At 34.3% G+C, this 72,089-nt stretch overlaps 1 long non-coding RNA gene and 1 pseudogene across 1 annotated transcript; both read left to right on the top strand.

Annotated features, from left to right (window-relative positions):
* Positions 1–10,572: 10,572 nt before the first annotated feature.
* LOC107501000 lies at positions 10,573–11,431 on the top strand (annotated as a pseudogene).
* Positions 11,432–18,955: 7,524 nt separating this feature from the next.
* Positions 18,956–51,496, top strand: LOC107500999. The gene is made up of 4 exons (XR_001594651.2): positions 18,956–19,033; positions 36,828–36,952; positions 49,814–49,938; positions 51,046–51,496. It is a non-coding gene; the product is annotated as an uncharacterized LOC107500999 (long non-coding RNA).
* Positions 51,497–72,089: the final 20,593 nt, after the last annotated feature.

Below are 72,089 nucleotides of genomic sequence, written 5' to 3' on the forward strand. Positions count from 1 at the left end.
AGTGACTTTCAATCAAATAAAATCCGAATTTGTTGGCCCAGGCTACTTTGCCATCCTCATTCCCCTAATTCTCCTTCCCCCCAGCTAGGCCATTTATCCACAGTTACATAGTTCTGTTTCCTGTTCCTTGATGTAACAAGTGCTTTTCTGCCACTGTTCCTCTGTCATAGCTGTTTCATGGGCCAAGAACACTTCTGTCCTAGATCTGCACATGACTGGCTTGTCTCACCGTTCAAGCTTCAGCCTCTGTGTCTCCTCCCAAAGAAGAGATCCCTGGCGCTGCATACCACACTTTCCATCAGAGCACTTTTAACTATTGTATACTTATTTGTCTGTTCATATTTTTATTTTCTGTTTCTCTCCACAAGAATGTAGGTTCTGTTGGAATGAGTTCTGAGTTTATTCTTTATTCATTTCTTGTAGCCCCTGATCCTAGAGTCTGGGACAGAGGAGGTGTTTGTGAATATTGCCTAAATGAATGAAAGCAAAGAAAAAATAATAAAGTACTAAGCATATCAGAAAATTACATATTTTTTCTCAATACTGCTTTGGGGCTTGTCCTCTAATGGGCTTATACTGTGACTGCACTAACTTAGTGCTTTCATGCAGTACACAAACTCTGGAGCCACAGTGAATTACATTCAGCTCTGCCCTTTACTTGATGTGTGTTCTTAGATAAAGTACTTAACCTCTCTATTTCAGTCTTTCCATTTGGAAAATGTAGATAATATAGCAGCTGTACTAAAGCATTGTGAGAATTAAAGAAATTTATGCATTTTAGGGGTTTCAAAAAGTGTGCGGTTTGTGGTAAGCACTAAACAAGTGATGGCTATTTTTGTCATCATCGTGAGCATCATTATCATTGTCAGTACCCCTACACCAACTGATTACTGCCAGGAAAACATCATCACATAAGAACATGGAAGATTCTGCCATGCCAAACTTCAGATCATAAAGTTGGCATGGCATTTGCTCAAAGAAGTCATGACAGTGCATGATTATGATTTTAAATCTTATTTCAATGCTAAAGAGGATAAATTCAGAAAGACAAAAAACTTTTATAGAGTAAATTTTAATTATCCATATGAATTCAAGCATGACATTTTATTTATTTTGATTTTAATTTCCTCATTTGTAAAGTAGATTATTTCTAAGGCATTTCCAGCCATAAAAGTTTATGATTCTTTTGTAATCACAAATTCCCATGTAACACAAACAAAAGGGAGGAAGCTAAAAAATTAATTTTCTCCTTAGTTTTCAACAAAGTCTAACATTTTAAGGTGTAAGTTTCTATTTTCATCCCAATTTATATTATTAGTAATTTTAGGTCTCACAAAATTCTTGTGCTGCATAGAAATGTCTAACCACTGTGCTGTACACCTGAAACTATTATAAAGTAATATTGAATGTCAACTCTAATTGAAAAATAAAAATTACAAAAAACAAAACAATTCTTGTGCTGTAAGTTAAGTACAGTCTTACTCTATTTCATAAATGGGGAAGGATGTTAAATGATTTTTCCAAGGTTGTTCTAAAAATTATTTAAGAAGACCTGAGATAAAAATAATGTCACTTATTCCAAGTTTCTTCTCACTTCACTGAGTTAGCTTTCAGTCTCTCTCTCTGGCACTTGTAGAACAGTTAACTTGGTAATAATTTCCCTTTAAAAAGTGTAGTCCTGGATGAAATAACCACACATCACTCCAAAGAGGTTTCAAAGCACCAAGAATATTTTCTGGATTTATAAACTCCTGAGAGAATTTACTTCATATAGACCACAAGATATTCGAGTTAGCTAATAAAGGGGCAAAAGTTACTTCACACTAGGAATTAGGTGTCAAAGGGGAATTATAAAATAGAACTATTGCAGAAACCTGTTAATTTACATTCAGTGGCTGCTGCTCCCTTCTGTGCAATTCATCATGTAGATAATGATTTAAAGGGCTGTAAATACTTGTCTTAAGATAACTATTCTCAATTTTTTCATTTATTTTCTCATTTAAATTTTAATTAGCATCAAGAGAAAGACATTTTAAAACAGCTAGCAAAAGATGATTTTCATATACTATAAACCACATATATAAAAGTAATATTAAAAAGTTGTATTAAAAAACTATATTTAAAAACAAAAGGTGACTATTGTGGTTTCTTTTAGACTATTAAAAAATAAGGAAAAATAACAAATATAGACATAGAGAGATATAGAGATGATAGATAATTAGATAGTTGATAGATAGATGATAGATGTTAGAAAGACAAATCCATTTGCTTTAAAAAATGGCTATGTGATAATTATGATGAGATGAAAAAGTGCCTAGTGTCAACATGTGAATTATTTTCATGAGCTTTATTTTCATCTAAGAAAAATGAGAATAGTTATCTTAAAAATGTAATGTTTTTTATTGCAAATCCTGTCACTTGGTAATTTTTGTCCCTCTGAAACTTCAAGGTAAGAAAAGAGAAAATCTTCCTTGGAATGTTTATATCACTCACGTCAGAGATGTCAATAGTCTTAAGGCCCAGATAACTTGTAGAAATGTCACAACTGGCGTGATAACTATCCATCCCCAGTGGAATCCATGAATTATTTCTCCGTTGGGAAAATCAAATCAATTCAGAACAAAACAAAACAAGCTGCATTTTCCAATTTTGCTGCCATAATGTATCAAAGGGACATCTTCTTAGGAAAAAAAAAAGAAAGAAAGAAAAATCAATAGGCATACATTCTGCTTTACATAAATCACAAAACCTTGTATTTCTACATATTTCCATGATCTCTCAAAGTCTTGCAAGGGATATTTGTCATTGTCATAGTTACGAGGCCCTTCAAATAGAGACATGTTCCAGAATCCTCCAGGAGATAGATATCAATAGCACTTTAGGCAGTGCTATTGGATGCAACCAATGTCCCCACTCAGCTGGGAACAGGCCACCAGCTCATTGAGGGTTGTTGTGAAAGGGAAGGGGGCTTCCCGGGTCTTTGGTAGTCTAACTGGCTTCCACTTTGCCCTGCTCAAGAGTCCTCACTCCTCACAATGTCCTCGTCTGTTCTTATTTCTCTCTCTTTCTCTGTTCTTTTCCTCTTATTTTTGTAGTTTCCTTTCTTCCTGTATTTATCTCTCCTCTTTTATCCTGGCAGTAGAAGATAAAAGAAGATGATTTAGAAGTAGTAAATTGGCAAACGAATGCCATTCAAATGCTTCCCCTTCACCACCCCCCCCCCCCGGCCCCACAACTTCTGACTAGATCAACTTTGAAGAAGGAACAATACACATTCAACGGAAGTTGTATGAATGTTGAATAGTATTAATAAGAACATTTTTGCTCCAACCAAGTTTATATTACAAGTTGGGGAATTTGTAAAACAAGAGACTTATATTTGCTTGTTACCTTCTCAGAGAAAACCCACAATTTACCTAACATGGTAAGATTGGGACTAAAAATAGCAAGTTATAGCTTTTACGTTTAAGCTGTATAAACGAATTTGTTAGATTAAACAATGGTTTCCATATTGGAATTGAAAAATTCAAGGGGAGAGAGGTCTTAAAACAATCTATTAGGAGTGCAGGAAGATTATATTTTACTTCATAATTTTGACTTCCTATTTTTGTTTATGTTTAATAATGTAATATACAGGGATGATAAAACATATAAATATATGTATATATTAGCTTTGGGCAATTGGAGTATTAGAGTACCACCAGATAAGAGTATCTTTTGTACCTAAAATAGTATTTATAGCCATATTAAATAAGTCCTCTGGTGATTTTTTTTCAAGATTTTTGAATGCTAATTGGCAATTTGGGGCAAACTTAAGTTATTTACAGACTTACCGTCATTAATACTTGGGCTTAATCAGAGTCTTCCTCTGAAAGCTATAGATAGATCTTCATATATGACTGTTGATAATAGCGAAATTAATAGTATAAACACAAAGTAGATTGCATTTTCATTGGTTTTATGCTAAGTTCATGTTATTCTCCTCATTACTGGTTATCCACATGAGTGTCACCACCATACATTTTAGTCTGTGGGATTTGTGGAGGACATAACAGTACTCAGAAAAGCATTTTTTGAACAATACTTGTCTGAGAATCCAGAAATAACTCTTTCAAGGTTTATAGTGGAAACCACATGGGAAAAATACATTATAAAACATTAGGGTCTGTTTTCCCATTGTGTGAATAGCAAGACTGAGAATTGTTGCTAATTTAAAAATCATTTTAGCAGTCACCATTATAATGCTTGGTAAACAATCTTAACAATAAATACAATACTATTTATAAAATACTAATACCAAGAAAATAGAAAATGTTAACCAATGATAAGCAAGTATAAAAATATTAGTTTAACACTGCTACCTGCTAGTTGTAGGGGGTGAATTTCTTAACCATGCTATACCACATTTTTCTTATTTGAAAAACTTAGATAATCATAACCTACCCAGAAATGCTCCTGTGTGAATGAAATCCCAGAATATACTTCACAATCAACAAAATATAGTTTTCATTATTACCGTCAGCATTGTTATTATGTTGGCAATGTAGATTTTGACTAAAATGACAAGTCTTTACCTAGCTTGTTAGAATCATTTGTATTGCAAATACACACTGTATGAACAGTTTTAACTCAAACTTCAGATATTCAATTTAGGCTGAAATATGCTCATTGATATGAACATAGGAAGAATTTTGATTACTACAGAACTAGTTTTCATAGACTCCAGGGGAGATAGAAGCATATGAGCTTGAATATCCTTGCTCTTCCATGACAAGGTAAAGGGAATAAAACTATTAAGCATCACATTCCAAGTGGTAGCTGAGAGGAAATGCTGATGGGATGGCCAAATCTAAGCCAAGTCAAGATAAATAAAAGAATGTTCTACTTTATCACAATGACTGCGGACTCTAGAACTAGACCCAAGTTTGAATCTCAGTTTGCCCACCTAGATATGAGATGCTGAGGAAGTAGCATTAACAAGCCTGTTTTCTCTTAACAAAACACATTCCCTCATATTCCGTTTTGAAGGGCTATTGGGAGGATCAAATGAGACAGCATCATTCAAGATGCCCAGTGAAATGCTTAATAACCTCAGCTGCTATTTAATATGGATTAGTTTTTCCTTTCTTCCATAGAAATGCTTGTGAACTGCTGTGCAAGTTTATAAATAACACATTTCAAAAAAAAAAAAAAAAAAAACCTGAGGTGGAAATAAATAGAGAGAAAATAAGCAATTGTGCCTGGGAGATATGCCCATTTAGCAAAGACTCCTAGATAATTAGGGAGGAAATAAAATTCCATATTTAGCTAACAGATATTAAAGAAAGATGAAAGTAGTACTGAGCAGCCCTCAAAGTGTATCGTCTTTTCCTCATTTCCTACTCAAATTAATTACTAAGGACAACAGAACCATTTTGTTAATTCATACTAATGATGAGCAGCCCCACTGTAAATTACTGAACATCCCGGATTAGTCACTAAATAAATAAGTCCCATAAAAAAAAAGAAACATAACAGTTTGAGATATAGGAGGCAATATGTTCGTTCTGTAATTGCAGCTGAATTTTAATTATTTTGGATAATCCTTTATTACACATATGTGAATGTTCTTCAACACATTTTAAGTAGTATCAGATGGCCTCACCATTTCCATATCTGACTGGAATCATTACCTAAATATTGAACAAGTCAACTAAGGAATTTGGATGACTGGTTTATATTAACATATGCCACATTCATATTTTAAAATAGTTTTCATTATCTTTTCTTTTTGTTTTTCAGTTTTGATTATTCCTTGAACATCGGAGTGCCACAGTTACCACTGGATAAATCCACGTGTGTTCAGTAAGTCACAGGGCACCAAAGTATTACTAATTGGTTCTCATAGACTATATTTTCAATCAATAATGATCACAATAGCTGAGGCAATCAAGTGATAATCCACCATGCCTGTTAAAATGGCTGCAATAATAGTTCCGTTATCTTCAGACTATTCCGTTTTATATAAAAAATCATTTACTATCCAGTAGACCAAAGATGTTCAAATGAGTTAGTCAGAAATGAAAGCCAAGTTTGTACAAGAAAGCAAACCATTATTCTAGAACTTAGAGCACTCTAACATACCTAACAAGATTGTAATTGGAACACCTTATCCATGTCTGATTCGCTAACTTGAACTTATTTGATAACAAACAACTTCTTCTTGAAGAGAAGGCCCTAAATTCAATTTATATCTCACAGTCCTAGTAAATAAGAAAAGACTGACAAGTCTCCTTTCATAAATCCCCACGATTTCATGTTCCGTTTGGTCATATTAGGGGAAGGCAAAGCAGAAAATGAGGTTTTGCTCTGCTAATAGGCTACATAAACGGAAAGTTTGCTTTTGAAGTATTCCAGATTACATATATCAAGGAGATATGTATGACAGAAAAAAAATAATATTTGCAGAAAATTAAAGGGGATTAAAAGGAAAAGAGAGTTGACTTACTATAACTTTTTAATTGAAAAATATCGCCTTGTAATTAATAGCACATGAACTAAGTGTTCCTGCTTTAAGGTTATTTCGATTTAAAGAAAGCAGAAATTATCCTTCTGAGGATCCATATGTGCGCTACTAGTGGGTAGAGGTAAACAGATGCTATTTATTTTTTAACGCATTGCATAGATATCTTTTAGTTCAAGGCGAAATGAGCAGCTGCAACAGAAACCATGCAAGGGTCAGTTGTAGTCACTGACAAGATGGTACGTCATAACTAGCTGTTACCATTGGCTGGAACAACAGCTGCAAGACGAAACAACCCACCTTTTCCCCACTTTCAAAAATTACTTTTTAATATGGTTGATGCTCTATGTTGGTACTACTAAAGCATCAAATATTTTAGTAAAAGGACATCGATTCTATCCTCTGCTCTATTGATTTTTTTTTTTTTAACTTTATGGACCTCTTTTTACATTGTAACACAAAATATCTTAACTTTTTGGTTCTTGCCATTGATTGTGAACTTGAAGTTTATACTCTTTCCATTCTTATTAAAGATGGAGCTAGAATTCATCCATATATCTGCATATTATAAATTTCATCCTAAGGTCAAAACTGACAATCAGAATAATGTGTTTACACTGTTTTCATAGCCTTTTGTAAAAACACGAATAAAGCATTGGCACTCTGCCATTGATGTACACTGAGAGATGTTGTAAATTGAGAGTGAGCCCATGGATCACACTATTTATTCATTGAGATAGGGATATTAAAGACATCACTTGGTCCACTTTAAGAGAAATAATGGGAAACACCTCTTGTCTGGACATTATGTTTCTTGTAAATGAAGGGATCTCTCTTTGCTTTGGCCCTCCATTAACTTAGAGACAAGATCTTGGCTTCCTTTTAGATTTTGCATATTTACTTTATTCCTGAATGTTTTAGTTTTCTATTGTTGAATAACAAATTACCCAAACATTGAGGCTAAAAGCAACAAACACTCATGATCTCAGTCTCTGAGAGTGCACTTTAGCTGGGTGCCTCTCCCCCAAGATCTCTCATAAGTTTGTGATCAAATTTTGGTGAGGTCTGTATTCTCAAGAAAAGGCTTGACAAAAGGGGGATCTGTTTCCAACCTTAGTCATAGCTGCTGACAGGATCTGGTACTTCACGTCACTGGACTGAAGTCCTCAGCTTTGAGTTGTTGGTTAGAGGCCTCCCTCAGTTCCTTGCCCAGGAGGTCTTTCTATAGGGCAGCTCACAGCACAGTAGATTGAATAAGCAAGTTAGAAAGCGGAAGAGAGGGAACAAGATGTGAGTCTCTGTCATTTTGTAACTTAACTTTAGAATCTACGTCCCATCACTATGGTATATTCTGTTCAGTAGAAGGAGATCGCTAGGTCCAGCTTACCAAGAGGTGAGGGCATTGGGGCCATTTTAAAGACTATAAGTTTTTAAATTTTCATATACATACTTCCCTTTTTCCCATCTCCTCAATTGTTTTCATCCCTGGTATTATATACATTCACATGTTTTACTTAAAATGCATACCTATGTCATATAATAACACTTTGTGTGTGTTTAATAAATGCTTGTTATGTTAGATTGGTCATGCACTTTCACAACTGCAATAATTACTTTATTAATCCGTCCACTAGGGCATAGATCTGTTTTTAAACACTAGAGACACCACAATTTTTTTTTTTTAAAAGAAAAAATGTCCTGGTTCAAGAGTGGGTGGGGGTAGTTAGTACTGAATGTAAGATTCTAATCATCACCCATTCAATCTTTTAAAAGTCACCAATTCAGTGTCCACTATTTGTCAGGTATTCTTCTGGCCATAAGGTATTTTGATTTTATAGAATAGAGTGTCTCTCAGGGAGGGGTTGTAGCTGTGGTTCCCGAGAGTCAGAAATTGGTGATATCTTTTAATGAAAAGTTTAAAGATGTGTTATTTTTGACTGTGAAATCAGTGTGAATATCAAATTATGTACTCTATCAGAAAATGCACTGTCCAAACAACCCTCGGGTGAGCATAGCCATGTCAGCGTAGGCATGACAGAATGACCACACCAAAGTGCCACATGCTCAGAATGGAGTGCCTCAAGCTTCCTTTTGGGCTCTGGATCATGGTTGTTAGAAGCTTAAATTGTTAGAAATGTTTTTTGTTAAAGAATTGACATCACACAATTTACTAAAATGGTAGAAAACTTTTTGTTTTGCATATTTTGTTAAAGTACAACAAATACACAAGTGCATATTTTTTTAATTATAAAAAATATATATATTTTTCTAATCCAAAAAACTTAAAACTCTAAGGAGGTGAAATTAATTATAAAGATTATATAATCCAACCTCTCCTTTTTATATTTGAGAAAGGTACGATGCAAATAAGTCTAAAGGTAACTTAGCTCATTAGCAGCAATGTAAGGTTTATAATTCCCATCTTATGGGCTCTTGTCTAGGGCCACTTCCAATATATCATAACGCATTTTTCCAAAAGGTAAATTATATTTGTAGAATCTATCTTAAGAGACCCTTAAACATTTTGTTTGTGCTGTTTATTTTTTAAATGTTTGATATCAAATATTTAAGATTTTGCTCATGATAACTTTAACAATAATTCAATGTTCAAGTAAATTTTGGAAAAATCCAAGTTGAACAGGTCTAAATAGATATTTCTATAGGAAGAGTTCTCTACGCTTCTAATATGTTAATGTTCAATGTTAATTGTACTCACCATCTAAATGTTTATTAATGTGAATTACATTTTTTAAATATAAATCCTCTTTGCATACTTAGGACAAACCCAATCTTGTTTTGGTATAATCACTTTTTTAATACATTTGGGTCTGATTTTCAGTATATATCTTTTTTTAAGGATTTTTGAATTAATGTTAATGTCTAAAACTAATAATTTTTTCTTTTACATGTCTTTTCTGCTTTTGATATAAGGGTTATACTTCTGTAGAATGAGTTGGATATTTTCTCTTTTCTAACTATTAGGAAGAGTGTTAAATTAAAAAGAAAAATGATACTCTACATTTGAACATTTGGTAGAATTCATCTCTAAAATCGACTGGTTATACTGTTTTATTTGAAGATTTATTTCACTTTTTATTTTTATTTATCTGTTCTATTTAAAGATTTGAAGACTAATTTAATTTCTTGAATGCTCACAGGATGATTTGAGCTTTTAACCCTCTTTATATCATTTCACCAGTTTATATTTTTTCAGGAATTTGTCCATTTCATTTCAGATTTCAGAATTGTAAGAATATAGTTTTTCATAATATTCTTATTATCTTTTAAATTTCTCTTTGTAGTATAAGCTCCTTTTCATTTATAATATTATGTGTTTGTATCCTCCTCGTGATGAAAATTACCAGAGATTCATCTATTTTGTGGGATTTTTATTTTCTCGTATTCCAGTTCCAGACTCTTGGATCCCTCATCTAACTTTCGTGTCTCTGCAATGTATTCTATAGGTCTAGTCTCTCCTCCGGATTGTGAAATCCAGCATCCTGACCTTCAGTCTCATCTCCTCCCTGGGTTTTAATATCCTCAACTAGGTTTGGATGAGATACTTCCCACTATTGTAGTACTGTGCTTTACAAATAATCCTAATTTGCCTTACACTGAAGAGTAGATTTGGATATTATATGATTAATTATAGACAATCTTTAGTCTACTTTACTTCTGACTCTTATGCCAATCTTGTCTCAATCAGAAAACATACACTCAAGGTGGAACAAAGCAAGTCTCTGAGTCCCAAAAGCTACTTCCCATATCATCCTGACTCCTCTGCATCTTGGACCCTATCCCTGCCTCTGGAGCTTTGGGCTCTGTGTGATGTTGCCTCTTGCACCTGGCCAGTGTTCAGACCTTTTTCCGCTTCCCTATGATCTTTATACACTTAGCCAGGATCCAGGCCTGGCCATCCATGACACTATCTATCTTGAAAATGACCCACTGCATGTGTTTCTTCTGTTTTGGGTGTCTGAGCCACCGAGAGAGAGAGGACAGTTCAAGAAATAAGCTGAGGTAGAGGTAGGGGTGGGGGGACGGGCAGAGTCTCTTTCCCATCTTGTAAGATGGTGGGTAAAAAAGCTGAGAAGTCAGATACTTAGGAGAAGAAACCTGAAGCCAAGAAGGCTGATGCTGGTGGCAAGGTTAAGAAGAGTAACCTCAAGGCCAAAACCCCTAAGAAGGAGAAGCCCCACAACCCAAATCCTTCCCTGCTCAGAGGAATTGTTAGATATTCCCTATCAGTTATGTATTCTCCCAAAGGCCATGTACAAGAAGTATTCAACAGCTAAATCCAGGATTGAAAAGAAAAAAAGAGAAGCTTCCTGCTACTGTCACAAAACTAGTTGGTAGTGACAAGAAGAGTGGCGGCTGAGTTGAACTTCACAAAATGCCTAGATACTATCTCTCTGAAGATGTGCGTAGGAAGTTGTTGAGCCACTCAAGAAACCCTTCAGTCATCATGCAAGAAACCTTCAGGCTAGCATCACTCTCAAGACCATCCATCCTGATCATCCTCACTAAGTGCCACAGAGGGAAGAGGGTGGTTTTCCTGAAGTAGCTGATTAGTGGTTTGCTACCTGTAACTGGACCTCTGTCTCTCAATAAAGTTCCTCTGTGTAGAACACACCAGAAATTTATCCTTGCTCCTCCAACAGAATTGACATCAGTGGTGTTAAAAACCCCAAACATCTCACTGATACTTACTTTAAGAAGATGTCGTGCAAACTCAGACACTGGTAGGGTGACACTTTGACACAGAGAAAGAGAAATATAAGATTACACAATAGCACTTGCAAGGCTAATCAGAAAGCCCTGGACTCACAAATTCTGCCAAAAATCAAAGTTGTTCCTCAGCTTCAGGGCTACCTCTGCTCTGTGTCTGTTCTCGCTAATGGGGTTTATCCTCATAAACTACTGTTCTAAATTCTTTAAGAATAACCCAATTAAATGTCTAATCTTTAAAATAAAAGAAAAGCAATGGAAGAAGGAAGGAAGGAAGGAAGGAAGGAAGGAAGGAAGGAAGGAAGGAAGGAAGGAAGGAAGGGAGGGAGGGAGGGAAGGGGGAAGGAAGGGAGGAAAGAGGGAAAAAGGGAGACAGGAAGGAGGAAAGAAAGAAAGAGAAATAGACACTGGAAATGGATGCCTGGAGAGAGCTCTCCTAACTGAAAATCAAAATCTGAAGCAGAGGCTTGGAGATTGACTACACTTTATCCCTCATGTTCATTACTCTTTGGAAGATTTAACAGCTATCATGTATCCACCTGAAACTAGGTTGAATAACTTCAATACAAAAAATACACCTCTTTATCTTTTGAATTTTTATTAAATATATTTTAAGCTGATTTTTCTTTCTGCATCATGTACTTTCTGTGACATGTCTCTCACTCACATGTGAGAAATATGTGACACTATACAGGCTAGTGAGTGGATAAATTGCTCTGGGTATCTCTTTGCCCAACATTCCCTTATAATTTTCTAATGCCTGCACTTCATCTCACAATGGCTTAGTACCCTCATGACAACAAAAATCAGGCTGTTGGTTTCCTTGCCCTTCACTTTATTTTGTCAAATGTTAGTAGTGGACCTAAACATGAAAATTCCCTAACAAATGTGAAGATGATAGTTTATTCTATTATTTTTCCACTTTTCTCCTTTCATAAATTGGAAAGAATCTCATCAGTCAAAGCCTAGTAAAGAAAATTTTCCAATTCTTTTAAACGTTTTAACAAAGTCTGTGTCATTTTTAATCTCACACTTAGGGATCAATACTGGAAGGAATAAACAGACACTTTCCCTGAAGGAAATTGATATCAAATGAACCTAAAAAGTCATCTTTGGTTTGGTATCAATCATTTGCTTAATTATCCCCATCTTCAATGCTCTTTGAATTTTTCAGAGACAAGACAACAACGCCAGAAAATATAGAAGGCGTCCTTTGTTCCTTGAATTAAGGGCTCTTCCGCCGTCTGTCTCCCACCTCATTTGTTACATCTAACAATCTGGAAGTGAATGTGTTTAATAGGCTTTGTCTGCAAAGAGCTTCGTTTCTTTTTTTCCGAAGGAAGCTATATAGCCTTGGAATTGTCTCCTCATGCACTCTACCTTATGGCAGCACTGAGCCTTTAAATAGGAAAGAAGTTTAATTAATGCTCTTGGATAAACTGTTAACCTTTGAAATGGTTTCCTGATGCATGGAGTCCCTTTCTCCTCTGCCAGGGATTGATTTTGGAAACGGCTTATGATTCAGGGAGAGGAAGAAACCAGGCGAAGTGTAACAGGGCGGGGGTGAGAGCCCTTGTGAAGTGTAGTGATGAAGGGTTTGCATCACTATCTGGAAAATATAAGTCATTGAAAATGTATGGAATCAACTTCAAAGAAAGATGATGGTTTTACGAAGAGATGATAATACCATTCTATTGAAACAGAACAATAACACTGAAAATATAAGTCAGTTTTTACATTAACTGAAGCAAGACTCTCAAATTTCTGATAAAATAAAGATTTGGGGGAAAAAAAAACAGCATAGACAATAGATACACAGAGAGAAGGAAGGACACAACTTCTAAGCTAGTAAACTTTATTGTATTTTCCTGGCATGGCTCCCAGAGACCTTTTCAAAGAAAACAAAGCCGAAGAGTTATTCTTTAGAGGCTTTACTCTTATTAACGTACTTATTGTTCAATGTACAGTTGTTTAATGGGACAGATTTTTTTTAATTAAGTTATTTTAGGAAAGTGATTTTTCCATAACAGAAGCAATGTTGTGGGGAAAGTGTATAAGGATAAATATTGAAGAAGTTTCCTCATGTTTGTTACCTCTTCCAACAGTAACTCTTGGTAAAATTGAGTTATTGTGGCCCCCAATCTGTTTCTGTGATAGTACAGTTAGTGAAGACTCCATAATATTGGCCTTCAGAAGAAGAGCATATTGATTTGTTGGCACAGAAGCAACAGAAAGTACAATCTGCCACTGAGAAAAATAAATAAAGTTATGTTCTCAGTTATTTTATTACCACTTCAGTTTTTATATCTTCACTTATAAAACCTATTTGTCTTCTGTACTGGTGATATAGACTGCTTATTAAATTAACAAGGGCCAAGTAATAAAGATCTGAGTAGAATAACAATTTGGAGCTCGTTGGACTCTGAAATAGTTCCACTTTTGTCAATCAAATTATGAATGTAAAGAGACTATAGCTTAATGAGAAATACCACCATACTGCGTTTCCCCTCTTCACCCCTGGGGTTTTCAAATTAAGAGATAGAAATGTCCTTGGGGCCACGCCGACTGTCCTCATAGTTGTAGCCAGCATCGCGGTCAGTTTAAAAGTTCTTTCTATAAAGAATGCTGGGGCTTGGCTAGAAGTGGAAAAACATTCTTTTGGACAGTCAGCATCTCCCAGCTGCACCCCCTCCTCACTAACTGGGAGCCGCACTGGAGCCCTTCTGGTAACCTGCTCGCTTCTCTACTGCTGGGAACCAGCCAGCCAATAGCTGTACTGGCATGTGTTCTATTGGCAACACCTGTTCAGATAAGTGCTGCCCAAGAGATGTTACCTAACTGTGAAAGAAGAAAGGAACAACAGGACAAGTCGCAGGGTCCTCCAAAGTGCGATGGGATGGAGAATGTTGCAAGCTCTGGAGTTTCTCTGATTCGAGTAGGGATAGAATTATATTCAGGATCTTAGATTCTGGAGGATCATACGATCCAATCTCTTTTTTGCCTCTGAGAAAAATATATGAGGACCAGGGAGCAATAATTTTCCCAATGGTGCACAGCTTCTTAAGAAACGGCACAGTCTCTAAAGCATTTGATTCTCCAAATTCGTAGTCTGAAGTCTTTACTAGTATATAAAAGGAAATATAATTTTGATATACAACTAGAACAGAAATAACTAGAAATGTAATTTTAACCTATCAACGATAAAAGATAGTGATGGAAAGTGTTTGCATCTGTCCAGCACTTACAAAGCACTGAAAAGAGGTATATCATTGTGATGCCTCTGCTACTGAGGTTTCCCAAGAGTTTTCAGGAGGGTGGGAGGGAACGAGGAGTCTAAGTATTTTCTCTTCCCTGAAACCTACAATAAGACCAGATTAAACTGTCTTCAGTTTGGCATTTAACTTTATTCATTGACTTGTAATGAAAAAAATTCACTTTTCAGATTTTCCAGGAGATGGCAAACATCATATTCTGTCATCTGTAAGCATTGTCTAACACTCTACTCTTTTAGAATTACAGTCAAGAATTGGAGTTTATCATAGGCACTTGGAAACAAAAATAATGATTCCGGTCATCACTTTTATTATTGCTTATTAAGCACCTGCATAAATTATTGATATCTAATATGCATTCATGTGATCACAACCTCTATTGCTCCTAATTTCCTTCCCTGTACTTTAGTTTATAATATAAATATAAAATATCAATTTTCATAATATATATTCACCATCTTTTCTGTGAACACTCAAGGTCAGTGGTTCTTAAACTTCAGAGTACATCAGATTGCTGATTCTCCACTCCCTAAATTTCAGATTTAGTAGTAGATATGGGATAGAGTCCAAAAATGTGCATTTCTAACAACCTTCCAAGTGATGCTCACACTGCTGATCATGGGACCCCACTTGGAGAACCATCACACTAAAGAAACATGACTCATAAGTTATTAAAAAATTATTAAGAATCAAATTTTTTATATGGATTCCATAAATTATGGAAAAAGACATTACATTAGTAATGCTTAATTATTATTAAGAAGAAAGAGGGTGATTGATTTGATGGAAGTAGAAAATGATTTTATTTGTATTGCTCAAACTCGGTCAAAAGAGAATAGATTTTTTAATATTTGTATAATTAAAAATAAATTATGTAGAAAATGATTTTATTTGTATTGCTCAAACCTGGTCAAAAGAGAATAGATTTTTTAATATTTGTATAATTAAGAATAAATTACGTCCAAAAAGTAAAAGTAAATAAATTACATCTAGTTTAAGGTAAATGGACTGTTAAAATTTTCTATTTTTTGTGAGATCAATATCTTAATTTATGTTCTGCTATAAAACCATCCATTCCATCCACTTTTACATTTATTTGTATATGTCGACTTATATTTATATCTCATTATTTCTTCCGATGTCATTGATACAAATGATAGGAATTTAGCTATTTTTTTTCTTATGGTTATTGATTTTATTCATTTATATTATGATCAGAAAAGCGGTTTATGCTATTTCTATTTTGTAGTAAATTATTTCAATTTCCTTTGTGTTCCAATGTATGACAAAATTTTATAAATATATCATGGCTACTTGGACATCTATGTAATTATAGGGTCTTGCATATATGTATTTGAATTCTTACATTAATATGTCATTAAAATCTATATTGTTACAAATGGCTTTATCTAAAGTGATGATCCATAATAAAGGGTGTATTAAAGTTTTCTAACCAAATAACTAAATAAATAATAAATATATTACACTTCTGTAAAAAGTAATTTCTTAAAGAGTATCTGTTCTCTCACACATGATTCTCCTCTCCATCCTCAAACTCCTTTAAATGAAAATGGAATAAAAACATTTTTAACATCCAGAATAAAGACGAGAAAACGAAAAATAATAGATGAGAAGTTCATACAAATACTTGCAAGATAGAGAACAGTAAAGGATTGAGAAATGACGAAGCAGAGTAGAGTTAGCTCCACTCTAATCACCCGGAATGGGGAACCCAATGAAGCATGAGATGTGGTGTTCATAGAACCCCCAAAACGCCCAGGAGCTACGGATGCTGGGCACAGCAGAAAACTGAGTTTGGGATGCAGAACTTCAGCCACAGGGCTTACTTAAAAGTCTGTATTGAGAATGGTTAATCCCTGAGCTCCTCACTTGCAAATCTAATGATTTTCCTCTTTAGCTACATCACCTTTGACCCTCAGGAGGATGAAGATTATTTTGTGGATAAGTAAAACAGATGCTCTAAACTTGGAGAAACAAAACACAGTAGAGAACTGGGGTGATCAATGGCTAAGGTATAGGAGATTAACTGAAATGCAAATAGAGAATTGTGGGATTCTCAACTCTTTCCTTTTGTCCTACTTCAGAATATTAGCAGCCAAACTTGTCTCTCTTCTCATGTATCCCCTACACACTGTCCCATCCCATGGCAGGAGATAGATACTTCTCAGAAGATTATTCTCAGAAAGACCCCTAGATACTGATGTTTGGAGGTACCCAATGAAAAGCTGAACTGAATCTATTTGTGCTATAGGAATTCTACCAACTGACAAGTCCTCTCCTCATAAACAGAGCTTCGCAATGGTTTTTTCACGCCTTGCTCTTAAAAAATAAATTTATAGCCAAAACTCACAAGATATTAAAAGAAATTGTGGAATTCGAGAGATACAAACGCGAAACAAGTAAATATACGTACAAAGAGATATACGTTCACACACGAAAGAGGAATAAAGTCTACAACCAATATCCTCAGAGAGACTAGAAAAGATACTGTTGTCATTAAAGTACAAAATCAGGTACTTTTAAACAGGCAGAATTAGAGATAAAGAAATAGTACTTGAAAATTGATATAAACTTGAAAGGCAAAGAAAGGATAATTCTAAGAATATAAAATTAAAAATATAAAATAATTTTTAAAAATTTAAGCAACAATTTAAGAAATTAGAGATTTAATCTGCAAAATAGGCATTACAGAAACAGAGAAAATTTTATATTAAAAAACATACAAAAGTATTTGTTAACTTTATAGAACACTAATTCATCAGGGACCAATATTATATTATGTTGACCTGCCCAAAATTGTGAAATAATTATATTCGTATCATGCTTCTTATAATAGGATGGAAATAAATAATGTCAGCAGTTAAAAGGTCAAGTACTAGCCTAATAAGCATATAGTTGAGAGATTTGGAGGCCACCAGTGGAATGAGCTAAAGGAATTGAATGTCTTTTATTCTAGACATTAATACTAGAGAATGGAAAAAGATGGAGCAGAGAGAAAATAGACATTTTTTATGACATATCCTTTGGTTTTTACTATTTAAGTTTTTACTACATACATGTATCAATTAAATAAAAATAAGTGAATTAGTAACACACAGAACATCTGACTTTTGAGAAACACACAGAACATCTGACTAACGTTCGGATATTTGTAGTTAATAATAGGAAACTTTGAAAGTTTGTCTCTATCATTTCTCACATAATCGATGACTGCCTTTCTTTCCAACCCTTCCCCCCATCCCCCACAGGAGGCCAGAGAATTCTCCACAGAAGCTGAGGATATGAGGGAACCAGGCACAAGAGAACTGTGGAAAGCAAAACAACTCTCATTCAGGCTCACATAAACGAGGAGTGGTTTCTTTTATTTAGGCAATAAAATTTACAGAACACATTGGTAATTTCTATTATAGCAAAAATTCATTTCATGAACTGACTTTAATCCTAAATCTGCAAACATTCCTATGAAAGGTATATAAAAAATACTGCATCCTATTCATTAGCAGACAGATGTTACATACTAAGAAAGCACAATTTTGAAGTGAAAAAGCCATGTTTGAAGTTAAAAACCAACTATCAGTGATGAGACTCTGGAAATGTTTTTAACCTCCATATCTCAGCTATTAAATGAAGATAACAATGGTTACCTGATAGGCTTGTCAAGGGAAATATGTAGTTCAGCAGGTGAAATTCTTAGTTCAGTGCTTGGTGCTATGTAGGAAGTAAAAAAAATTAAATTATAGAATTAACAGCAATCATGATAATACTCATTATTAGTAAAGAATGTAGGCTAGTAATAATGTGAAGAAAGTGTATGGTTATAAGTGAAATAGTCCCCAAACCTAATTTTAGACTTCATTACAGTTTTTGCCTCCCTAAAAAATGTTTGTTCTATGAATGATAATTAGAATTGACTGATCTGGTTTTAAGATCTTTATTTTTAGTATTGTCCGTTAGAGTGGTAATATTAGATGAAAGATAAGAAAAGGAACAAAATGGTCAGATACTTTAAAAAATTAGATACTATAAGTCTAATTAACAGGAGTTTATGTATATCACTTCATTCTATATGAAGAAATGGCTACAGGAGAAGAACTGTTGTTCTGCAGATTCGGGGTACCAGAGCTTGGGGTAGCGGTTCTGGTAGCTGGAAGAATATGCTTTATTCAGGCGTAGCAGGGCACAGCAAGGCGTGGGCACAGTTCCAGCTTCCCCGCAGCCTGCACAGGCGGGGCTGTTCTTATTTCAAGGTGCATAATAGTGGCTTAAGGTCAGGTACTATACTCAGTCACAATATACAGGTTGTATAGGATGCTGTATCTGAGGTTACATAGGACACTGTAATCTAGGGTCGCCTGGGCCACTGTATCTGCAGTTGCCTGGAAACCGCAGGGCTTGCTGGGAAGGAGCCCGATTGCATCCATTTTGTTTGTCAGTCCCCTCACCCAACAACTGGTCTCTGGAGTTGTTCACAGTGGCGAAGGCTATGGTTTTCAGAAGACTCGAGAACCAGGTAAATTACACCTGAACTTGTATTTCTCTGTTGTGACTACTGAATAATAGCGTCCTAGAAAGCAAACATTATGAATAAAATTTTAGATCTTCATAAAAATAAGATTTTGTTCTTCTCTAAGTATTCGTTGGTTTTATTCCTACTAAAGACTAGAGAAGAGGCATTTTTTTCCTCCTTTATTGAAATATAATAGACAATTAGTTGCTTATACTTGCATTGTACAAGTCTCTGAGGTTTTTTTTTTTTTCAATTATAGTTGGTATACAATAATATACCACTTTCACTTGTACAGCATAGTGATCAGAGATCCACATAACTCGCAATATGCTGCCTACAAGAGAAGAGGCGTTTTAAAGAGGTCAATTGAAATTCTAAAACTTAATCCTTTTAGGCTTAATCAGCAAATCCTTTGTGTACTGACCTTTAGGCAGCAGTGCAGAGCTCATCTATTTGCAAGGATACGAAGCAAGCTGAATGTTAGGAGATGGAGCTGTCCCTTGGGCTGACCCCAAAGGAAGGGACTTTTTTCACTGTGACTGAATCATTTGTTAATAATACAGGCTTGCTTTAATATGAACAAAGTGTTCATTAAAATCAAAAAGTGAGTGACTTACAGGACACTGTGGATATAAATATTATGCCCTTTTTAACTGACAAGTGAAATGAAACAAAGAAAGATGAAGTACAGTTTCACAGGCCACACAGTAAGTGGCAGAAACATACTTCAAAAGTTCTGATCTGAAGTTTCTGTCAGTGTTCACGTTTCACATCCAGCACCACTTGTGCTTCAACGTTGAGCCAATTTGACTCTTCTTAGAAGGAATTTCTGTAAAGATGGCAGAATTAGTGAGTCCTCAGAGGTCTCTTTCAAAAATCATTTAATCTAAAAATAAGAGAAACTGCTCTATGCAAGCCAGAGAGAAAATAAACATGATTAATTAAAGATGTAAACTAACCAGAGATGCATAGCAATGTTGATATTGTAATAACTGTTATAGACTTGAGAAACTTCAGAATTTATGTCACAAAACTACAAATGAGGCAACAAGAATTACCTTTGAAGTGATTGTGGTGTTTTTAAGACAGGTACATTTCAAAGACACTAGAATATAATTTAGATTTTCGTCTAACATCCTGCACATTGAAAAAGTCTACAAAGTGTTTTCTGAATGAATAATTTAAGTAGACATGAAAAACGAATACTTCCTCTGCAAAGAATAATGTTTATATATTCCAAAAATATTTTCAGTCATATTGGAACATTGTTCAGATGACAAGTTTATTTGTGTGTGTATGTATGAAGAAATTTCTGTCTCAATGCACTGAAATTAGAGACAGAACTGAATCTCCAGAAAAATTGGCCACTTTTCTATGTAAAACTGGCAAATTTCTAGGGGTAGTTTCTTAATGGTGAGATGTTTGATTCCATCTAACAGAATTCTACCTAAAGAAATTTCCTGGAACATCCAACTCCCTGACCTGCTAAGATCCACATTAATGGCCTTTAACTCTATGACTAATTTCACATTTCCTTTGCCTCAATATTGTATAGAATAAGAACTGTTGACAATAACATACTAAAAGAAGGTGTTTTAGGGTCAGGTGAGGAAGAGATATTGAACCATTATGATATACTTTGCCTAAAAACTATTTAGAAGTTGCTTAATAATGTTTGTACAGCTTTCATTAATAAACTATTAGAAAATATCTCATAGAGAAATAAGGCATAAAGATCCAGGTGACAGGGCATAGAAGAACATATTTTCTTCCATCATTAAGAAAATGACAATAACGACTGAGATCCACAGATAGTCTTTCAGAAAGTGATTTTAGAAATCTCTGTATTAGTATAAAAATTGACACGTGCACAAAAGCTATGTATAGACCATCTCTCAAAAGATTTTCTCCATTGGTCCATAGGCCCTAAATATAGTCAAGTCCAAGAAGTACTACAAAAACTCCTAAAAAATAGAACTCAAGAACAACTTTGAAATAGAATGTCTAAAAAGAGTTATGATTCTTATAATTTATGAACTGGACTCTATAATCTCTCCTATGGCCACTCTTACACGTCACTTTTTTCTCTGTCTGTATCTCTGTCCCCTGCATGGACATACAGTTAGTTCTCTTTCGGATTCCCTGGTTTTATGTTATTTGTCCTAGGGGGAAATAAATAAATAAATAAATAAATGAAAAATGGAAAGTACGCAGGGCAAAGATATGACAATATGCAGTAAAGTGACTGCATCTAATTTAATGCTATTTATATTGAAATATTCACCCACAGACGTAACTGCAAACTTTCATTTTACTTATGCTCTGTGGATAGAGAATCATTTTGACCTTCAAAAGGTTTGTGGATGATGATCATTTTAATCACTATGGGCTCACACCATCCAAAAACCTCTTAACTTTACTCATAAAACAAGTAACATGTATTGTATAAAATGTTTATATTGAGATGAGGCCAAATTCTGCATATATTATATATTTTTAAAACTCTTGGCCCGATAACAAATAGGTTTCTATTGTCCTGAATGCTCCAGCTTTGAGCATATAGCTTCCCTTCACTGCATAAGTCTCTTCTATGGTAGCAGGCTGACATAGTCTTTTTTCCCGAAATATGTTTCGATGTGTACGATTCTCAGAATTTCAGCTCCAACTGGAAAACAAAGGGAATTTTGTGTGAATACACACTTTGAAATTAGGCATTGTACTATTTTAATATCTCCAGAGAATTATTTGTACATAACTGTTAGGTATGAAGTAAGGTTAGAAAAATAAGTTCAATTGTTGGAGAAAGAAAGATTTATTATTTTGTTAGTTTATCTCCAGTTATATATTTTCTAAAAGTCTAGACTACTCTTGTGACTTCAAAAACTACTGAGTGGTAAATAATAAATTCAGAGCATTTGAGAAATTGAAATAATTCAAGTAGAGAATAATTCTTCAAAAGTTCAATTTAATGCCTCTAAAGCATTTACTGTTAGATTAATCAGACAGTTTTAATCAATATATTTAATATATGTTGTTATTAACACATATTTCTTGAGGATTAACATCCACACTTTACACATACATGAGCATTTACAATCTTTTTTCTTCCTCGCTATTCCTTATAATCTCTCTTCTCATGTCGAAGTGTTCACTGTTATTAATAGGTATTAGCAGAGATTAAAATTTTTTTTAATAGGTAATAATCAGAATGTGTTTTTACTACAGTTCTTAACACATTGCATTGAAATTACAAATTTATATCCTATGATTATAAAGTGTACAATACAAATTTATGTATCTCCTTTCTCACCACACGTTAGATGGTAAGTTCATCAGATGTAGGTACTACATTTTAACTGACATAGAAATTAGTACTACATCCGCATAATAAGAAAGTAGGAATGTTTTTTTTTGTTGTTGTTGAACTAACTCAAACTGAGAGTAAGAGGTTATTTATCACTATTCTCAAGTAAAAGTAGTCAAATATAAAATAAATACTGTTCAACCAAACTGATTTTTAATCATGGTTAAATTACATTAACTAAAGCATTGACAAGGTCCTACTTTACTCATAAAAACTAAAACTTAAAAATGTCAAATGATAGTATAAAGAACATCGATATGATGTTTAATGAAGCTTATGGAATTGAAATTAGGCGACAGCTACAATGTTATGAGTAGAAAATTGGCATATTTTTTATAAAAGGTTTTTTAGTAAGTAAATAACAGTGGATTTAAAGCATTATATACTTTATAAATTCATTATTTAAATACAAAATAATAATTATTTTAATGTTTTATTAAAAGTATTAATTTTCCTTCTGCTAAATGACCAAAATTCTTCAACTTTAAAATTTGAACTTCATTAGTATTACATTTGTTCCACCATACATAAATTAACATAAAAGAATTATATAACAAATTTTTCAGATCGACAGCTAGCTACACAGTAAAGAGATTTTGCACAGTAGCAGAGCATTCAATATAAACATTTTTCTCTTCTCACCATAAGTCAAAGCAATCTTTTTTCCAGTTCTATACTAGTAGAACCCATAAATCAGGGTGTCTAGTGTGTACTGGGAAAGGGGACAGGTGAGGTAAGAATAGATGAGTGTTCAGAGTAAATCACCAGCCCAGTACCTGACTATATTGCATATAATACAAATCTTGTTCATTCATCCCTGCTGGCAAACAAAAAATTGTCACCAGAGTCTCAATTTCTTCTCCATGGTCTCGTATACTAAAGAGCAGGAAAATGACCCATTTTTATGTAACAGATCATGCAGAAACAATTTTAAACAGAAACTTGTAGCATTGCAAAAAAAACGACTAAAAAACAAATTAACCCGAGTCGTATATATAATTGAAGAAAGCAGTTGAACTTTACAGAAGCAAACTAGAAAAGTTTGTAATCAATTTAGTAACCATGGTACGAGAATATGACAGTTTGAAGACTAGTATAGAACATAAGAGGACAACCTCACATATAATCAAGTCAACAGAAAGGACCAGAATCACATCTCCCTTAGCTATACTAGATTTTCATCAAAACTTTAAAGAAGTAATAAAAAATAAATAGAATGTCTGGGTAACTTAGTCTATCTATCATCTATCATTTATCCATTTATGTGTGCTATGTTCATACATCTCCAGGGCATTGAACATACACTTCCTAAGTATAAAACTCTGGGAGGCAGGAGATTTTTTAATATATTGCCTTCACTGACATATATACAGTACCTAGAACAGTGCCTGGTACATAGTAGGTATTCAATAAATAGATGATGGATGGACGAATGAATGAATGAATGAGTGATAGAAACAGTTTTGTTTTGGTTTCTCACTGTCCTATTAAACCCGTTCAGCACTTGTAGTTCACCTCCTGCTCTTGAGTATTAATAAAGACTTTTCTACAATTTTTTTGTCATTCTTAGATCATAGAAAGGCCTATGATAACTTTAACAAATATGATCTCAAGTAATGTAAATTTCCTTTCTCACATAAAATTAAGTCAAGTTCTAACTTACATCTCAGTACCTCTCTCAACTGAAGCCTGTAACAAGCAGTGGGAAGAATATTCCTTTCTATTTGCATCAGCTAGGAGGCGGGGAGGTTGGAAATAAGAATGGCAAGAGTATTTGTACTTCTTACATGACCATCCCTGTCATAAGTAAGTGTCGCTTTTCTAGACCTTGCAGATGATTTAAAGCTTACTGTCTTCTGCTAGTGTTTTTGTGAGTTCTTAGAAGTTTCCTCTGCTTGGTCCCACCAATTACAACTCCTGCAACCCCAGCCGTATTTCTCCTTGAGTCTGTAGCTTGCAATCCCACTGTAGGTTCTGTCCCTAGTGATATACCTTTTATCCTGTTACTACTTGGGTCCTCTTACTATGGAAGAAAAATCCCTTAGGCAAGATTTATTTTAAAATAGCATCAGTCTCATGCTCTCTGACCTTGTATTTGCACCTCTATTGAATTGTGTTAGTAGGGAATGGATTTTCTTCCCAGTGGCAAAGATCTCTACCACACAAGCCACTTCAGCTTTCAAGCATGATTTTAGTACCAGTGCTCTTGGCCCTTTAACTGAAAACTCACCAAGTCATCTATGAAAGAACCCCTCAATATCCTTAGATGAATGGGATATCACTCTGAGAGGGAAGGGTGGCTCTTAATGCCATCTCTACATATAAATTGTGCTCACAAAATTGTTTCCTAACTTTGCTCAATTTTTTTTATTTTTGATCCCTGGAAAGAGATCCAAAATCATGTAACCAGTCTTAAATACAAAGCTCAAGCATGAATTAATAAATTTTATCTTGGTGGTCTATGTCAAACTTCACTTTGATTCTTGTTATTTATTGTGCCTGGGTCTCTAGGTTGAAACATCCAATTAAATAGCCTGCTACAAATATATGTAAATATATAGCCGAGGATGGCAAATAGGTTTTAATTCTCATTCCAGTTCTGAGCCAGTCATAGTACTTGCCAAAGAGCCCTGAGTTGAGGACATCTAAACTCATGGGCAAGACTGTCTCTGTTGATTAGTGAAGCCAGCCAAGGGAGAGAGAGGGGGAAATTAAGGACACTCCTTGCACTGGGAAGAATCTTTGAGGGCAGTTGCCATGTTTGTCTTGCTCATGCTGTATTTCCTTTCCTGGCAACATGCCTGGAATTGAGCGAGTTCGCAATAAATATGTGTGGAATATATGAGCAAGAATGTATATATGCAAATAAGTGGCTATATATATATAGTTATATTAATCACATATGTATTTATAATTAATTTTATGTACATGAATTAACCTTTTAATTAGCTGAATATTATTTAGTATGCTGTAGTATAAGTTCAGTTATTTTCTACTAATTGTTTTTTTATCTTATAAGAGTAATTTATAAAACCTTAAGGCAATGTTTCTTGAGGCATTATTAAGGATATAAACTTGAATTCAATTTGAATGACAATTATGACAATTCTAATATCCCTTTCAAAGAGGTGCCTAAACAAGATCAATTACTGACTATATTGCCACACAAAATATGATTTTAAATAAAGTTAACCTGAGTTTTCATATATTTGAGTATGTTAATGCGATATCATCTAAAAAGAAAAATGACAGGTAAGCAGAGATATATAAATTGATGATAACTGTGGGGCCCTAGGCACATAGTAATTGATAATGCTTGATAATTGTTCACATTCTATTTTGTGGTATTAAATTAATAATAGGTTTAATGACTATGTTAAGTAACTGACGATACAGACATGAAGATATTATTGAGAACACATTGCTAATATAAATGTAAATGTAGTTATATTGTAAGAAGTGAGGTAATGAGAAAGATCAGTTTAAAAACATAAATTAAATCAGTATGTCCAGGGAGGCAGCATTAGTCTTTCAGTTTCTTATGCAGAATACATTGAAATGACTTTAGGAAGTATCTATGTGGAAGGAGCCTTCATATAAAGGTTAAAAACCTTAGGCATTGATTTGATGAGTTTTTCCACAAGGTGCATAAATGTGGAAAGTAGAAGACATTTGGATATTTGGCCGATTTAAATTTTGTATTTGAATATTTAATTTCATAAAAATATGGTGCTACGGGTTGATATGTAGAAAACCTTGTTAGAGAGTATTTCAGATATCTAGATTTGGTGTATATAGGTTTAATATAATTTCAAATCAACTTGTTTATGACTTGTTTTATCTACTTATTAATGACAATGACAAAGTAAAAAATGTTGTGGGTTTTTTTTTTTTTTTTTTGAAAAGTAAAGTTGTTTTGATATAAAAATGAAGAGCTCCTATGCAGGACAAAAGGAAAAGAACGAAAGTAATATAATGAAAAAGTTTATATGTTTGATTATAATAAATTGCCAATTGCAGTGGGCAAGTGGAAAGAACCATACTATCCCTTAATGACAAAACTGCCAACATCAAGTCTACCCAACATTCATGAGGGAATGTGAATAACATGAGACAATCTCCCCTGTTAATATCCCAAGGGCACTTCTGCCACCAGCGTTGAGTAGCATCATTTATATTTATGAAAAATACCTCATTGTAATAAGAGAGCAGTATCTTCACTCTTAATATGGTAGATACATATTCTCAGTAATACTGATTCTTCAGTGTGGCAAACCTGACCACAGTTGTTTCTTTAATAACCAAGCCACAGGTGCAGAGAAATGAGTATGTGGTTTAATTTCATTTTAAAGAAGATTGATATTATTTTTCAAGTATAGCAAATGGAACACTGAAAGGAAATATTATAATGGCCACTTACAAAGTTAAAAGGAGAAATTAGGTCTTTAGTCTGAATTTATCCCAAAACTATCCTATGTAGACAAGATGGGCACCCTAGATAGGGATTTGCACTATTTTCTTACGTGTACGATTCACAATATCAACTCAATACCTCTTCTGAGCATCTGTCTTATATTAATGCTGTTCTAGGCTCTAAGAGTAGAGACAGAAATAGGCACATTTATCCCTGCAATCTTATAATCAATAGTTTCATGCCTGCTGAAGTGCTACCCAGTACCAATGATACTTTATCTGAAAATTTAGCCTCACCAAACACCTGAATGAAACCTGGCTGACAATGAAATCCAGGACTATCAGCAAAGGAGAATGATTTTATTTTTCTGTCCCAAACCAGTTTTCATAATCCAGTGTCCACTTGGCTTGGGATAAGGCCTGGTCACACTCTCTGTCCTGAAGACTGGCCTTTTGCTTATTGAAAGAATCTAGTATTCCTTCCACTAGGGCTGGAATTCTGCCAAGAAATCCAGCCCTTTTGGCTGGACTATGAACCCATAAAGCTGTTATCAACCCTCCAGCCTCAAGTGCTAAACAAACTCCCTCCACCTTTATATTGTTGTCTGGGGCCTTCCTTAAACTTAGAACTCCCAGAAATTAAGGTGATAGCATTGCCCTAACTGCATCCTTACTCCTGTTCATGACTTCCTGTTTGATGTCCTGTTCAATAGATTAGACTTCTGGGGCAGGAACCCTACCCTGGTTGTCACCAGGGTCACCAGGATTCCCCAGGCACTATTATATTAAACACCAGCCTTTCTCATATGGAAACCAGCTCTCCACAAGGACAATCCCATTAGCCTGGATTCTCTCTATACCGTTCTTTCCTCCCTATCTTTTGAGACCCCAGCATGTCTCACAACTGAGGAGAAACAATATTTGCATACGTAAAACAATTGGAAAGCAAAACAAATGTTATTAAATAAATGATCAATTAACTACAACCAAGGGTTAAATCATATTATAGCCTATGTATGTCACAGGAGAGTGTCAAAAGAAACATATGACATATAAAGAATTAATTGCAAAACTCTGCATTATGTACAGATTGGAATGATGCTCAATGGGCCCTCTTCTGCATGTATAAATTACTTTATACATGTAGAAATTATTACTTCTGAGAAGGAATTTCTTTGGATTACCATTTAAATCATTTAGATTCTGGAAAATTTTCACATTATCATTCCTCCTCTCAAAATGTAAAATATCTTCCAATAGGCTTTGTGACGAACATAATAATTAAAATAAAAATAAAAAAAACCTAAAAGTCACATTATCCAAAACTCCAAGCTGAAGTTATTTGTGAGATGCACTTCTGTATGGCTCATTTGAGTTCTCCGCTGCCATTTGGTTGAGATGAATGAACATGGAGAGCAGAAGTGAGCTCATAGATTTATTGCTATTATTCAACTGAAGACAGTTTTCCAGAGGCTAGATTAACATAGCACAACCTGTCAAATGCTGCTTTGAAGGTTGAATATTCACAGAGAAAAGAAACAAGCATTAGAGGAATAAAATGCAAGACCATTTTACCCCAAATTGCAGAATCCAAAGATCGCTATTACTTTAAAGTCTAACCTCTCTCCTCCTTTGCTATTTCTTCTTTCCTCCAATAGGAAAGCACTCTTTTAGGGGATTTTTCTAAAGGTACTATAGTATTAACAATTTTCTCCCCAAAATAGCTTTACGTAAGTGACTATGCCTTCTCTTTCTTTTTTCTTTCTTTCTTTCTTTTTTTTTTGAACCTTAAAATTTTCAAAGATGCATTTGAGATACCACTAAAGCTCCCATCTTCCTGGCAGATGCCATCTCAATCAATAACACTTTTCTTACTCTAAACTCTGATATTTTGAGTTTTGGCCTTTCAAAGCGTTGGACACAGACTTTGGACTGGTAACAACACTGTGGTAGCACAAAACTAATAGCCCCTCACCTAAAAATGTCCATGTCCTAATCCTTAAAACCTGTGAATATGTTAAGTTACATGACAGAAAAAATTAAGGTTGCCGATCAAATGACCTTGAGATGGGGAGGTTATCTTGAATTATCCAGATGAGCCCAGTATAATCACAAGGGTCCTTGTAAGTAAAAGAGAGAGGCAAGAGAGTCAGTGTCAGAGTGATACTATATGAGAAAGACTGACCGCCCACTGCTGGCCCTGTAAAATTGAGGAGGAACCACTAGTCAAGGAATGAGGGCAGCCTCTAAAAGCAGGAAAAGGCAAGGAAAAAGCCTACAGAAGATAATGCAGCTCTACCGACACCTTGATTTTAGCCCAGTAAGACTCACTTCAAACTTCTGACCTCCAGAACTATAGGATAATAAATTTATATTGCTTTAAGCCACTAAAATTGTGGTAATTTGTTATAGCATCAATAGGAAACTAATATACACATAAATTTTTGGTTCATTTTAAACATTACAAATAGAAATTTATGCACTCTAAAAAATTTCTTTTCATAATTATATTCCTGAATATCTTCTAAAATACTTACATTCCTCTAAACTCAAAATGAGCAATCTTGTCTTGCCTCAGGTCAATCTAGTATCTTTCTAGTGACATTGTCCCATGAAAAGAGCAACTTGGGTGAGGGCTTGGAGAAGGTTTGCTCAATATCACTCTTTTCATATTTTAATCTCAGTCTAACTTATCACAAATGGAATGGTTATTGTTTCCTTTAAGTATATGTTTTAAAACATATAATATTTTTAAAGATCCAAGTTTCAGCATAGCATATCTAATTGTTCTTAAAATCTTCAGTATCAATTACCAGATAAATCATGTATAATCACTTTCAATCACTATAACAGAACAAACCACGATAATTAGGGCTGTGGAAGTAATCAGATCAGCAAAGTTTTAATTTGAATGATTTGCTAATAATCAAGCACCCATAATTTGGGATCCTTTGGAAATTTTCATTCCAAACTAAATTTGAAAAAGCAGACAAATATAAATAAATAAAACAGTCTCGCATGAAACATCTAAACTGATTTTAGTACAATATTCCTAGAGGTAGACTAGAGGGGGGATGAGGTGGAAAGTCGCTTGGCAAAAAGTGCGATTTTTGACTCCATGACTCTGTTCCCTACTGTGTGACCTTAAGCAAGTTACTTAATCACTCTGTGCCTCAGAATAATCCTTTTTCTATGAGCTGGAAGAAGCTGAGGAGCTAAACATGATCTTGGCATCTCTCACCTGGTCCTGGGCAGGTGTATGACTAATGCTGCTCTTCAGAATCATTGGGCTCTTCACACCAATGTCTCATCTTTGGGGTCTCAGACTTACAAAAGGAGATAATTTAACATCCTGTTTCATTGGACTAGTTACTATAATTATCTTGAATGTAATTATTTTGCATTCCTGTAGCAGTGTGTCATATTTTTTCTATTTTGATTTGAAAAATTTTAAAACTTGAAAAAGCTGTAAAAATCATAAAGTAGTACTCATATAATACTTTTACCAATTGTAAACATTTTGCCACATTTGCGTTCTCTCTCTTTTTATCATATATATGTCTATTTGTGTATATTTGCATTTGCTGAATTACTTGAGACTAAGTTACCCCCCAAAATTCAGCATGTCTCCTAAGAACAAGAATATTCTCTTAATCACAATAACAATTATCACATTCTGGAAATTTAACATTAATTCAATACAATTTTCCAACCACATTCATTATAGTAATATTTTTTTTTTTCTGATTCGGTATCAAATCTAGGATCTTGAATTATATTTAGTTACATTATGTTACTTTTAAAATTTTATCATCAGTCTCCCAGTATTAGTTTAGATTATCAACCCCTGATAACAAATGCTATATTTTATTAATTGCTGTACTTTTGGAATAAGCATATCTACTAGAAAAAAAAAAGGACTATTTGATGAAAATCTACTTGGAAGTTAGCTGTCAGTTTTTCCCATATTAACTTAAACACCAAGCAAGAAATTTGACATAGTAATATTTATATTTAAAAACACTGGAAGGGATTCAGAAATTATTGTGTCCTTATCCTTACTTGTTAGACGAGATACCAAAGAATAACTGCAAATATCACAAAGCCCAGAGCGTCATATCAAGACCAGAACCACGTTCCGAACTCCTAGCTTATCGTACACTCTGTCATGTCATACTTTCTCAGCCTCTCTCAGAATTCATTACAAATATGCAAAATGTAATTTCCTTGCTCAGCATCTATTAATCTGGACAACTTCACCAATAAAAAGAATAAGCATAATTTAACACCTTGCACTATCCTTCTCTGGTTCAAGCCATTCACATTTAGAAAAACAATCGTGGCACTGAAAGAAACCTTCATAATTGAGATAGATGTAGACCTGCTATCGCCAAGCATCAAACAACAAGCGCTTTTCCATCATCACATGGGACATTGTGCAGTGTTCAACTGGAGCGTCGCAACATGAATATCACAATCAATTTAACAATTAGCATTTTCCAAGACAATAGACACATTATTGGTAGAAACAGCAGCACACACTTCAAACAGAGAGCCATTGAACCACTACTTAATGGCTGCTTCAGTCCGTTTTATGTAAGCTTAATGAACAAGGGTGAACATTAGAAAAAATTTTATTTGGAAATTCATTTAAAAAGAAACTTTTATTCAAGCAATGTAATTTTCCTTGTCTCTTCCAAAACTACTCATGGAAAAAAAATATGAATTTTAAGGATTTACTGATTTTAACTGGCATACATATAAATTACTTATCATTATAACATAATGTCATAATATAATAATACATCAATATTATATTTGTTAATACGCATTATCATTTTATCAGCTTAACTTGGTTTACCTCCTTAAGAAAAATCCAAACTTTTTTATTTTGCAGTTTTATATTGTATTTCACAGTTTTGTACTAGTATAAATATGCATTTTCAATATAAACTGTTAAATTGCAGTTTTCCTGTGATAGGAAAGGAAAAGCAGAGTTTCTTTGAGATTTAAGAATCAAAGAGATAAATTCCATTTTATTCCGAGAGTCATTAGGCAGATAAAGTCTCTAGAGTATTGCTCACTTGACTAAGGCATTTCCTTTCCCCGATAAAATTTATAGCTATCAATGGAAAAAAGGAGCACAGGTCACCTAGTCTATAAAAAGAATCAAATGGAGAGGAAGGAATACATAGATTGATGGGAAAAGGCTGTTTCGACTCTGAACATCAGAGTGACAGAAGTATGATATAGTTTAAGTAGACGTTCTTTATTTTATTATTTTTGTTCGTTTTGTTTTCTTTTATTTTTGTCTATGTGCTTCCTCTTCTGCTAAATTGTAAGCACTTTGAGGGCAAAAGCTATCTTTTTTGGCTTTCTCCTCACAGTGTTTCACTCAGTACTTGTTTACTAAATGAAGGAAGGAAGGGAAGGAGAGAGGGAGGGAGGGAGAGAAGGAGGGAGGGAGGGAGAGAGGGAGGGAGGGAGGGAGGAGGATAGGAGGGAGGGCAGTGGAATCAAGAAACCTGCCAATGAAAAATAAATCTTGTCTATTTCCGTTGTGTAATATTGTTTGCTTGAAGCATTTTCCCTCCTCAATTCCTTCATCCTCTGCCTGGCACCACAGGGAATCTCAATTCTCACAAAACACAACCACAGAGCTTGTTACCACTTACCCCATTCTTGCCCAACCCCCAAATACAATGTTATTGAATAATATCAGAACCTCAAGGTAGATATACAGGGGGATTTAAGATAAATTATTCCACTCCCTCACCTAAGAGATGAAGAAATGGAAACACAAAGGGATGAAGTGATTTGTCCTCTCTCAAATAGCCAGGTCACAGCACAGGAAGTCCTGAAAAATAGATTGCTTTAGATTCATGATTTTTTTTCTTTTTTTCTTCTGAAATGATTTCAAACTTTCAAAACAGTTTTGCTGCCTTGATGCCCATTGCCTCTTAAGATTTTATAATGTATTTCTTACAAATAATATCTTTTTTCTACAAACCCCCAATATAATAATCAACACAAATAACTTAGTATTAATGTATTACTGCTAATGTAATTCACATACAAATTTCACCAACTGGCCAAGAATATGTGTTTCAACAAAATTGTCCATTCTAGGACCCTATTTGGTGACCATATCTCTTTAATCTCCTTCAGTCTCAAGCAGTTATTCAAAGTTTTCTTAACTTTCATGATATTGACACTTTTGAAGGTTACAGGTCAATTTTTTAGAAGAATGTCCTTCATTCTGGCTGTCTGAGATTCCCTCATGATTACATTCAGGTTATCTATTTTTGGAAGAAAAATCACAAATGTGATGCTGTGTTCTCAGTGCACCCTGTCAGGTGCTATTCGGTTTTGCTTTGCCGCCTTGTTAATGTTAACCTTTTGATTACTTGGATAAGTTGTTGCCTGCCAAGTTTCTTCACTGTAGTAACTCTCTGTCCCTTTGTGAAGGTACATTAAGACATCCCATCCTGAACAAACTTTCTATGAATTTTAGTACCCACTGATGTTTCTTGCCTAAATTATTATGATGGCTGCCAAATGATTTTCTTCTTCCTTATACATTAATCAGTTGGTAGTCTACTGTAAGGAAAAGGTTTAGCATCATTTATATTGATGCTAAAATTGTCCCTTATTTGGCGACCTGGTTCCTGACTTTTTGAAGTGTCCCAATCATTGTTTGAGTACTTCTTATTTTCTAACACTATGAGATGTCTCACATTTATTTTCTAACTTCTCAGGCCCTCTCACTAGACATAGCTAGTAAATATATGCATGCATATGCATGCACACCCTATACATATATATGTACGCACACAGGCATCCCTATCAACATTTATTTACATATGTACATATCTATCTTTACCTATGTGTTGAAAACCGTGAGTTCAGACCAATACCTCAGTTCCAAACTAACACCATCAAGTTTGTACTAGTTTTCTCTTTTTCCCAATTTCCTGCAATGAGAAATCCGTTTCTCCTGTTCTTCATTATATATACTTATTCACTCAGCTCCCCCAGAGAGTAGCCAGTTCCCCACTAAACCGCCCTCATCGCCAAGCTTCATGTAGATGCTCTCTCTTCACCACTCCTCGCCCCTGCTGCTATGCTCCCTGCACAGGTGCACTTCGCACATGGCTTGGGCTCCCATATCCATGCACAGGTACTGTCGCCATCATCTCTGTTTCCTACCAGGATACCCTCTTCACCCGTTATCAGACTTCATGACCGATGATGTGTCATTCCACTAGTGCTGGGACACAGGTAACCTTCTCCTTCCTCTTGGGCTCTGATACCCCTTCACAGGTTGTGTTCATGCCCTTTGCACCCACTGGAGTTCTAACTTCCCAAGCTAGGATACAGTCATTCTCCATGTCCCACATGTAGACTTTTTCCTCCTCCTCCATTTGGCCTTCTGCACCCATCACTGGGCCGCCAAAACCCTGCCTCCTTGCAAGGAGGCACTGTTCACCTTCTCTGACTCCAATACCTCTCCCTGGGGCTCCAACGGCTTCCCACCTGCCCCTAGCTGTGTAGAAACCCTGCTAGTCTGAATGGGCTTCCCTAATCCACTTTAGTCAACACAAACACCATCTTCAACCTGCTCAAGCAAAAACACCTGTACTGTGTCATTGCCCTCCCGACTTACAGGTGCCTATTTTGCTCAGCCCCCACCTAACTAATGCATCTTCTGGGGTGCTCAAGAAATCTTTATTGGCTGAGAAAAAAATATTTTCGTTACCAAATGCATAGCAGTTCAATTGAAATTGACCTTTACATTATATTTCGTGATAGCCATAAATTATGCATTATGCATTCTAATTATGAATTAGATGAATATAAATAATTGAATTAATAAATTAATTCAAGTATATTTCAGTAATTTTTCACTCCACCTTTTTGTATTCTAGCCATAAGCACCAAAGAAAATTCTTTTCTCTTAGATATTTTTAATGAAAAATCTATAGTGAGTAACATTGTTTTATTTTGAACTAAATCATTTTAATAGGCAGAGTGGCACAATTGTGGCTGAAATCTATGCCATTGAATTGACAATAAAACGTCTATTTTTTTTTTAATGATTTGATTTGAGATGGTCATAACCTTCTGTCATAATAGTGGCCACTTAAAATGAATTTCTTTTTATGTCTCGGTTATTTGCAAAACTGGAGGAAAATCGATTCTTATAATAAGCCCATACTAAAGGAATAAAAATTTAAAATAGACAATGGCAAATATTGGAAGATTAGGTCAATATAAATTATACCATTTTTATTTAATTTATAGCTGGGTATCTTCTAAAAACCTTGGTTATGATTTATTTTAGTAGTGAGGTTTTGTTTCTGGTTTCTGTAGGCTTATGACCTATCTAAATATTATGAAAGCCTCATAAACAATGCACTGCACATGCATATAGAAAATAATAGAGATAGATTACCTGTTTTAGCCTTCAGCCTTTGAGGTGATTGAAACTTTTAAAAACCAGAAAAGGAGAGGAGGACCAGGAACTGGTGGAAAGAAAATGGACAGTTTCCATTTATCTACACTCATAAACTATAATTAGTTCAATGCTAAGTTAGACCAAGGAACTAAAAATTGGAGAGGATTTATACGATAATTTATTGGTATGATTTGTACTGCTTCGAATTGAACAAAACAGCATTTCTCTCAATACACAAGATATTTGAATATCTTTTGTCCAAATGTCTCAAATGCACCCTGCTTTCATTGTGTGGATCTGAAGAAAGAAAGTATGGACATCTTGCGGTCTTTCAACACAGACTTTCCATAAATTTAAAGCATTGAGAGGATGGGCCAATACTGGCTAAAATCTTGCTCAGCTAGTGAAAGCACTGAAGTTAGTTTTAACTCCCTTCACTGCAGACAATCATGTATTTTAAAGTCTTTCTCCTAGAAAGAAGGCTTTTATCAATTCTGTGATGCCTATGATTTTCATCAGGCATAATGCTCCCAAAGACTTGGCCAACCAACAGCAGCTACAGGCTGGGATGCCATCTGCAGTCATCTCCTTCAAACAGGTCTCTGTATCTTCCCAGCCTTAGTCTCTATTATCAAGAAGCCTATAACAATACATATTGTGATTCTAATCATATTAGCATGCTTTAATTACTATCTTTAATTCTGTGGCTTATTTTACACTAATTAAAGCTAGTAAAATTTCCACTGCTAATTTAATTAACAAAGCCACTCATCTTTGTCAGGCATCATCTTTCTTGCTTCATCCACATATTTAAACAGGGCTTGAAGGCTGCAGGTGATTCAATTAAATTATCATTCTAGAAGGCAGAAACTATGCTTATATCTGACCAAGGAAAAACCTCACAAGCTTCTTTATATAATGACACCTACGACCAACACTAAGAAAGTGGTCTCTTTCAGAACCTAAAGTGATCTGGACTTGGAATAAATTTGTTGAGTCAAATTCCATATCCACAATAACAACATAATATACTAAAATAATCATCTTAACCAATAATTTGTCAGATGAGGAGAAAATAAAGGAGGCTTCTTTGCATTGCCTGCATGGAATTGAATTAATTGATTAGTTTAGCTAAAAAGTCTATCCAAATTCTCATATAAATCCAGCTTTTTTCAATATATTCTGAAATAAGCATAACTCAGAATAACTTCAATTTACAAATAGATTGTATTTGTAAAACTATTTGCTTAATTATTTCTTTCTAATATAATATCTTTGGTAGTTGGTTTTCTTGGTTGGCTCAAAAAGTATATATAATCCATAACTAACATTAAAACTACTCACCAAACCCTACAGCTTAGGAGCAGGTCAGCCTTACTCATGAGGCTGTGCTCATAGTATTTTCATAATGACAGTGGCAGCAGGGACTCTAGTGCAGATGGTGACTGACAGCACATGGAGAAAAAGACACTAATGAGTCAATTTTGCCTGTTATGAATTTGGAAATAAAGCTTTGTCTCCTGCTAAAAACATTGTAACTGCTTGTATTTTTTTTCCCCTAGAAAAATACTGGAGAGCACTGTGTGACTTGGTTATTAATGCAAGAGTAGTATATCCTAATGTCGGGATGCTCCGATGCATGAAATTTGTTGTGTGAAGAGCACCATACCGCCAACATAGCTCTAAGGTAGGACCTGCAGATTTAATCTACATGATGACTGAGATATTTAAGATTACCCTGTTCTAACAGTAAATCATGTTAAGAGGGAATGGAACTCAGGTTCCTAAGTTTTCTTATTGAGGAAATATTTTGGTTTCCCCAAAGTTTTGTGATCCTAAGGAAAATCTTAAGGAGTCATTTCATTTCTTGTTATCCTTAGTCTCTAGTGTTAGCTATTGGATGAAATGTGGACTTCTATGGATTGGAGTAAGTCCCAATGACCAAAAACTGTTGCTATGAAGTAATCGGTTTGCTAAACTGTGGTTTGGCTCATATCCAGAAACTTGATTTTCTTCACCTTCAAATCAGCTAATTCCTCCAGGTTGCTAAAAACTGGTGGATTGACCTCAGTAATGTCTTCGATTAGTTCATACATCCCTGAATTTACCTTTGGTAGAGCTGTTTCAAGTTAACTCTGATCTTGGCATTGTCACTTGTGTTGAACAAAGGAACATTAGCAAAGGAGACATGGAAAAGACTTGAAAAGTCTTCTCTGTTGATGTTGTTGGTACCCTGCTGCCATGGGAACAAGCTAAAGCTAATCAAATGGATAATGAGAAACACATTGCCCAGTTACTGACCACTGCCCCAGCTGACATTCAGTTAACCCCCAGGAGCACAACTGCCAAGGCGACTGGCAGCTGACCACAGACATATCACCGAGACCAGGAGAAAAAAATTGCTCAGCTAAGTATACCCCAAATTGCTGGCTCATAGAATCATGAGATAAATAAATGGATATTCTTTCTAGCCACAGTTTTTAGGTGGTCTATTATATTGCAAAAGTTAATTTATACAAGTGTCAATAAAAAGAGTCTAAGACATTTGCAGAAATATAGAAGTAAAAGTGATTCTCTTTTTTATTATTTTTTTTAGTAGTGGATATTAATCCATTGCTATAGTGGAAGAAGTCATACTTGGCTAATGATTTTACTTCATTTATGAAAGAAGAATAAAGCATGAGGACTTTCACTACCCAGCTTCAAAACTTGCTATAAAGCCACAATAATTAAGGCAGTGCGATTAGCATAAATATAAATCAGTGGAAAGGAATAGAAAGTTCAGAAATAAACCCTTATATTTATGGCCAATCGATTTCCGACAAAGGGCCAAAGAAGTTCAGTGGGGAAAGAATGAGTTTTTCAACTAATGGTGCCAGAATAATAGGATATCAACATGCACAAAAAAATAATAGCAATAATAATAAGCTTAAATCTTCATAGCACACCATACATAAAAGTCAACTCAAAATAGATCAGAGAACTAAGTGTAAAAGATAAAACTATAAAAATTCTAGTAGAAACATGTGAAAAAACATTTTTGAAATTGTGTTAGGCAAACATTTCTTTGATGTGACACTAAAGTCATGATCTATAAAACAAATTTAATAAATTTGTCAAAATTTTAAAATTTTTGTTTTTCAATAAACACCATTAAAATAAAAAGACAAGCCACAGATGATGGAAAATGTTTTTGAAACATATATATCATAAAGAACTTATATCCAGAATATATAAAGAGCTCCTATAACGCAATAAAAAAAAATTAACCTAACGTAAAAATGAGTAAAGGACTTGAATAAACATTCATCCAAAAAAAGATATACACATGTTCAATATGTACATGAAAAGATGTTCATCATAAATCATTAGGTAAATGCAAGTCAAAACCACAGTGAGATAACACTTCACACCCTGCAGGATGGCTATAATCAAAATCTAGACAATAACAAGCATTGACAAGGAAAAATTGGAATGCTCATACATTGCTAAAGTGAAAGTAAAATGATACAATCACTTTGGAAAACTATTTCTGTTTCTTAGAAAAAGTTAAATATATGATACAGAGAATTTATTCTTAGCTATGTACCCAAGAGAAATGAAAATTGACATTTACACAAAGAGCTATACCTGAATATTCACAGCGGCATATTTATGATAGCCAAATATTGGAAACAACCCAAATATCTGTCAACTGATGAATTAATAATAAAAAAAGACAATATAGTTTACCATACATTGTAATAATATTTATTCAGCAAAAAAAAAAAGACACAAACTACCAATACATGCTATAGCACAGATGAACCTCAACAACATTATGCTAAGTGAAAGGAGTATTCAAAAAATACTCTATGTTGTATTATTTGATTTATATAAAACTGTTAGAAAAAGCAAATCTATATAGAGGAAAGCAGTTGGTTCTTGCTTGGGGCTGGTGAAGGGAGAGAGAATTGACTGCAAATGGGCACAGAGAACATATTGGGATGGTGGAAATTTTCTAAAGCTAGGTTGCTGTGATGATTACAGAGTTCTATTAATTCATTAAAAAACATTGATTTCCACGCATAGCTGCATTTTCGGGTAAATAAATAATACCTCAATGAAGCTTGGCTGTTAAAAAACAATCTCTGGCTCTTCTCTTGAAAGAGAGAGGGAAAAAAAGGAATTGGTAAATGCTTGAATAAATATGATTTGGAATTTGACTATAAATAAAATACAGTTTTAAAACACTGACTCACCATTATGCCTCTATGTGTGTGTATGTACTAATGATTGATGTATAGAAGTGATAATATCATTCTTCTCTTCTGGCATTTCTTAGGAAAATGAAAACTTTTATAACACAATTACTCCAAGTTGGGGGTGGAGGGAATGATGGGGAGGACTGAACAACAGAGAATTCGTGGCTTCCACCATGTGTGTGAGAGGCCAAGAGGAGGGTAGATTAAAAAGAAAGAGAGCCTGGGCTGACGTGGGTTGTGACCATATCTGTAAAATCTCTATTTCCGCCCTTCCTCCAGTGCCATTCTGTCAGTGTTCGTTAGCACACCTTAGCATGGTTAGTCTCCTGTCTGTCCAGAAGTCCAGTTTTAGATTCACGTGAGGAACGTAAAAGTGGTCCTGATAGAGCTTATGGCTTGGTTTTGCTGATTCGGTCCAGTTGTTTGGAAATATATTGTCTTAAGTAGCATATTATTTATAATTCTTCACTATCTTTCAGTAGAAAGTTCAAGAGGGGGAAAAACATCAGATATTTTCCTGATTTAATCTTACTTTCTCAAATTTGAAAAATAAAATGTTTTATAATTTTACAATGGAAAAGAAGATTGCACCTCATTTTTGTTTTACTACATCCATGAATTGTACTAAATTAAATCTGGCAAGGATTAAGGGAAAACTCTTTCCCTAAGTAATCACTCAGCTTAAAGCGACATCAACAGGCCAACTAAGCTATGTCTCTGCCAAAGACAGACTGTGCTTAAACCACACCCAGACAAATGGGAGCTTATTCTATTTTTAGAGATTTCCAGGAGAGAGGAGCATATAAATTTTTGTCCCTTAAGGCATTTAGTCTGTCTGAGAAAATCATTTTACATAAGAACGTGATAGAAACAAAGGGAACACAATTCTCTGGCTGCCAAAATCCAAAGATTTATTATTATTATTATTATCATCATCATCATCATCATCATCATCATCATCACCATTGTGAAATACAAACGACAAAGTAGAAGATAAAATTCATGTACTGTGTATGGTGTGTTTCAGATTAATGAAACAGACCTTATATTTTATTAAGATTAAGTAAGCAAGCCCAGCCAAGAAGCTAAGTTTTGCATTTTAATTTGGGGAATTTTGACAATAATAAGGCTGCTGAACATAAAGAAGTTGAAGCCAAGAACTGTTTTCTCTAGAATGCTACTATGCTTTTCCCCAGCTATTACACAGAGAATATTGTAGTTTAGCTAGTGAGAGATAGTCTCATAAATTTAAAGTATTTATGGGACATTCTCAATTATTATTCAGAGATATAGACCATCCTCCAGCATAAATGGAAAAGTCAGCTCACAAGTGGTTTAAAATGAGAAAAGCTGAATAACAAAAAAGTTATTTGAATATATATAAAATATAAATAAGCTTCTGGGCATATTTTAATTTAAAAGAAATCAATACTTTTCTAAAATAATTTTAATTACTTAAATTGCCCATTGTCATTATGAGCTAAGCCTTATTCTTTTTAATTAAATGTGATAATTCGCTCAAATTGTCCTCAGTGGGTAATGGGCACAAACTGACCTTGAAAAAAAAAAAACTAATTTCCAAAAAATGAATATTTCCTTCACTTCAGTTTATGATTAAAAAACAAACAAACAAATGAGAGAGGAGGCATGGAGAAATGGAGAATGAGCCAGTTTACTAAATGCCCATGGCAGCAAAAGAAAAAGCTTACTTCACGCTTATCTTATGTAAGGGCAAAGGAAACCTGTCTGAATGAAGAAAGAGCTAGCTTGTTGCCCAGCTCAGGCCCCATCAGGGCCCCTGGGCTCCAGCAGAAGGAAGCATTGCAGGACTCCCTGGTTCAATTCTCTTTGCCACCACCTCTTCCTTTCTTTCCCTCACCCTCTCTCACACAGATAATAGCAAATCTGTAAATGAATGCATCACAACTCCAAAGTTGAGTTCTGTCTAAGGTAAATATGAAACCTTACCTGTCCTACATTCATCATGTCACCATAAAGATATTAGCACACCTATCACTCATTTCATTTCCTTATAAGTCACATATATGGTACCTTTAAAGAAGAAGAAAAGCATGCTGGGAATGGGAGACATCAGCCAGTTTACAGCTCCAGGCAGGGAGAAAGCAGAGGACTTCCAGCATATGATTTGAGACACTGCCAATGTCTTCTGCTTCCTAACACTCAAAGGAAGCAACCCTCTACCTTTGAGAGGGAATGGGGAAATCTGGGGATGTTGCCCTAGGGAGAGAGGTGACTGGTGAGAAAGACTGTGACTGCAACCCCTCATGCCCCAGAGCAAAGAGAAAACAAGGCTGGATTTAGAGAACAAGGGCGGGGCTGTGTAACCTGCCCAGTGTGCTGGACAGCAGTCATCTTAAAATGATAGGCATCTGAGCACTGGTGTCTGAGCTTGGTGAACAAGCCAGTCTTCAGATACCACAAAGAAAACTTTGGAGTTCTATGAAAAGTGTCGATATTAACTGTTTTGGAAATCTTTGATTGCCTTAGAAGTAACAGAACATTCAGGGCAGAGGAATACCAGAGATAAATAATTGGTTTTCATGAGTTCTATCATAAAGCATTTTTTTTTTCTAAAGGAAAAGAAACCACTGAACAGAGATGAAAATATTCTCTTTGGAGTTTAGTTAATTCATTGAGGATTTAAATAAAGCTTCACAATTCTAAGTTAAAGGAAATGTTCAATGAGCTAGAAGAACATTCATGTAAAAAATGGACAAAGTGGAAAAGGATAGAGATTTTTCATTACCTGTAGAGTACAGCTGTCTATTAATTAAGTTACAAAAATCTAACTAATTTGAGATGAGGATTACTAAACCTACCCCACAAAGACTTTAAACAAAGCCAGGAGTTACAATTTCTTAATTAAAAAATCCTGTGTGTTCTTATGTGTCAGGCATTGTAATATATGCTTTGAGTAAACTTTCTGTCTTAAGCATTACAAAACTTATTTGAGATGGCTTTTAATATTATTATTTACAGATTGAAGACCGTAAAATTAGAATGATGAAATAAGTAATCTAGTATTATTGATCCCATGATTACAAAAGTGAGGATTTAAACCCAAGTTTCCCTGATGTTAATTTTTTTTTTTTTTTATGTATTGTGATTTCCAATGATGTAGATTTTTATGAATGCTTTATAGACCTCACCTCAGGGCATTTCCTGTCTGTGATCATGACTAAATGACCTCAGCCTATGAGAGGGTGGGACTTAGGCTACCATTGAAATGAGTGTTCTCGCACTAAAGGGTGAGAGAGTCAGTGCCCCAGGCAGAACATGTGCCTGCAGAACTAGTTGTCATGAGGTTAGATGGTATCAACTTTATTCCTTTCTCCCTCCCTTATTCCCTAAATCCACCATTGAGTCTCAATATGCAAGAAGGTTCAAATTGTTCTCTGTCTTAAGTGGACTCCTCTGGAAAACAGGTCTGAGATGGAAATTTATAGGCATGAAGTTTATTGGGAGGTTCCCTCAAAATCAATACCCATGGAGAATTGAAGTAAGTAGGAGTGGGCAGATGGAAGAGTTGAATTGTGAGGCAGTTACAACAAAGGCTTGCCAATCCTTTAGCTGGCAACACTCCTAGAAGCTGGTGGAATAAATTCTTCTGTCCTAAAGGGAATGGGTGGGTAAGTGGCATTCACGACTTTCACAGCTGTGTCTTCTGGGTATGTGCTTAAACCAGCTTGACACAGCAAAGCAGAGAGGTGACTGATTCAGAGAGCAGAGACTATCTGTGTGGTCAGCCTGCTAGCAGTGGCAAGGAGCAACGTTAATTGATTCAGAGTTGCTATCTCCAAGAATGCCACATGTATGAAGTGCTACATTTCTTAAAAAGCCAGAGGCGAAAAATGAGGTAGAGAAAGTCACTAGCAAAGGTTAAACTGTACACATTAATGGAATTAATAGGAGCTGAGGGTCTACATTCAAATTAGAGATGCTCCGTGCAAGTTCAACACAGCACTCAACTCTCTCTTTGTCCCTGTGCTTATGACAGGAGCTCTATAGAACATCTGAGAAGGGGATACATGGAAGAAAATGGTTTGGTATCAGCCCAGAATAAGCTAGGACATCACATCCTGGCAGTACATTGTTAAAAAGGAAGTGACTCTCTGGGTTGAACATACGCCTATAAGTCACACTAAAGTTTTTCACATTTTATTTTATTAAAGAGGCTTGAGTATTGTACTCCCTTACTGTTGGGAATGCTTTTGCTATTTTCCAAAAGATCAGATGTTAAATATAATTACATCCTAAGATTCTTTGTCTACAAGCAATGACCTTGGGCTGAAGAGCTTTCATTTATTTGATAAAAATGTATTAAACACCTACTGTGCACCAAACACTATTCTAGTCACTGGGGACAAAAAAAAAATTATTGAAATAGTGTTCCCATATAAAAACCTATTTTTTCAAGCAATTTGATAAATTCTACAATAGAGTTATGTATAAATTTCTGTAGAAGCCCAGCTAAAGGAGTATTCAGAGAGACATGACAATAACATATTTTAAAATAACAGCAGGTACTGAATTGGATACAGGGAGCATAGTTGGGCCCTATAGTCTAGCAACCTTGCTTTATTTGCTTAAACTAATAAGCTAATAAGAATGTACGGTGTCATCCTTGCAGGGGCAACAGGGTTAATTCTAAGGTATTGGCAACAGAAAAAGTAGAGAGGGAGAAATATTCAAGCAAACTAAGTCTTCTAAAATTATGTTCGAAAAAACCTGAAAATAACTTGGCATTTTTCCTTCAAAAAGCACAGTTATAAAAAAAAAAAGAAAAGAAAAGAATATAAGGACAATTAAACCACCAAATCCTTTATACTCTTTTTCTGTTGTAATCTCAGCCTTTCTGACTCACACAAATTTTATTATCAAAGAAAATTGACCTTGATTTCAAAACCACAATTTAATGACTCACCCAAGCATACTCCATCCCACCTCCCCAAAAATGTCTATCTTTTTCTTGCATGTATCAACAGCTTGATATTTTTTTTTTGGAGGGGTGGGGTAAGGTGGGGGTTCAATGGCAGTTAAAAAACAAGAAAGACCTCACCTCTTTGAAAACAGTGTAACATCTTCTGTGTGTTTATTTTGCCACCTGAGAAAGTTATTTCAGATTGTCTGTTGTGGATTGCTCAGACTTTCTCAATTCCCTTCCATCAAGCAAAACATTCTTTCTCTGGAGCAGTAAGTCTAAGAGAACAGTGACATGTAAGGTTAGAGACAGTGAGCACTTGTCCTCCAAGGCTTTTAGCAGATTCCTTCATCACTAGTAGCCTAGAAGAAGGAGTAGAGAGTTATCCTTTTTCTATCAAGGACAAGATCAAACCTGAGAATTTTAAAATGGGAAAAAGTAGTATATGAATATTTAAACCTCATAAATCTTGACAAGGAAAAGAAAAGAGAAGGGAAATGGGGAAATATTTCTAATAGTTTAAAACTTTTCATGAGGCTTTCAAAGTGCACTGAAGACAACTTCCCAACAGAATTCTAAATAAATTGTAAGTAACAGATTAAATAAATAATATTTATGTAAGAACCCCTTGTTTTCATTTTGTACTGTTTTATTATTTAATTCTTATGAAACAAAGTTTTCAAAGAGTGAAAATTTACTAGGACAATGATTAACAAAACTCTATGGAAATGTGCTCACGTAGAGTAACATCTAGCCCTATCAGGCTCTCCACGGTAACGATGCCAAGTTTCCGGGAAGCATCGAACAGCCCTCCTCTTGCCCTACTGAGTGAGGTTGGAATGGCCTTGGCTACAGTGCAAAGCCTAAAAGGAGAACAAGGTGTGCACAGAAACAAAAACTGGAGGGAACAAACTTGAATTCCAAAGCAATTTAGTAGGACAAGCAAAATTGCCCAGTGTACTGTCTGCCACACTATATAATGCAGCTGTCTGCCTCTTAATTACAGGTACGATTGCTTTAGCTCAGCCACACCAGATGAAAAACACTCTCTTATGAGTTGATAGACCATTGACAAAATAACTTTATTAGAATCCTGTGAGAATAATAATTATGCTAATATTAATATTTTCATTTGCTAGGATTCTAAAACATGTCAAGATTGGGATGACACTTGAAAGACATTACCTCCGATTACTATTCTGTAAACTAAGTAATCCTTTCCTTAGAAAATTAAATATTAGAAAGTTAAATGACTGAATTGTGTTCAGAAGTTGCAAAGATTATGTTTGAACCTAATATTTCTGATGCACTCCCCAAAGTTCACAACTTCACTATGGATTCTTTAAATAATAATGCAGCCAGGTCTCATTTTTTTGAGCACCTACTGTGAACCTGGTATTCTACAGTGCACTTTGCATGTCATCATATTTAATCTCCTAATATGATCTTTGATGTTACGTTACAGTATTTCCATTTAAAAAGTGTCCCATAAAAATAAAATGTTTGATAACCAAGGACAGTTTGAGGATAGTTATCATTTTCTGTGTTACAGTAAGCATGATGGATCTTTGCTTCCTCACTTTGTTCAGGGAATAAATTGGACTTAATGTTGTCTGCATCTTGACAGTTCAATAAGGCTCCCTACAAATATTAGCCAAGATTGTGCTATTTGTGCATCTTTTACCCACAGGGAATAATGACTATATTAAACTGATGATAGTGACTAAAAGAACAAGTTTGAGAATCTTAGAGTCACCCTAACCTGGTGTAGATTCTAGGCTCTGTCATTTATGAGCTACATGACCCTGGACATCCTATTTAATCTCGCTCAGCTTCCATTTCCTCATTTGTAAATTATAGAAAATAATGCTTAATTCATAAGTATTCTTATTGTACAAAACAAATTAAACAATGTCCGTAGAACACTTAGCACAGTATCTGTCATCTACTAATTGCAACATAATTGGTAGCTGTAGTTATTTTAAAACAATAAGTAATCACATTTTATCAACCACATCAGTTAAGCTTTGATATAGCTGCCCTTAACAGAAAAAAAAAAAAAACAGCAGTGTCTAAAGAAGATAGATATGAACTTTTCTCCATGTGAAAGCAGCACAAAGCAGGCCTCCAAGACATATATGGTGACTCTGAGTTATCATCAGGGAGACCCAAGATGTTATCTTTGTTCCATCATCTGGACAATGGCTTGTATCTTCAAGGTCAGCTCGCGGTAGAAGGTGGCTTCTATAGCTTAAACTAGCATCTGAGTCTTGGCCTAAAAAATAGCACAAAAAAAGGGGAGGTCCCCTTGAAGCTGAGTCAGCTCCCTTTAAGCTACCTTCTCAAAACCCCTGTCAGTCATCTGCTTCCACTCCACTTACCTGATTTTTCATGATTGTACTATGTATGTTGCGAGAAACTGAGAAGTATAATCTTTTCTTCGAGGAAAAATTATGCCCAGATTAAAATATCAGGATTTGTTTCTAAGGAAGAAAGACACATGAATGTCAAAGAAGGCAACTGATAGTCTGCCACACTGAATAAGAATCGTTCCCTGATTAGAGCACATCAAGGCCGATGAAATATTAGTGATCTCTTAGTTCCATTATTTTATTTTAAAGATGAGTAAACTCTCATCCTGGGAGATAATAGGATTTATAAAGGATTGCATGAGTCAGTGGCAGTGCCCAAATAGAACTCACATCTTCTGACTTCCAGCTGATTCTGTATACTTTCCATCAAATTCACTGTCTTTTCTAATAAGTGACCTTGGATTTTTTTTTTTCAAATTCCCTTTTAAAGATATTACTTAAGTGTTTATTTTAAGATTTTCAGTTCTTGTTTTGTCCACCACATTGGTTAACAGCTGGTCACTCAACATAAACATATTTGCCATTGTAAACACTGTTTATAATCACCAACAGTTGCTTTACCAAAGGCAATACATACAATTCTGTCATTTGCTGTATAGATATTATTTTCTAAGCCTTTATTTTGTTACTTTTCTCTGAGTCCATTTCACTGTCCTTTCAGTCTAAAATTTATCCTATGAATATGTAGTTTGCTCTTCCTGAGGCTATTGCCCATGGAAACAGAGTTTATAATTTTCAAGCCTGTGTTTTTATTAAAGAAAATTTGGTTCACACAGTTCTATCTCATTTAAACTAAAATTTGTGAAACACTAGAGTGCTATTTGATATCTATGCACTCCTTAAGGCTTTTTAAATAGACTTTTAAGGAATCTTCTATTTTTAGAACTGGGAATTGATATATTCTTAAAAACATCTTAATACATGGAAACAAGCAGTGAATGATTAGAATTTTAAGTCCAAGCCAGTGATTTTTAAATGAATCCTAAATTAGAGTGAATTTTCTAGCTCCTAACTAAAGAGTTTTTAATCACAGACCAAGAATAAAAAGCATAAAAAAGCACATGGCATAAGGAAAGAAATCATAATTATTTTTGTTAGAAGGAAGCTGTGTTAGGAAAAAATCTATGTAGTCACATTAACCTGTCATACCTGTCAGGCATGATTTCAAAGGCAAACATAAGAATTCCCTTCTGCTCTTGAGAAACCTGAATTTACCTCAATCACATATTTTTCTGAAAATAATTTAGTAGGGAATTCCAAATTTTAACATGTCTTCTCAAGGAAGGACATTTATCCTAAATTGGTAAATGAAAGTAACAACAGCAGGCTCTAAAAAGAGCTTAAAAATATATCTTTTTAAAAATTATATTTATGAACATGTATATTTTAAAAAGTCTAGGAGGATATATGCACAGATATTAATAGTAAATATCTTGGGTGATAAAATTGTGATGATTCCCTCCTTTTCTAGATATATATATATCTAGATATATATATATTTTTATATAGATATATATATATATATTTTTAAATATGTACAGTTTTCTAGATATATATATATTTTTATATAGATATATATATATCTATATAAAAATATCTAGATATATATATATTTTTAAATATGTACAGTTTTCCTAAGAGAAAAATTATATAACTTTTTAAATTATATTTTAATTTTAAATGACACATTTACCTGATGACTGACAAATGATTTTAAAAGAAATGACATAGGCTAATACTAAACGCACACTTTCACGACTAAACAAAATCCATCCAATAACAAGTGTATATTGTGTGGACAGAAAATCTATTGTGTTTGGGAAAGTTATGGCTCCATTTACTCAACAAAACATTTAGTCCTTCTAAGGTATCATAATTTGCCCACTTCTATTTTTACAAGATTTACAGAGAAAAAACTTTTGTTTTCCAGCTGTCCACATGATGATACCATTACTTTTACTATGGTAAACTGAGGAACAAATAAAAAACGGCACAGTAATAAGTTCATAGGAATTCATTAGTATTTAAAAATAAATTTATATTTTGTTATATTTAAAAATTAGTAGCACAAGTAAATGACATATATTATTTATTTAATCTACAAAGAAACAATGTTTTTAGCATATATTGATTGACAATTATTGGCAGTACTTTCAAATGTCCAGGTACCTGAGATCTACAGATCAGGAACATCTGGTATATCCATTTGGGTTCTTGCCTTCTTCACAGCGCGTACCACCCGAATTATCTGCACCTTAGTTAATAAAAGACAATATGTCCAATAAGGCAGGAGGGTGGTAAACAGTGTGAGGCGTTACAGTGGCATAGAGATTATAATGTATTGATTCTCTGTTCTACTCCCTCAATAGATTAGTTTGACCCTTTTTGTCAGCTCTATATGACTGACAGAACAGTAGGTTTGTTTACACCAGCATCATCACAAGCATGTGAGCAAATGTGTGTCATTGTTACAAAGTTATTAGGCAATAGGAACTTTTCAGCTTTTTTATAATCTCATGAGACCACTGTCATTTGTGTGATATATTGTTGACCAAAATGCCATTTTGCAATGCACTATCCTATAAGACTACACCCACTGAGCTGAGAATTTTCTTGGAAAATAATTATGCAAGATTCAAACACTTTGTCTCAGATATGGGAGATGCCCAGAACTGTTGAGAATCTTCTTGGAAAATAACTCAACTATGAAAGATTCAAACACTTTGTCTCTGATATGGGAGATGCCCAGAACTGTTGAGAAACTTCTTGGAAAACAACTCAACTACGAAAGATTCAAATACTTTGTGTCGGGTATGGGAGATGCTCAGAACTGCCTCTTGAGATAATTTGAATAAAGATCCAAGGAGCCTTCCAAGAAAGAACTCACCTACAGCCTTATAAGCTGACTGGTCACAGTTCTTAGAAGATTAAAAAATGAGTAATAATTGAGTGCTATGTTAGTTAAATTTGTTCTCTGCCCATTTTCAAAGGCAAAAGAAGGCTGTGAAAACTCTGCATCCTGAAATCTCTTAAGGTGACTCTGGGGCACAATGGAGCCATCTCAAGAGCCCCTCAAGTAGATTATGACTTAAAGGGAATCAAGGCAGAGCAGCAGGTGAGTCAAATCAAGATCAGAGTACCCAGGCGTAAACAGATTATATCCAGAAATGAGGACTCTGTGCTTGTGATTGAGATATATTGGTTCATGAAACAATTCACCAAGTCTTAAGACACTAGAAAAGAAGTGAGAGTTGATATTTCTACCCTGGTATAATTGAGCCTCCTTCTGGCCAGTTTGCTTGCCAAGAGAGCAGCCGGCTCCAGATCACCATTCTCTTGTCAGTTCTGATTTGTGAAAAGCCTAAGGATTCCGTACAGTATAAATAAAGTATAGGTGCCCGAACTTTAGACTTCAGATGTTGTACCAACGTTTTGTTGTTGTTGTTGTCGTTTTTTTTGTTTGTTTGTTTTGTTTTTTGCTTTGTTTTGTTTTTTTGTTTTTTGTTTTGTTTTGTTTTGTTTTTTACCTCTTGTCTTTTAAAATCAAACCCAAAAGCTCATTCTTAAATTTTGTTAAATTCCCTCCCTGTGCAATTTTGGGGCTTCATCATTCTGGATGTCTAGGTCCTCTGATGAAATGATTCTAGGAATTTACTGCAATTTGTAGGGATATTTTACCAGAGAATGTGGCTTCTCCTCTTGGTTTATTCATCATCTGCTCATGTATACCTATGCATGAATGAGCAGGAGACCAGCTACCAAGACCCAGGCTGTATCATCCCCTCCTAAGGACTGGCCACTGACTGACCACTGTGTACTGACAAGACCACCACATCCAGCTCATACAGACAGACTTGCCTAAAACCCAGTCAGATACACAGATTGTTGATTCTTACTGCCCCCCGCCTTCCCACCCCCCACCAGAAAATTTGCAGAAGTTTTGAGTGAGACTTTCATCAAATTTCAGGACCTTTATATACCTGACCCTATCGACATGACTTCCTGTAAGGGATGGCCTCTCAGAATTATGGAATTAGGATGTCCAGAAGCAAACACCTCATGTGAAACCCCTAAGAGGCACAGAGTATAGGAATTTTATCATGAGAGAGAGAACTAAGTCCAGAATAGGCTCCACCACTGTATTAGTTTCCTACTGCTGCTCTGTGTAACAAATGGCCACAAACTTAGTAGCTTAAAGTAATACAACTTTGTTCTGTTACAGGTCTGGAAGTCAGAAATCCAAAATCAGTTTCACTGGACTGAAGGCAAGATGTCAACAGGGCTGGTTCCTTCTAGAAACTCTAAAGTAAAATCTGCTTCTTTGCCTTCCCCACTTCTAGAAACCATCTGTATTCCCTGGCAGTTAGCCCCTCCTCCATCTTCAAAGGCAACAGCATAGCATCTTTTTGGGTCATCCCAATACCTTCTTCTACAATAAAATTTCCTATCTCCTCTCTTATAAGGACTCTTGTGATTACATATAGATCCCACCAGGATAATACTGGATAATCTCTACATATGGAGATTCTTAATTTTGTCATACTAGCAAAGTATTTTTTGCCAAATAAGGTCATTCACAGGTTTCTGGTATTAAAATGTAAATGTTTTTGGAGGGATCATTATTTATGCCAGCACAATCACCAAGTAAGTATATTTATGGTTGTGTTAGGCAGGATTCCCAAGAAACAGAACTAATAGAATATGTATAATATATTAATTAAATACCTTAGTTTTTTATGTTAAATCTCTATATAGAGAGAGATGATGGATAAATGGATGATAGATAGATAGATAGATAGATAGATAGATAGATAGATAGATAGATAGATGATAGGTAGATAGCAATGATATTGGCTCATACAATTATGAAGGCTGAGAAATCCCACAATCTTCCATTTGAGAGCTGAAGGTCCGGGAAAGCCAGTGGTGTGGTTTGATGGCCTGAAAGTTGGAGAACCAATTATGTAGTTGCCAATCTGAGTCTGAAGGCCTGAGACCCAGGAGTGCTAAGGGCAGTAGAAGACTGATGTCTGGGCTGATGTCCAAGCTGTGAGGCAGAGCTCAAATTCAACCTTCCTTCACCTTTTTGTTCTATTCAAGCCCTCAAAGGAATGGAGGGACCCATTCACATTGGGGAGAGCAATCTGTGTTACTGTGCCCACCAATTCAAATGCTAATCTCTTCTAGAAACACCCTCACAGACACAATAATGAAATAATGTTTAACCAGCTTTGGAGATTTCCCTTGGCTCGGTCAAGTTGACACAAAATTAAGAATCAAAATGATACAAGACATTTTATATTCTGATAAATATTTTATATATTCTATAGATATACAGCATATGAGTTTTTGGAATGCAAAAGAGCCTATAGCTTACTATTAATGAAAATAAAATAAACAAATCTCTGTCATTTGTGCCTGATTTTTTTTCTCTTGGAAATACAGTGTTTATATTGATCAATGGAATTGGTAGATTTTAATTTCCACCTTTACTAAAAATATTCCTGAGTAAACCAAATTAAACCTATTTGTCTACCTTTTTCTTCTTTGTCATATATGCTGAATTTGTCCTACTCTAATTGTAGCAGATTAGTCCTGAATTATTAAAGTCCAAATGGACATGTGGCCATTGACTTCTGTTATGCAAAAATCTATAATTCATAAGGCATCTGCTTCTGTAGGTTGGAGGGTGGTAGCAGTTGTTGGATGCATGGCACAAAACCCAATGGACTATTGAAAACGTAGAGAAATTTGTATCACATCGCATAATTCAAATTTTTTAATAAAAATGGGTGTAAAATAAGAGAATTAAAATGTATTAATATATTTTCATCAATGGAAACAATGAAGCAATAGCACAGAGCCTAACTAACAAACACTTATACAATTCAGAGTTTTTATTCTGAAAGGCGAAGGCTTTTAGAGTATTAAAAATTGAAAAAGCCTTTAAAACATTTTCTTTTAAAACTAAACTAACTATAATAGTTTGTAGTCAATACTAAACACTTTTAAAAATCAAACTCATAAAGTAGTAGAATGTAGTAGAAAGAAAAGTATCTATACAACAACAAAATAATAATTTTGGCTCTGATTATGCTACTAATGAGCTGTGTATGTTAAAGCAAATAGTTTGATTTCTATGAGCCTCCATTGTCTTATTTATAAAATATGAACTACATCGCCCCAAAAGATTGTTGCCATAAATAAATGAATTATTGTACACTAAGTGCTTTGTGAATTGATATACAAAAAGTAAGATACTATTATGAAGAGCCCACCATGAATCATAACGTATCTACAAATACATACTTTGTTAATTATATTTATTTAAGTAGTTTATAATTTTTAGGTGTTCTTAACATGAAAAGCTATTATAACAAAACTCTTTTGTTGCCCCAGAGAACATCTCTAAACTCAACAGGCTGGTAAAGTTATTATTGGTACTTTACCATCTAAAGAAATACCAACTTCTAGAAATAAAATCAACTCTACAAAAAAGAATGTGATTACAGTGTCAAAATGGCTAAAGCAAATGACATCTAACTTGACCATTTTATTTGGTCTGAAGAGTTGTTACAAAGATATTTATTTATTTGACTGGGAATTAGAGTGGCAGAGAAACCTAAGAGGAAAAATAGTAATTTAAACTAATGAAACATACTAAAGTGTTCATGTAATACATGCACAGTGTTTAATTCAACAGTTCTCCTTTCCTTTTATTCAAATGTCTGTTTCCAGGATTTGACACAAGATATAATCATAGTCAGATATGTTTAATTTTCTATAATTAAAAAGGAACTAATGAGATTTAAGTGCACAAATGTTCATCAAAGAATGATTCATAATAACAAAAAAGGAAGCTACATAAATACCCAGTTATATAGAGAGAAATAAATTATATTTTTATATATAATTAATACTCTACACAGTTAAATATATTATATAAAAATGTTAAATTATACAACAGTATATTCTGTTTAACTCTAATTTTATACTAATAAATGGAAAAAAGTTAATAAAATTAAATAAGTAAAAATAAATATTAAAAATAAAAATATGTAAAAATAAATATATATTATTTAAAAGTATTTATGCCAAAATAAAAGTAGTCGTTATTTTTCAGAGCTGAGTTAATTTTTTAAATTATTTTTTCTTATATTTTCTTTAATATTTTCTAATTTTCTACAATGAACATATATTAATTTCATAATAAAAAAAACCTCTAAAAATTGAAATAACACACTGAGGCAAATAAATAAATGTATAATGTGCCCAAAATGAATTTCATCTTACTATAATAAATTTTCTGTTAGTCAATGCTTTTTTTATGTACTAGACTCTGTGGATTGAACAAGGTCATTACCTACATGCTATTCATCAAAATGAATGTTTAAAATATCTTTCTATTTAATACTCTCTCAATGGGATTTGGCGAAATGCTTGAATGCATTATTAAATATGCCCAGGAAGATACTGGTTTGATTTTATTAGGCAACTTTAGAAGACAATGAACATAGGCACAACATTCTCAAGTGAATTATAACCAATTTGCTTCTAGTCTATGATACCTTGATGGCCCCTATATAAACGATGTCAATACAATCACTCTAGTGCATCTCCATCATCTAAATTTAACTCATTGGAAAAATATTGTATAAATATTTTCAATTTATATGACCATTTTTTTATTTGTTTTGATAAATATTTTTCAACCCTTGAGAAAAGAGCTCTTACCATCATGAGCTCTCAAGAGATCCCGAACGCTTCTATCATCATTTTAAAGGTTTTAATTAATTAGAAAAAATTTGTGTGCTAACTTCAGCTAAATTAGCCTGATAGCAGACCTTTGACAGAGAAGATACTTTGAAAAAAATAAACTTAATAACTATGTGTTAGGTGGTGCAGATTTCCAGGGATGTATTAGGTGCAGTCCTTTCTAAAGAGGAACTCACACCTAAATGTTTGTGTCAGATCCAGTGGAAACTTAAATACAGCAGATGGCTCTTAGGAGGGACAAGGAATTAGAAATTAACTGGGAAGCCATGAAGATCCAAGGCTGGCTTAAGGTGATACAAGAGAACATGGCAATCAGTTGAGCTGGAAATAAATTTGAACACTCTGATAGAATTTTAAGAAATTTAAATATTATTGTATTTATCTATAAAAACATAAAGTAAATTTTCTTATCTTTGATCCCCTCTTCCTCCTCCATTCAAGATATTTGTTCAGCCTTCGACTAATTTATCAACGCTCTAAGAATCCCACTATTTTAGGACCCGCTTTATCTACTTAATCTTATTTTATTGCAGTATATTCCCTTACTATGCAAGTATTTTGTGAAACTTTTACTAAAATGTGAATTATTTTTGAGGTTTTCAATAATTTCATGGATAGAGTCTAAAATGCATCTAGAATTGTTATGAGTCGAAGGTGGGAATTACCACTACAGATACTAATGTAATGGTTAAATGAAATAGAAATATGATGATCAGATAAAGAGTCTCTGCAAGCAATAGTGCCTTATTTGATTGTATGTTTTCATTTTATAGAAGAATATTGTAAGCTTCTAAATTGGATATAAAATGACAAGGTATCACATGACTACTTTTATCTATAAGACAAGGGAGTTGAACAAAATCATTTCTAAGTTCCCTTCCATTTTTAAAATACTATGATTCTACCTTTTTCACTCACAGCATGACAGTAATGGCTGCCCAATGCTACAGCAGCATTCCAGGAATGTTTTTTAATGGCTATCAACTGCCAACTATCATTTTCCATGTCAACGGCTCAGAAAAAGGCTTGAGATCCATTCGGGACTTATAGAAAGTGAGGTAATAGAAGCACAGACTAAAAGTTATCCTTTCAAACTGCTTCAGAGTTGGGATTTTGAATAACTATAGGAAGAATTTCTTATTCACAAATGCAAGTGATTAGAGGAATGATGACTGATCTTTCATGCCAGTTCTCAGAAAGTAAAATGTGTTTCAAATCTCAAAATATTCCCAAAAAGTTATCTTGGACAAGATGGAACATGAATTCTTCTGCAAAAGTGGCAAATGAACACTATCTTCCTCTGCCTTATAATATTTTCCATAAAAGGGAAGGCTTTGGGGGGGCTAAAGGGGTATGGAGGGAGGAAATAGAAAATGGAAGGTATTAGATGGCATCTGAGGACTGAATCTCAAGGATTCATTACTGTGCATGGTGTCATCAGGCTCTGATCACAAGAAGCACTGCCCAGGGGCTGAGTGGCCACACAAGGAGTAGCCACAGAGAGCATCTCTATTTCTACGTGAACACAACAGCAGCATCTTAAAGCAACAGCTTCAGACTTAGAGATAGCAGACTTCCAAGAAGAATCCGAGATAAAAGAACGTTAAGAGCCACGTTCCTGAGTAAGTCATTGCCACTTTGAGGCTTCCTGATATTGTTTGGGAGGAGTTTGGCCCTGAGGATTTTCCTGGGTAGATGGGCATTTATTTGAAGCTAACTGGGTTTAGGTATCAATGTTAATATGATCATATATTTTACTTGCAAGATAATAGAAGTCAGAACATTTACGATATCTAGCAAACGAATTTTGAAAGCAATTTTAATGAACTTTTTATTCTGCATAATGATGAAGATGTCCTCGATATTAGTAACAAAAATTAAATTTGAGGCCCAAATAATTTTTTTTTTTAGAGTGAGTTAAGTTTAAGTTTTAAAGTAAGACAGAAAGGTCATCATTTATATGCAAGTGTCATAATTACACTTTAAGGAAACATTACCCCTGGCCATTAACCATGGACACTGGAAACTTACTTCAACTCTCTGGCCTCAGTTTTTCTTATTACAAAATAAATGATAAATAATGTGTTAATGTGATTCTTAAAATCTCCTATAAATCATAGTATTTCAAATATTCTATGATTCTGTCAATTGCTTCTAAGAATATATATATTCAAAAATACATATGAATTCAAATATGTAAAACTATAGAGAAGCATGTAATTATATATTAAAATATATGAGTATATATATTCAAACACATATGATTACACATATATGAATACTCAAAGAGAGGGTTGGTAATTTGGGAGTTCAGTCCTTTGATTTCTTGGTTACTTTTACTTTTGATCTTTTACATCAACAGTTCTATTTATCAACAGCTCTGAAGAACAAGTCAATTTCTATTACAGTTTGTCAGACTTCCTGATCTTCTAAAGAGATATAAATCAACATCGCTAGCTACAAGCATTTTAAAAATCAATACCTTCACTTTCTGATTTTAGTCTTTAATTTCAAATATTACCTCCATATAAACCCATAGAAGTCTGAGTTTTCTATTTAACCTATTTTAATTTTTCAGTCACAGCCTCTGTAGCACAGTCACAAATTAGACTAAAGAAAGCCTTCACCTCCTCTATATGTCTGCCAACTAATAAAAGAGAAAAGGAACCCAGACAATGGGCTCTTCCGCAAGGCAAATGCCCAAGCGGACAAGACGATCTTTTTCCGTTTAGTCACTCATTCAACACAAATCACATCAATAGAGTTATTGTTTCTAGCCTATGCTAGTTCATTCATGTAACATTTGAACATATTGGGTTTCACTGAAAATGAAATTTTAATTTGCTTCACTAATGGAACTCATTTTATTTCTTTTAAACTCTGCCTTTGATGATTACATTGTGACAGAGGAAAAACATTGATAAAGCACTTTAATTGATGACATTTCCATGATATTTGTGATACTTGCTATAAAGTAATTATTTATTCAACTGTAATAACTTCTTATTAAAATGAAACATGACAAATATTAGAAAGTATGTAAGTCAATTTAGCTACTTAGAAAAGCTATGGTTTTTTAAAGAGCAAATATCTATCTGTGTAATGCGTGATTTGCAATGTTTTCCAATGTTATCATAACTGTGCTGTGGTCCCTTTAGCACAATTATTAGCAAACAGGTTTCCTCATTACACAAAAAGTGTAAATGGCCATAAACAACTCCCTCAGGAGTCGTCCCATCATTGGGATGACCGTTCAGCTCCAGCCTCAGTGGAAAGGTCTGCTCTGCGGCACGAAATGCCTGCCTAGGGAATAGACTCGACTTTGGAGACTAACAAAAGCAATAAAGATCAATTCTGTCCAGAAGGACTAATTCTAAGGCTCACACTAGAAGCATCCTCTGGCTGCTTATGCCGAGTAACTTTGCTGGCTGCAGGCAAGGAGTACAATAAATACAGAAGATGATGCTAGCCTCAGCTATGATGCAAGTGAAGGAAAACAATGAATTTTAATAAACAAACAATAGAGCAGACATTTTGTCTCTGTGTTTCAAAGGAAATTGGTCTCTATAAAAGGAAAAGGAAAGTTTACTTTCGAACTTTTTTTTGGACAGTCTAAAAAGAGATTATATAATCAAAACAAGAGAAAGCATAAAAGGGGTTCAAGAAAACAGACTTGTTTTTTGTTGATCTTTTTTTTCTGAAGTCATGTCACCTGCCTAGCTCACTTACTCTGGATCACATACTTTCTAGTTGCTTTGTGTTTATTAATGATAATAATTGCCTCACAAGAGAAGGTATAAGTTCTACTAGGAGAGCATGATGACTTTGAAGAAAAAAAGTTTACACACACACACACACACACACACACACACACACACAACTGCTAATCCATATTCTTAGCCTAAATATCAGTTCATTTATATTTTAACAAAATCCATACAATGTCTATGCATCACTAGCCATTCAGATACATAGTAGGCCTTTTACATATTATCTTGGATTTCAACTGCAAGCCATATGTTGCTTTGTAAACATTCTGAGGTGGAGTTTTATAACTTGTCTTTATGGAATATACTAGCTACTAACATACATAGTAAAGTTTCCTGAAATTCTTTATGGAGAGACTCACTGTGGATAAATCGCTGGGTACGATGAGTGCTAGCCACTGATATCCCACACATTACCCCTTTTGTTTTGTTTCTTTCATTAATAAAACCTCTTTATTATATACTACAAAAGATGAACTTATGAGGGGCCTTCCTTGATTTACTTTGTTCAGTGAATACAGATTTTCCCTGTTCATCAGCTCAAAAATAAGAACCAAAGTTTAAAGTAAATAACTGGGATTAAAATGTATTTTTAATCAACTTGGCTTTCTAGAATTGATATGCATAAACTCATGACTTTTCACTTATTGTCGCAATGAGAAAATTGAGGTTTCCAAGCCCCTAACTTTTTAACAATTACCTTGATGCCCTTTAGAGCAAGCATCCTTAACCAGCCATCCCTGCTAATTCCCTATCCTAAAGCCCCCAAAGCTACTGATAACACTAGATTAATCAAGGAAGGCAGAGTTCATATGCGGACTTAAGGGGATTCATTAAAACAGTGATATTATAGGCTAATTTTTTTTTTCTTACCTCTATATGTATTAGGGTTCTTGATGGCAAATAACAAAAACCAATTCTGATGAACTTAAGAAGAAAAATTTACTGAAAGGATATTGAATAGTTTGCTGATTTTAGAGCCTAGAAAATAGCTATAAAACCAAGGAAAACTAGGCATCCAAAACAGTAGTGAAAATCACAGTACAAGAAGAGCCTGCTTAGGATCCACTGCTGACAGACACATTATTTCATCATGTGAAAACACAACTCTTTCTGGTCTGGAACATTGAATACTGTTCCTACTTGTGCCCAGAACAAATGCAAAGTGATCCCTGTTTCTTTGCAACACTAGCTATAGATCGGAAGTCCTAGGACTAGACAGAATGATTTTGTGGGGGAACTTAGGCTATGAACCAGTATCATATCTGTGCAAGCTCAGAGAGAGCTATGGGTCTTTGCAAATTCTAGATTCCATGCTGGTGGGGGGCTTGATTGCCATAAAAACTTATGCAATGTCTGCTTACCCAATAGAAGTCACTAGGCAGCTTAATATATTTCTATTTATGTATGTGTGTATATATATATATATATGTATATATATGTATGTATATGTGTGTGTGTATAATAGAATAATATAATTCTATACATTTTATTGGGAAGACAATTTATATCTTTTATCAGATTCTTATAAATATTGTATAGAATCATAAAGTTTTACCTTCAGAAGGAACCAGAGACCCAAAGAAAATAAGTGGTCACACATTGCCTCCCATTAGCAAAATTAACATAAAAGCTAAAGAAAGTAGAGGGACTCAGAAAAGTGAAGCTATTTTTGGTCAAACAAACCTAATCATATATTTATAGGCCTTCCATTTGAAATGTATATGTCCCAATAACTTTTCAGTTTATGAAATTTGTGAAATTCCTTCGCAAATCACATATTAAAAAAAAACAAACAACAACAACAACAACAACAAATCTTGCTGACAAACACAGAAATGATCATCTTGGGAAAAACAACATTTAAAAAAACTGGATGTCATTACTTGGCTGCAGGTTGCTCTTTTTCTTAAGACCACACTAAAGGACAGATATCACTGTATTCGCTCACTTTCACTACTAAAGATGCATTAGGTTTCTGAGTCATACATGTTTCTATTACAAATTATTCTATTTTTAAATCAAAGTTTGAGTAAATGAACTTCATGAAATCTTGCTAGTAAATTTTTAATCATTTGCTTTCTAGAATTTTTTTTCCTTTTTTACCTTTTCTTGTTTTATTTATTATTTCTTCTGTTTTTCCTTCCTTCTTTCCTTTCTTCCTTCCTTCTTTACTATACTTAAGAAATGCATATAAACACTCATGTGGGTAAGAATTTCATATCATGCATAGTTTCTTCTACTCCATCTACATTACAATGGCCACTGGTCACAATTTTTATTGTCATTATTATTATGGTGACATTGGTTAATGAAATCCAGTAAGTTTCAAGTATGCAATTCAACAGTAAGTCATATGTATTTTACATTGTATGTTCATCGCCCATAGTTAAATTTCTTTCTGTCACCACATATTTGACCCTTTTTATCCCATCTACCTCCCTTCTCCCCCCACCCACTGGTAACCACTAGTCTATTGTCCATGTCCATGAGTGTTTGTTGGTCTGTCATGTTTGTTTATTGCTTTTAAGCTTATATCCTATATACAAGTGATATCATGTGGTTTTTAACTTTTTCTGTCTGGCTTATTTCACTTAGTACGATTATCTCAAGGTCTATTCATGTTGTCACAAATGGCAATATTTCATCTGTTCTAATGGCTGAATAATATTCCATCGTATATATGTACCACAGTTTCTTTATCCAATCATCAGTTGTAGGACACTTTGGTTTCTTCCATGTCCTGGCCACCATGAATAATACTGCTATGAACATTGTGTAATGTTCATACCAGTATTTTCAAGTATTTAAGAGTTTATACCCAGTATAGGGATTACTGGATCATATGGTAGAGCAACTCTTTGTTTTTTGAGGAACCTCTATACTGTTTTCCATAGTAGCTGTACCAATTTGCAGTCCCACCAGCAGTGTATGAGGGTTCCTTTTTCTCTGCATCCTCTACAACACTTGTTATTACTTGTGCTATTGATAATAGCTGTTCTAACAGGTGCAAGATAGTATCTTTATGGGGTTTCGATTTACATTTCCCTAATATCTAGTGATATTGAGCATCCTTTTATCTTCATTGGCCATTTGCATGTCTTCTTTTATATGGCCAGTTTATTGAAGAGGTTTTCCTTTCTCCACTATATGTTTTTGGTTCTTTTGTTGAAAATTACATGCCCATATAAACATGGGTTTACTTCTGGACTCTCAATTTTATTCCACTGGTTCATGTGTTTGTTTTGCTGCCAATACCAAGCTGTTTTGATTATTGTTGCTTTGTAGCATAATTTGAAGTCAGGCAGAGTGATATTTCCAGTCTTGTTCTTTTTTCTCAGGATAGCTTTGGCATTCAGGGTCTTTTCTGTTTCCATACAAATCTAATGATTTTTTGGTTCTATTTTAAGAACGCTGATGGGATTTTGTCGTGGATTGCATTAAATCCGTATAATGCTTTAGGTAATAAGGTCATTTTAACTATGTTGATTCTTCCAATCCAAGAATATGGATATCTTTCCATTTCATTGTATCTTCTTCGATTTATTTTAATAGAGTCTTATAGTTTTCATTATATAGGTCCTTCACATGTTTCGTTAGATTTATTCCTACATATTTTATGTTTTCTTTTTTTTGCAATTGCAAAAGGAGTTTTTTTTTTTTTTCCACTTCTTTTTCTGACAATTCATTATTAGAGTATAGGAATGCTATGGATTTTTGAATATTGATTTTGTATCCAGAAACTTTACTTTATTTGCTTATTGCTTATAGTAGTGTTCTTGTGGAGTCTTTAGGGTTTTCTATAAAGAGTATCATGTCATCTGCAAATAGTGACAGTTTGACTTCTTCATTTCCTAATTGGACGCTTTTTATATCTTTCTCTTGCCTCATTTCACTTCCCATGTTATATTGAATAACAGTGGCAATAGTAGATAGCCTTGTTTTGTTCCTGATCTTACAGGAAAGGTTTTTAGTTTTTCACCGTAAAGTATATAGGGTTTGTCATATATAGCTTTTATTAAGTTAAGTTACTTTTTTTCTATACCAATTTTGTTAAGTATTTTGATCATAAGTGGAAGCTGTATCTTGTCAAAGGCTTTTATGCATCTATTGATATAATCATAAAATTCTTATTTTTTAATTCGTTTATATGGTTTATCACATTAATCAATTTGCAAATATTAAACAATCCCTGTGCCCCTGTAATGAAGCCCACTTGATCATAGCGTATAATCTTTTTAATATGTTGTATTCAGTTCGCTAGTATCTTATTTAGAATTTTTGCATCTGTGTCCATGGGAGATACTGATCTATAATTTTCTTTTTGTGTGTTATCTTTACCAGGTTTTGCTATCAGGGGTAACATTGGCCTCATAAAATAAGTTAGGAAGTATTGCCTCCTCTTTGATTTTTTTGAAAGAATATGAAAAGAGTAGGTATTAAATCTTCTTGAATGTTTGGTAGAATTCGCTGGTGAAGCCATCTGGTCCTGAACTTTACTTTTTGGTAGGTTTTTCATGATTGTTTTAATATCCATACTTCTGATTGGTCTACTTAGATTTTCCAGACCTTCTTGATTCAGTCTAGTAGGTTGTATTTTTCTAAGTACTTGTCCATTTCTTCTAGGTTATTAAATTTGGTGTTATATACTCTTTCATAGTATTTTTATATGATCCTTTATATTTCTGTGGTGTTTGTCATAATTTCTCCTCTTTCATCCTGATTTTGTTTGTGTTCTTTCCCTTTTTTCTTTAGTGAGTCTAGCCAAGAATTTGTCAATTTTATTAACCTTCTCAAAGAATAAGCTCTTTGTTGCATTTAATTTTTCTATTGAATTTTTTTCAATTTCATTTAATTCTGCTTTAATCTTAATTTTTTCATTCTTTCTACTGACTTTAGGCTTCATTTGTTCTTCCTTTTCTAGTTTTTATTGATTTATTTATTTAGGAAGAAGGCTTAGGTTGTTTATTTGGGCTCATTCTTGTTTTTGGAGATAGGCCTGTAATGATATGAACTTTTCTCTTATTATCATTTTTGCCATGTCCCAAAAGATTAATATGTTGTACTATCATTATCATTCGTTTCTATGTATCTCTTGATCTCTCTCTTTATTGCTTCTCTGAACCAGTCATTCTTCAGTAGCATGCTGTTTAATCTCCAAGTATTTGTGGTTCTTCCTGCTTTCTTTTTTCATTTGATGTCCAGCTTCAAAGCATTATGATCAGAGAATATGGTTGGTATGATTTCAACCCTCTTATATTTGTTGAAGCTATCTCTGTGTCCCAGTATGTGGTCAATCCTTGAGAAATCTCTTATCCATGTGCACGAGAGAAGAATGTATAAGCATCTGTTTTGGGATGAAAGGCTCTGTAAATGTCAATTATGTCCAGTCGGTCTAATGTGTCATTTAAGGATGTCATTTCCTTTTTGATTTTCTGTTTGGATGATCTGCCCATATCCAACAGTAAGGTATTTAGGTCCCCTACTATGATTGTGTTTTGGTCTGTTTCTCCCTTTAGTTCTGTTAGTAATTGCTTTACATATTTTGGGGCTTTCTGATTGGGAGCATAGATATTAATAAGTGTTATGTCTTCTTGGTGCCTGATTCCCTTTATCATTATGAAGTGTCCCTCAGCATCTTTCTTTACCTTTTTTATTTCAAAATTCATTTCATTTGATATTAATGCTGCTACTCCTGCTTTTATCTGAATGCTATTTTCTTGAAATTTCATTTTCCACCCTTTTACTTTATCTATATTTGTCTTTGGAACTGAGATGTGTCTCTTGGAGGCAGCATATGGTTGGTTTTGTTTTTTGATTTAGTCTGTAACTCTGTGCCTTTTTATTGGTGAGTTCAGTCCATTTACATTTAGGGTCATTATTGAAATATAAAGTTTTCTTATAGCTCTTTTTTCTTTCGTTTTCTGGTAGTTTGATGTTTCCATTGCATCCTTGACCTTGTGTTTCTGTTTTTTGGTTTTTGTTTTTTGGGTTTTTTTTTTATTGTGTTTTGTGAATTTTCCCTCTGGTCCTTCTTGTTTTGTGTTATGTACTTCAGAGCTGAACCTTTGGTGTGTGGTTACCATTATGAATATGTATAGTATAGTTTTGTATATATATTATATTTCATTTTCTTCTGCATGCGTCCGATCTCATTTCCCTTTTCTGTTTTTGTTGTTTCAATTTATCCCTATGTATGCTGAACATCCCTATGTATGCAATAGCAAATCTCTTCCTATAGTTTAAGCTTATAATGTCCCATTCTTAATAAGGGTTGTACTACTCTGCTTCTACCTGCCTGATAGTTGCCTTACTCATAGTTATGTATTTTTTTGTCATTTTGTTTTAGGTGGGCTGACTCCTTTCAGTAGTTCCTATAATGCAGGCCTCATAGTAGAGAATTCCATCATTATTATATGTCTGGAAAGGTCTTTATTTCTTCTTCATATCTAAAGGATAGCTTTGCTGGATACATTATTTTTGGCTAGTAGTTTCTTTCATTTAACAATTTGAATATTTGATTTTACTCCTTTCTTATTTATAAGTTTTGTGCTGAGAAGTCCAATGATAACCTAATGGGTTTTCCTTTATAGGTTACTGTCTTCTCTTATCTTTTTGCCCTGAGAATTCTTTATTTTGTCATTAATTTTTGATAATTTTAATATAATATGTCTTGGAGAAGGCCTTTTCTTTCCTTTTTGGGTTGAGATAATTGGATGTTCTGTTGACTTCTTGAATTCCAAGCTCTAGTCCATTCCTTAGATTTTGGAAATTCTCATCAACTATTTGTCTGAAAATGCTTTCTAATCCCTGCTCTTTTTCCTTCCCTTCGAGAATATCCAGTCTTATATTTCCTCTCCTGATGATATCAGCTACTTCTCATATTTCTTTTTTATTATTTTTCTCTCTCTTCTTCCTTCTGATTTATTTCTAGATTTCTTTATTCAATATCACTGATCCTTTTCTACATTTTGTTGACTCTATTTCTCAAGCTTGCTATTTCATTCTTCATCTCTTTTTCATTGGTCACGACTTGACCTTTCACTTAAGATTACTTTTTTAGGCTGAGAAAAAAGTAAATTACTCAAAAACAGCTGATATAAATAATAATAACAAACAGAAAAAGAAAATCTTTTTTTAAAAAGCTTTTCAGAATGCTTTTATTAACTTATAAAATCTCATGAAGCTCTATGAAGAGAAAATAAAATGTTTCTCATTTTATATATCAGAAAATCAAGGCAAAGAAAAGAAGCCATTTTTAAGCATAAACTTTTTTAAAGCATTAACCAAGGGGCTACAAAAAATTAATGTAATAATAATAAAATTCAGGCATCTAGACCATTAACAAGGTAAAATGCTAGGTAGTATGATTGCTCCAGTTAGGTATTAAATGAAGTTAACATATTAATGTTCAGAAAAATCAAGGTAAAATGGGACTTGAATAATAGATTGGATCAAGAAAGGAAGAGAGAAGGGTAGTGGTGGTGTGACTGGAAAGTCATCGTGGTCTTTTATTGAGTTAAAGAGATAAGGTCTGGTGAGAGCAGAGAATTTAGAGAAAAACGAAGATCTGAATAAATATAAGGTCGTTCTTAAGCATTACACCGAGGAGTTCACTTTGGGCAAGTGCTTTATCAAAGCAGTATTTTACAAAGACAAGTCTGGTATTTCTATGAAAAAATGACCTAGAGCACTGATAAGGTGAATAAAAAGGAAGAAAAAAATTGCAAAAATACTATGATAACACATATCATACTGGTAATATTATTCACATTTCAATGACTTATACCACAGAAGTTGTAAGAAGTTGAGCCAAGTCTCGAGCTCAAGAGTTCTGATTTCAAATTATGGGCTCCTTCTACCTATATATTGTATTATATACTTTGTGTTAAAAAGGGAGATAAATGTGAATTTATACATGAGTTTGAGCGTGAAGTGATAACAGAGTATCAACAGAGCATCATTTATTTAGTAGCAGGGATAAAACTCAGAATAAAGCTAAAACCTAGAGATATAGATTACAAAACAAGTTAGGAAAATAGAGTTTCCAGGGAGGATATCAGGCTTTTTGGTGAAGTAGGGTTACAAATTATTTATTGACAGAAGTCAAAGGTGATGGCAAGAATTATATTGTCTGATTAAAGAGGCAGAGCTTAGAAGGAAGCCCTAAGAAGCCTCATGGAGTGAGGCAAATGGAGAGAGGCAAGCATCTAGAAGGGTAAGTGTGTGGAGAATGTGCAGGGTGCACTGCCCTAACACATTACACCCCACCAAGGTTAGTGGGGAGAGGATTAGACTGAGAGAGACCTAGCTAAATGCAAGGCCTTCAATGAATGGCTTAGCCAAATGCTGAAGTAAAGAAATGAGCTACATGTTATCAGAAGTGCATCCATAGCATCACTTGATCCTGGAAGAGGAATTCTCCGGCACCATCACTGAGCTTCAGGAGACATAGTCAAACTCCCAGCCATCTAGTGCTACCTTCTTTGCATCCTGTGGGGCCAGCAGCTGTTCACTGACATTCAATTTTGAAAGTTGTACTTCCTAGCACTTAGTTACCTAAGGCTTCAAATGAATCTATATGCACTACAGAATCCAAACAGTCCAAAACATCAAATGATTTTATATCAAAAGTTTTAGCCTCAGGGGCATAAGGTTAACTGAAAGTCAGGTTTGCAAAATCCATAAAACAGAATGAATAAAATAAAATGAGAAGCTTGAAAATAGCAGCCACTGGAAAGGGAGTTTATGTTCTCTATTATACATGATCCAGACACTTAGAAAAGATAACGTAAGACTAGACAAAAAAAAAAAAAAAAAAAAAAAATTGAAAACAGAGTTTTAAGAGATTATTTTAAGTACATAGTGCTCTTTATCTATAAAGGGCATTATCAGATATGTCATGAAAAATGGCTACTAATTTGGTCAAGATTATCCTCCTCTATTTTATCGGTGACCGATACACTAGTAAAGGATACTAAGAAAATATGTCTGCTTTGAAGCCAGTACATAAAAGGAGACTTGGAATTTAGTAGCCACAATCCTTTGTCTTAGTTCCAAGTATAGCAATATTGCAAAGAAGCAAACATTTTCCAGTGAGGCCATAGAAAAAATGATGGGGAGGTTCAAAACAGCACTTTTGATGTAATTGTTAAGGCCCAGTGGTGGTGGTGAGCTTTAAAAGAGAAAGAAATGAAAGAAAGAAATCACATTTGCCAAGACTATACTTGAGAGTTCTTTCAGCAATAGTCATTTGAAATATGATCTGAGAAATTAAAGCAATGCACTTAGTCACAGTTGGTTACTACTGAGACCTAACATCGGTGTCTGTCCAATTAACTTAATATTTCCTTTAATTATAGCCATGCCATTAAAAGGTATTCATTTTATGGACTAAGGGATGATAACAAGGATTATTTTGGCAATATCTGTACTGTTGGCTGAAAAACTGCAGCACTTAAGTTCCTCACATGCACAGTTCATAAACTCAAGAACAAACTCTCTCCCTCACATCCAGACATCCAACCCTGAGGCATTCACCAAGGAAGTGCTTAGACCAGGAGAAAAAAGAAACTCACCAACTGGAAGGGCGGTGAGAACTCTAGTCTACTCTCTATAACACAGAACAGAGTCTTCAAAAGAAAAGACCTGCAATAACAGCATGTGGACAGCCTTGCTAGTTCTTTCACTTCCACTTTTGTCAAACAGATGTCAGTTGAGCTACCATCAGGGAGCACACAGTGAACTCAATCTGATCAAGGAAGGAGTGTTTTTAGTTTCTGATAGGCTGAATATACACATGCAGCACACACAAACAGTGTTTTTTGTTTGTTTGCTTTATTTTTTAACATAAGAAAAGAAATACATTGAAAGAAAAGTGAACCTACCCCTGGGGAAATGTTCACAAGCTTGAAAGAAAGAGCAAGTGAACAAATGGCCAAAAACTGTTTTGTTTTGCTTTGTTTTTTTGTGTGTGGAATGTCTGATGGCTTTTACAGCATGAAGCAAGATATATAGTAACGGTTTTAGTTTTTTTGATTTTTCTTCATGTAGTTTACAAATATTTACTGATGCTCAATGGACATACAGTTGTTGGCTAGGGATATGATCACAGCCAAGAAATAGTTTTTCTCGTTAAGTTTACACTTTGGAAGAGAACTCTACTCAAGTTAAATTTCAGGTTCTCACGAATCCAGTGAAATTATTTTATTCTGCTTTTCATATATTTGCAGAGAAAATAGAATAAAATAATTTCACTGGATTCGTGAGAACCTGAAATTATTTTATTCTATTTTCTCTGCAAATATATGAAAAGCAGAATAGTGTTGAACAGTTCAGCCATGTTGCCTGCTAATGAGTTTGCTAATTATAAAAGACAAAGTTTAGTCCCACAAATAAACTTACGCTATGGTCTGGAAATAGACATAAAAAATGCGGTATGATAATGCCATAACAGAAATATGTGGCATGTATAGAGCAAACCAGAAAATGAAATGAAAAATTCTGTCTGCAGGGACATCAGGTTAGGCTTGCCTGACAGAGACGCTAAAGTTGACTGTGTGATGGAGGAAGAGGATGGAGAATTCCAGGCAAGGGAAGAACATTTGTGCAGCATGTTACAGTAGTGAGCCCAGACGTACTGCTTACTAAAGGTGTTTACATCTAGAAAGGGGACATTGGCAAGATATAGATATTCTCTGTTTCAATACCGCAGAAGACAGAAAAGAATATGAAAAGTTATAGACACCAGAGAAAAATTATTACTACTTATTTTGACTCTAGAAAATAGCAGCCATCATCTTCATACATGGCAGAAGAAAAATATTTTGTTGCCATTACGGTCTGATTTTCAAAAGAAAATGTAGATGAATTTCCTCTAAAAAGTGTAATATGAGAAGTTCAAATTTAATTTGCTGACGGAGAAGCAACAGTGCTATGAATACAGAGAGAGAGGTGCATTTTTAAAAAAATTTTCTACAGCAGGAGTGCAATAAAAACAAGACTAAAATCATGTTCCCATCCATTAGATTCAGAAAAAGAAATATGCAATATGTGTGACATATTTTTAAATCTGTATTCTAGTGTTATATAATTTAATGGGTATTCAGTGAAAATTCAAGATTTTCACTCTAGCGGTGTCAGAAAATCTTCCTTGTATCAAACCTAATTACCTTGTATCTAATATCATATCAAACCAATTCAGTGTATAGTATTTTACAGATTTTTAGCAAACTCCCAAATTCTAGAAATGTGTCTGAGCTGCTTAAGTGTAGCCCTCTTCTTAAAGTCTTTTCTAGACCAATGGATAAATAAAAACTGGCCCCATAATCACTTTGTGTAGAATTGCTTTGACCATATGTTCAATATCACCATATCACAATTAAATACAGTATAAAAGTATTGCTACTGTTTGTATTTGGGGAGAAGTATCAATTTCCTTTTCTTCAAAACTAATTCAAGTTGTTCTCTAATACAAATATTTGCTTTTATTGAACTCAGCTGAGCCATGAGATATAGGTGTGTTTAAGGTTCTTTTAGAATTGGAAATATATAGCACTTGAGACAATATGACTATGTTTTTTATTAAAAAATCTTATTTTGTTTTTTAACTCTTGCCTAAGTTACACTCTTTTGAATAATAAAATTTTTTCCTGCCCTATCCCTCAATAGAGATGTTTTCTGATTTTTTTTTTAGTTTTATAATATATGTATGAAGTAAGTGAAAACAATAGATCATTTACTTCTTTTAGACATATCTTAAAGAAACCATATCTTAAAGACTGTGATGCATAACAAATGCCATCAACCCAAACTGAGGAGCCAAATAGTATGAGTTTTGTGACTGAAGAATATATCAAGTAGCCAGTGGAGAGGCAATAAATTTGCAAAAATTATAATAAAGGGACTATATATAAGGTGGGGACAAGATTATAAAAAACTTCTTTTCTACACTTTGCATAAGAGTCAGAGCAATATTCCGGAGAGAGGAATGGTGAAGTACAGTTACTACTTCTTGGCTTGTAGAGGTACAGGGAAGGAGCAGAACCCTGAGAGCAGAGCAACATCATCCTTCCAGTCTTTCTGTAGGTTGGGCACAACACAAAGCCTGAGCACGAGAGAGACCCATTGATGTGAAACCTACAGGTCACCCTCCAGAGTAAGGTAGAGAGTTGTCGGAGGAGAAAAGGAAGATATACTATATAGCAATAGACCTATAATTTAAAATTTGAAGTTTCACCTCCTATTCCTGAATATGCCAACAATGCATTTTGAACTCAAACTTTCTTTTTAATGGTTGGAATCATTAAGTTCTAGTCTTTTAACAAGTTAATGACTATAATACAATATTGTCTATAATTACTACTCTGTGCATTAGATCTCTTAGGCTTATTTCCTATTCTTTGCAAGTTTATGCCCTTAAACAACATCTGTTCTTTCTCCCCATCCCCTGTCTCCTGGTAAACACTATTTTACCTTTGTTTTTATGAGTTTGTTTTTTTTGGATTCCACATATAAGTGAGATCATACAGTACTTGTCCATAATCATAAAAATAACCCTTTATACTTTCATCTGAAGCTGTTGAAGAATTTTGAAAACATCAATTCAGTAATCTTCACAAAAGCCCTTAAATTTAGGTTAAGATAAATCTACACCAAAGTGAATCCTCTTTCTACATTGCACATTTTCCCTCATAAGAGAAAAGAGGCTGGCATTTTTCGCTAAATTGCAAACAATGACAGCCTGGACCTTTCAGTTTTTATGAGGTAATAGGCCAAAGATCTTTAGGAAAGATGTTTGTGATTTTCGGATGCAGGAGATGCACTAGAAATAAGGGGGGAAAGATGATAATAAGTTTTCTAAAGCCACCATTTGTTTTGTTTCTTAAGAAAGCACTAAATCTGATGCTCTAATAAGAGATGCTGAACACACACACACACACACACACACACACACACACACACACACAATGGCATGTCTCTCAATCCCAGCAGGTTCTTTCTCTGGATTAATAGTCTTGCTGGGATGTAAGAGTTTTGCTTTGGTAGGTAAGTGAGCTTTCAGAAAATCAGCCCTCGCTGACATCACAGTGGCTGTTTTCTCACTTGGTTTTCCATAGCAGATGTCCCAGTGAAAGCTTCAGTTGCTCCGACTTTAGAGAATTATATCAAGCAGCTGGTAAATCTGATGTATTCATTAATTTAAAAATACTCTGATATCAGTGCCATGAGAGAATTCAAGGGATTACAGAAGCTTGATTGTGTTTAACCTGTGGGACTAAAATTCATAAAAGCCAACATCAATCTACTATGAGGTACATCCAAAGTGACTCTTCATTTGATATTCCCAAATTGAGAACCTAGTTCAGATTAACCATTTCTGAAACGTTGTGACCTTAAGCGGATTGGCCTAGTTGTATATTACAAAGCTATAGTAATCAAAACAATATGGAACTGGAGTAAAAATAGGCATATAGAACAATGGAGCAGAATCAAGAACCCAAGAACTCACACATATATGGCTAACTAACAGTTGACAAGAAAGCCAAGAACACATGAAGGGGGAAGTATTCAATAAACAGTGCTGGGAAAACTGGATATACACATGCACAAGTATGAAATTGGACCCTTATTTTTTACAGCTTACTATAATTAACTTGAAATGGATTAAGGATTTAAACATAAGACTTGAAACCACAAAACTTCTACAAGAAAACATAGAGGA

This window comes from Rousettus aegyptiacus, unplaced genomic scaffold (assembly GCF_014176215.1).
Source record: "Rousettus aegyptiacus isolate mRouAeg1 unplaced genomic scaffold, mRouAeg1.p scaffold_m13_p_11, whole genome shotgun sequence".
NCBI lineage: Eukaryota > Metazoa > Chordata > Mammalia > Chiroptera > Pteropodidae > Rousettus > Rousettus aegyptiacus.